The sequence below is a fragment of the Eucyclogobius newberryi genome, unplaced genomic scaffold, assembly GCF_026437365.1.
Source record: "Eucyclogobius newberryi isolate DKJ021-1_F unplaced genomic scaffold, fEucNew1.0.hap1 SCAF_439, whole genome shotgun sequence".
In the NCBI taxonomy this organism is placed as follows: domain Eukaryota; kingdom Metazoa; phylum Chordata; class Actinopteri; order Gobiiformes; family Gobiidae; genus Eucyclogobius; species Eucyclogobius newberryi.
Genome location: NW_027316100.1, coordinates 1 through 54497, shown reverse-complemented (window position 1 = coordinate 54497; position 54497 = coordinate 1). Strand labels below are relative to the sequence as shown.

Sequence of the window (54497 nt, the reverse complement as noted above, 5' to 3'; positions counted from 1 at the left end):
TTGTTGCTACCTTGCTTTTTAATGAGTGCACTTTGCAAAATCTGTAATTACATCAGTGTAAGCTTGATCTTAATATGATATAATGTTGAAAGTTTAAAGTGTTACCTTTTTAAACTTGGCGGTGTTAAATACAGCTACACCAGCAGGGTTCTGACACGTCTATTGTTTGGAAGTGTTTCTATGAATAGCCACTTTTCTCAGTTCTATTTTTTCCTCACCTGCAATTTCTGATGTCGAGCTCTATTTTTACCGTGGACCAGAGGTTTTGTTCTGCAATAACAGAAAATGGTATATGTTGTTATTTTCTCTTCGTGGACCTTTTGTGAAGACATATTAACTTTTATTTATTGCATGACTATCTGGATTCAAGTCTTTCGATAACAAAAGGCAAAGCAACAGTGTAGTTATGGTCATAGTGAGCAGGTCAGTCTTGTTTGGGTCAAAAGGGAGGGCTTTGGAGATCTGGGGAGCAGAGTGGCTTAAAGCCCCCCGTGGTGACAAGGCGGGAAGAGAGAACAGAGAGCTGGAGAGCTGAGGAGGACCGGAGGGCGTGGCACTATGAAGAATCTAAGACAAATGTGAAGGGGCAAGGTTGTGGATGACATAAAAAACAAGGCTTGATGAGGTGCCAGTGGAGCTGGGTGGTGATTGTTGGAGAGGGTCACAAAGCCCACCAGCTATAGTTCTTTTTTATTTCTACTCACGATACTCTTTCTCTTTCTCTCCAGTGGACCTGTTGGACTTGAACGTGGCTCAGAACACCTTTGCTCAGCACAAATTGGTGAACAACAATCAGCTGATGACGGTACCAGACGTGATCAACTGCCTGACGTCCATCTACGACGGGCTGGAGCAGGAGCACAAAGACCTGGTCAATGTGCCGCTGTGTGTGGACATGTGCCTCAACTGGCTCCTCAATGTTTACGACACGTATGTACACAGCGCTGTTTCAGTGTGGAGTTTAGGTTAAAACAAAGACAAACAGGGTGATAGCTACAGATACATGGCCTTGTGGATCTATTATGATAATATTAGCACTATTTTTAGTGGGCAATAAAACAATCCTATACAAAAATATATGAATCTAAAAATATTCAATTCAGTTTATTTTTATAATGCCCAAAACGAGCATTTGAATTTTACTTCAACTTCACTCTAGTATTACAAATGCTATTACTATCTCTGCATTACTATATCCACTACCACTTCATTAAAAAAATAATGTAGTTTATTTAAATAATATACAGATTTTTCAAATACTGTGTTCAAAATGTAGGACTTTTATATCAGCTTAAATCATGTGAATCCATCTCTTGAGACACTGCTTCTCTGTCACTCCTGTCATTTCAGAGCCCATTTTCTGCCCCATCTATCTCACTCTGTGTCCACAAACATACCTGTACCCTTAAGTGACCTTATTTACTGTCCATGTCTTTGCAGTGGACGGAGCGGGAAGATCCGTGTCCTCTCCGCCAAGATCGGCTTGCTGTCTCTCTCTAAGGGACACCTTGAAGATAAATATAAATGTAAGTGTCCTTGTAGTGCACAGTGAACTATACAAAGAATGACCGGGAAACTATTACTACCACTACTAGCCTTCACCACCATCGTCCCAGTAGCATTCATCAGACTTTACAGAGAACCGAGAAAGCTGGTGAACCGCTGGAGAAATGCCATCTAATTGGATGAGAGACCTCCTCTGCATTCCCCTGTTCTTTATTCAATTTTCTATTCTGATTTATTTTGGAGGATTAGACAGTGTGAATATAGGGCTGCTGCAGAGGGAGGACAAGGCTATCATTTTGCACTGGCTGCCTTTGTTTCTGCTGCTTTATCTCTGCCTGTCTATCTTCCTCCACTGTCACCGCTACCCCCAGTCTTCATCCATCTAACGGTGCCACTTTGTCTTTTGGCTTTCTCCTAACTCCAACACGCCTTTCTCTTTCCTCGCACTCTTTCCGTTCTCCTCTTTTCCCTCCGATTCCCTTGCCCTGGCACAAGCAGTGTCTGTGAGCCTATTCGTTCCACTGGCAGTTTCTATTAGGCTGAGAAGGCTATCATGCACGCCTGATTGCACGCTCGCTCCTCTACTCTGGGACTCTCGTTGGCTGGTAGCTCTTACGAGTAACACGTTTCACTGACACACATGTGCATAATGTCATATAATAGCAGAATAGTTGAGACTAATTGAGACTAATCGATTATAGAATTAATCAACACATTCTTTACTAATAAATTATTATTAATTTCTGGCACATGTCAAGTGCTTGGAAAAGAGGTTTTTGTCATAATTACTATGTTGTTCAAAAATCATGCATACTTTTGTCTCTTTTTGCTACGGATTTGCTCTTCCATTATCTTCTGGTTGAGTGGGGATTCTGGTCACTTGAGTGGAGAAAAAGGGAAAGGTCTTGCAGCTGAAATATGATATAAAAAAGACTGATTAGTATAAAATGTTCAATATTCGTATGACAACGACAAAGCATTGATTCCCTGGGCGGCTTCAAAACGGCTTTGTGTCTGTGTAGAACAATTTTTCTGTCGAGATTGGCAGCACTATGTTTTATAATACAAGCAAAAGGAGGAGCACAATTCACGGTGGCAACTTCTGGAATAAGGTGAATACTTTTGTGATTTTTATGATTAAAATGCTCGCCTTCAATCCAAATTGTAATATGGAAGAATTTTATCAGAACCATTTCAAGGGCACAATAGAAATTGACAAATAAAAAAATAATACCGACATTTGGACTAAAGTTGTTGTATTGTCAGCATTGCTGTTACTGTTTGCATGTGTTCATAAGAGGCAGCGTACAGTGCATAAACATGCTTATCGCTGGTTTGTGGGGGGGCAGGCCTCACACAGAGATCAAAGTCGGCTGCAGACCTGTCAGTGCCCTCGCTCTCCTCGCTCTCCTCCCTCAGATTAGCCTCACTGCTCTTTGTCACATGTTTCAAAACTTCATTGAAAATACATCTCCGTTGCTGACTTGCCGGCCGGGCTGCGTGTCACCCGGTCCAATCTCTCTGTCCCTGCCAGTCTTTCAGCGACCGGGGAAGAAAGAGGGATTAAAGCTAATGGATGTGGCAAGAAGGATGGTCGACACAAAGCCTTATTTCCTGTTCTTTACTGTAACCTATATACAACAAATGTACTGGCACTGATGTCTCTGTGCTACACCATGACGCAAATTTAATCAGCGTTTATTTTTACTTTGCTTTTTATTCAAAATGCCACCCTTGAATGAATGTGCTTTTCCTGTCTCTCCTAATCCTGCACTCGAACTGTCATGTTGACTAACATGCTAAGGTACATAGACGCTGGCATGGTTTTTCAAAATGCGACTCAGGTGGACACAGCTTAAGGTCTCTAAAACTATATAAAGAATGTAAAAAAACTGAAACCAAGTATTTTAAATGAATTTGGCACGCCGTACAATAATAAAACCGTGACATTTTGTGCGTGTTGCAAAATAAAGTGTGGTCTTGTTGCGCAACATGATATGCTTAATAGGGCTTGGAGACTAGCCAAAAAATGAAAGTAATTAATTAAACCACTTGACTATGTAGAGCACTAATATACAGTTATACCACAACAAACTGTTAAATACTTTGTTTACAAATTACAATATTTAAAAACAATGTAATGACCTTTTATTCAATTAGAGCTATAGCAGCTACTCTGTTGTTTCTTATGTACAGACCAATAACATCCTACAAGAGAGACAGATGCTGTGACTTAATGACATAACACTTCTCCTGTCCTCATTATCGCTTCTCTTTATTACGATGTTACGGCTTGTATTCATATTGGCTACATCCTCGCTGTTGTATTCGTTAACCTCCTCCCACTCATTTGTCCTGTGCTCAGACCTCTTCAGTCAGGTGGCGTCTTCTGGTGACACGTGTGACCAGAGACAGCTGGGTCTGCTGCTGCACGAGGCCATCCAGATCCCCCGACAGCTGGGAGAAGTGGCCGCGTTCGGAGGGTCCAACATCGAGCCCAGTGTGCGCAGCTGCTTCCAACACGTATGTACACACAGAAAAAAGCCACCGCTGATGGTTTAAAGAAGACCAACCATAACGAAACATATCAAAACAACATAACGCGATACTTTAAAAAAATAATAATAATAAAGTTAATGTGTCCTTAGAGGGGGGCAATATATCAAAATTATACAATATTGTGAATTTTGTTTTGAAGCTATTTCATATCAAATGTGACTATCGAGTATATCAAGTAAAGTAGATGAAAAAAGTAGCTAATTAAAAATAGAAATGTAAAAAGTTAAATTTAAGTCAAACTTTCAAAGCGGAAGAGAAATAAATGCACACACATTCTTCAGATATGCGTTAAATCGCCAAATGTGCGGGTCAGGAGAAGGGAGAGAGGAGGAAGAGAGGAGGGAGAGAGGAGGGAGAGAGGAGGGAGAGAGGAGGGAAAGAGGAGGGAGAGAGGAGGGAGAGAGAAGGGAGAGAGGAGGCAGAGAGGAGGCAGAGAGGAGGCAGAGAGGAGGCAGAGAGGAGGGAGAGATGAAGGAGAGAGAAGGGAGAGAGAAGAGGGAGAGAGAAGGGACAGAGGAGGGACAGAGGAGGGACAGAGTAGGGACAGAGGAGGGACAGAGGAGGGACAGAGGAGGGACAGAGGAGGGACAGAGGAGGGACAGAGGAGGCAAATTGTGCAAGAGGCAAAAGTTTGAAACCCGCAGCTCTCGTATTTAGAGATTAACCCTGTGTTGGCACTGGACGTTTTTCTCTTGCTCAGAACACGTTTGTAATGCATTTCTTTAATTGTTTGCGCCTTCACTTTGAGAAGCTCTGACCTAATTTCAGTACACCTGAAGTATAGAATAACACTAACACTAGGTGTCGGTGTAATCCCTCATTCGTCCAGGCGTGTTCCATTGTAGAAAAAGCTTCAGTTGTAGTCATCTGGACTCAGTTAGAAAAAATAGACGTTTCGACTCTCATCCAAGAGTCACTGCTGGTGCGGTTCTGAACCGCACCAGCAGTAGAGTCAGAGTACACCATCTGCAATATGTTTCTATTTATCACACTGTCTAAAACTAAATGAAGGTCAAAGCATTACAGTGGTGTACTTCACTTGTATCTATTCCCAAAACACAGGCAGCATTAGCCCCTCCTCCCTCACGAGTCCCTGAACAGATGCCTGTGTGAACGTTTTCAAATTGCTTGAATATTTTGTCTTGACTGACCAACCGTGTCCCCTCAAATTGCCCCAGTCCTCTGCTGGCTGTCCTCTAGTTTTACTGCGGCCAGCTCACCACATCTATGGGTTTATCTCTGGACATTAGCAGCATTTAATGACGTCTTCATCCTCCAGAGATTCTTCCTCCTGCCTTGGCTTGTGCTGCACAGCTCAAACGAGCCAAACATTAAAATTAGGAAGCGATAAATTTCACCCAATTCCTGCAGATAGGACTCACAAAATAGCACCGTGCACAATCTGGATTCTACCTTCAAGATATTCTTATTTTCCTTGTAATTGAGGGCAAGAAGAGCGACGAGATATTCCTGAATTAGTGTGATAACCTTTTCATATTGACATTCAGCCTACAATTTGCATCTAGTTTTTCAAATTGGCCATTTAATGAAAACACTTACAATTGTGTTGTTTTGCAATAGATTTCTTAACTTCTCCTCCAGATTACTGGCATATACTGCATGTGTTGTGTTGAAGGTTTGGACATGCTCTAATTTGGGGTAACTTTATTGTGATGAATATCACAAATATCTTAATTTTGTTTTAACAAAATCAAATCAAATCAAATCAATAGATGTCCTATTCTGAAAAACAGAACGAGTTTATTTTAAACTGCTTGCAGCAGTCCAAATATTTTGGTCACTTACTTAAAGGTGCCATAACATGCTTTTTTTCACGTTTCGTAGGCGGGAGGGGGAGGGGGGTGGAGAGGGGGGAGGGGAAGGGGGGATGGTGACGCGTGCCTGTGGTTATGACGCGGTCTTGCCCCACCGCCCGTCAGTTTGCAGATTCGAGGAAAGGAGATAGTCTGTAATATAGCTAAACACTGCAGGAATCAATCAAAAAAACACTCTGGGTACATTTATGAAGCACAAATGGCAATGTAAGAAGGTTAAAAGCTCTGAAAAGTCGATTTTGCATGTTATGGGACCTTTAATGTAGTTATTGCATCCTAACTATTCACCGCAATGAGTTTATAAGCACTTTTCACAACTTGTGAAAAGGCCAGAGCTGACAAACGTTAGCATGCTAACAGCATGCTAATGTTTTTGACCCTTATTTTGACCCTATGAGCTACCTTTACAATAATATATTTGTACTGATGAAAAACATTTTACTTTATTACATGAAACATTTGGTATATTCATACATAATGAATATTATGAAAAAATAAAAGAATCTTGATTGAATCTTGACTGCCGAAGTGAAATGAAAAAATGAAAAGAAACCAAATTTAAACTTGTAGTGAAACCATTGACCCAAAGTAAACCCTCATATTTCACCTCACACCTGTAGTCTTTAGCCCTCCTCTCGATGGCCGTCCTCTGTGCTTGGGAGTATCTTTATAATGGGGCCCGTGTGTCAGGCTGCCCTGGCACTACCACAGCACTCTCCACTCCACTGGTTTAATGGGACCATGATGAATGCAAGGCGCTGCCAAAAATCTCCCCTATTTCACTCTTCCATTGTCACCGTCCTTCAGACCCCCGCACATTGGTCCATCAGTGAACCCTTCAGGTCCCTCTCCCAAACAATAATTAATTTGTAAGTGCTATAATTCTGCTGGAGATGGCAGGAAGGAGCGCCGCACAGAGGAGACGAGACTAATGAATGGTAAAGTGTGTGACAAGAGATTATAATGAGGGAAGGTCAAATGTATGAGGTGGAACTGCATTAGACTCTAGGAGCACAACGTACTTCATTATTTGGTTTGAATAGAGACAATTCTGGTAGTTTAATTGGAGGTTTTGTCTCTAGAAAGGAACTGATTCAATTTCAGCGCAGGAGTTTCAAAATTTTGGGTCGCAAGGCATAAGTTGAGGGTTGCAATAAATGTATAATAATAACAACATCATTTTCACTTGCATATATATATATATATATATACTACATTTAAATTAAAAAAATGTATGGAAAAGTGTTTATTTCAGGCAAATTATCTCAATTAAGCAAATAAACGATTCAAATAAACAAACTAAAACTTGATTTAACACGAAATTATCATAGTTGTTGACCTAAATTTGCAGTGGAAGTCCGGAGTTGGTTGCATGGTTATTTTGGGGGTCCCAGCCTGAAAGGTCGTGAACCCCCTGGTCTAGGAATAATGATAGTGTGAGATGTTAACGTAAGCGGGATTTTCTTTATCTACAAGTATGATTTTATTGAGTACTTCTTCTTGAGTAAAAGCTTAAGTAAAAGCTAAATTACACTGTAATTTAGTGATTAGAGAATTTATAATATGCAGTAGTTTTTTTTTTTTTACTTTTGTTATACTTTACTTACAGTCCTCTTGTTCTTGTTCTGTTTTAGAATTAGGTATAGTCAGTCCCGTACCTTTTTTCATCCGTTTTAATGTATTACTTTTCCCTTTGAGCTTTTTTCACATTTGAAGTATTTTGTTGAAAGTTTTATTGCAATGTTCACAATGTTTTCCAAGTTGTGCTTTCTGCCTCTTGAAATGTTCTGCAGATTGAAATGGTCCCGTTTCCTTAAGCGACCATTAAAAGTTTGAAAAGGTGAAATCCGCTGTTATTCATCGCTGCATAAAATGTGCAATCTTGTTTGTAGCACAGAGCTGGACCACGGACATGTTAATGCAGATGGCGATTCTGCTGAAATCAATCTACTGTTTATTGCTGGATATTTTCCTCCAATAAAGATGAATAAAAGGCTTGTAAAAGTTGTTAAGTGTGAGACTACAACTCAGAGCTATAATGAGGCTTGGGAAAGTGTCCCTTCAAAATTCATGGTCATCTTTAAATTGTCCGCATCTTTATTGGCCTCTTGGAGTTACAACCCGCTATTAATGGACTGACTTGTGTATGTTTTTATATCATGTCCAAAATCGTCCGGCAAAGAGTTTTATAGATAATCAACGGCCTTTCTTGTTTTATGAAATTGTAAACTTCCTTTTTTATGCGTTTTGGTTTAATTAAATATTGACCTTGCGTTTGTGTGTGCGTCTTTTCGAACAGGTGACGTACAAAGTGGAGCTGGAGCCGAGGCAGTTTGTGGACTGGATGAGACTGGAGCCCCAGTCCATGGTGTGGCTCCCCGTCCTGCACCGAGTCGCTGCTGCGGAGACGGCCAAGCACCAGGCCAAGTGTAACATCTGCAAGGAGTGTCCCATCGTGGGCTTCAGGTAATAATCACTGAAACCTTTTATAGTGCAACACCTTTGGATTTAATGGCATATAGTCCATAGCTCCAGTGGCGCAATCTTTCATAAGGTTGTACTACAATATTGATATTATAGTACAACTTCTTGGCAGTATGTTGATACCGAGATGCATATTGTGATACTTTTAACCGACATAAATTATCATTCTAAATTGCGGAGTTGTACAAATATTATTAATCTGCTGGTGCTACCAATGCATTTTGGTTATTCCACATAATCCAAATGTCATTTTAGAAGACTTTAAATCCGGTTATAGGATGTGCATGCAACGGGAGAGGACACTGTATCAGGAGGCGTGTTGTATCGTGAGGTCCTCTTCTTTCAGTCATCTTAACGGTTCTGTGATGGTTGTAGAAGCTTTGTAAGTGTCATTTTTCTGACAGAGAAGGTAAATTTAGTGGGGAAGTGTTCTACAGTGGTCAGTGTTTGAAGTGTGTGTGTATTACAGGCCATGCTTTTGACAGGTTATGGCAGGCTTAGCAGCTATTGAAGGAGAAACCATCCATAAACTGGCAGTTCTCCCTGTAACTTCAATGTTTTTGGTTTGTCAAATACGATGCAGTGAGCTGACGAAGCGTGCACCACGTAAACAACATTGTTCGATAAATTAATTCCTGATCACACTGTGCTGTCCCAAAAAGGCATCTGCATCGTTTAACACAACGGACAGGCAATTATACATGATCCAAATGTGCCACAATTGTTTCCATGGGGCTGAGAGGAAAGGCCAAATGTGCTCCAGAGGGGAGGCATTTATCCAAATGTCAGCAGCTGATCCTGCACTGGCTAAATACCATCCAGAGGTTTACGCTTGAACATACAGCATATTTACACGAGAAGTAGGGACATTACCCAGTTCACAAAATGGTAACATCTGCTTTTTATATTACATTTTTGCCTCTGTCTGTAAAATAGTGTTTCTCATGACACAACGAGCTATAAAAACTAGAGTGGCAACATTGTCCCGCTCAAATACCTTGCTTTGCCAGCAGAAAGCAAAACATAGAGACATTTGATGAAGCACTTGCCGACTGTGCTGTGTCAGTGATCGATGGGAGAGCGTTGACTGAGAGTACGGCTGCTAAAAGGGGAAAAGAATCTTAACGTAGATTTTGTGTGGTCATGACACGATGACAGCTTGTTACGACGATGCTCCTAATGTTGCAGAGACGAGAGTCCAAACCACAGGCCGTAGCAATAAGCAAAATGTGCTGCAAAGATTGTAAACAAAACACACATCACACTCCATTATACCCATTATTCTAGTCAGAGAAAGTATTATGCAAAAGCGGTGCACTAAAGGGCAGGCAATCTTATAGCAACGGTCCGGCGTTACAGAATTATAGCAAATCATTACCGGTATTTATTTTGAAAGGGGAAAGGTCCTCAGAACACCTTCAGACCAGGAAGGAATAATTTGCCTGAAACCCACAAATACATTATATCCTCAAATTAATGATTGTCCCAGCTCCATCCAGTGCTGCATTTTCATTGTTTTCACATTCAAGAACATGTTCTCCCAAGATTAAATTATCCTTTATTTGTTAATGTCAATGCCCAAAAGCAGTCCAAATCAAGGCAAATTAGAATTAACAAAAGTTTAAAATCCAAAGGCTGGCTCAAAGGCTCAAAATGTCCAAAAAAAACACAAAACATCCAAAATTCCACAAAAGCAGGTAAACAAAGCAGGAACAGGGCAGGGCAGGAGTTACAAGCAGGACAGACATCAAGTGACGAACAGACCCAGAACAAAGGGGAGACAGAACTTAAAAACACAGAGAAGCAGGTGATTGGTGGGAAACAAACAAGTGGCAGGAGAAATTAATTAAGGTAACTTGAAGACTGACAGCAGGTGTGGTGGGAGGTGACAGGGAAATCCAGGAAGTAACAGACAGCAGGAGAGGGGCGGAGACACAGAAACAACAATGGGAGCACATGACAAACACAAGGGGCACGTGGAAAATGGAGTCTCTGCAGCGCGGGTACCAACAAATCTACCCTCTTGTATGTATTACTGTAGAATGTGTTAAGATTTCAAACTCTTCTTCAGTCTGAGTTCATCTACATGCTGCCTTGATGTGTTACCCACCAAATTTCTAAAGTCTGTGCTGAACAGTTTGTTAGCACCACTCACTCACATAGTTAACATGTCGCTTCAATCTGGAACATTCCCAATGTCTTTGAAAACTGCGGTCATAAAGCCTCTCCTAAAGAAGAGCAGTCTTGATGCCGCAGTACTGAGTCATTACCGGCCCATCTCTAATCTGCCATTTTGGGGCAAAGTCCTTGAAAAGGTTGTTTACCAACAGCTCACAGATTTCCTCTTAATAAACAACTCATTTGATGTTTTTCAGTCAGGTTTTAGACCTCATCACAGCACTGAGACTGCTCTTGTCAAGGTGACAAATGACATCCGCCTGAACACTGACACGGGCAAAGCCTCAGTCTTAATTCTGTTAGATCTGAGTGCTGCTTTTGACACTGTCGATCATGGGATCCTCTTACAGAGACTAGAGGACTGGGTGGGCATCACTGGCACTGCCCTAAACTGGTTAAGGTCCTATCTGGAAGACAGGAAGTACTTTGTTGAAATTGGTAGCTGTGTCTCAGACCACATGACCCTGACCTGTGGAGTGCCCCAAGGGTCAGTCCTGGGTCCCCTTCTGTTCAACCTCTACATGCTGCCGTTGGGTCAGTTGATACGCAGTGAAAATGTGTCCTATCACAATTATGCAGACGACACTCAGATCTATGTTTCACTATCGGCAGGTGACTATGGACCAGTAGATTCACTCTGTCACTGCATCCAACAGATCAGTTTGTGGATGCAAAACAACTTTCTCCAGCTGAACTCAGACAAGACTGAAATAATCGTTTTTGGCCCACAGAAACAAAGAGAAAGTGTTAGCGGTCACCTCCAGAGTCTCGCTCTAAAACCTACAAACCAAATTAGAAATCTGGGGGTAATAATGGACTCAGACTTGAACTTTAATAGCCACGTCAAATCAATAACATCAGCAGCTTTTTACCATCTAAAAAACATTGCCAAAATCAAAAATATAGTGTCAAAACCAGATTTAGAGAGACTTATCCACGCGTTTGTCTCCAGTAGATTAGACTACTGTAACGGCCTGCTCACTGGTCTCTCCAAACGAGCTGTAAAACAGCTGCAGTACATCCAGAACGCTGCTGCTCGGGTCCTGACCAGAACCAGGAAGTATGATCACATTAGTCCTGTTCTCAGGTCTCTGCACTGGCTCCCTGTGGCTCAGAGAATAGACTTTAAAGCAGCTCTGCTTGTGTACAAGTCTCTCCATGGCCTAGCACCAAAGTACATCTTGGATATGTTAGTGCCATATGAACCATCTCGGACTCTGAGGACCTCAGGGACCGGCCTCCTGCTGGTGCCCAGAGTCAGGACAAAACATGGGGAATCTGCGTTTCAGTTTTATGCAGCTAAAATCTGGAACAGTCTTCCTGAAGATGTGAGACAGGCTTCTACTCTGACAATGTTCAAATCTAAGCTAAAAACTGTTTTGTTTAGCTGCGCATATGACTAAAAGGATTTTTTCTTTGCACTCTTCTCTTTTGTTTGTGATTTTATTAGTTTAGAAAATCAGTTGGATTGATAATTTTTAATTTAGTTAATTTTATTGTATTTCTGTAATTTCTTTGTGATTTGAATGCATTTTTCCTGCTGTGAAGCACTTTGAATTGCCTTGTGTATGAAATGTGCTCTACAAATAAACTTGCCTTGCCTTGCCTTACTTAGAAGAAGGCTTGATGCCGATTTTGACTTACTACTCCTACTAGTTCTGATATAGAGTAAGGTCATTCTAAAACTATTCAGTAAAGCTACAATTGTAAATGCTATGTATACAAAACAAGAAACATACGGTATATTAAATCAAGGCACAGCAGTCAAGTCCCATTTAGTCCAAAGTTGATCAAATTTGTTCATTCCCAAATTAAGTCTGAATGTAATTTTTTCCATTTGTCTGAAGTTTATTACAATGTCTGTCCAGTCCTTGATCGTCATGTCAACCATTTCTTTGTGATTGCCATTTTTCCTGCTGCCAGACATTTGTTCCAAAGATATCCTCTTATTGTGCCCATGGCAGTCAAGATGTCCAAGTACTCAGTTTTAAAATGGAGAGGGATGGCAATGTCAAAAACAGTCTGCAGTACATTGTTAATTTCTCTCATCAATACAACTTTTGATACTAGTTTTCTATTGATTAGTATTTGAGTCTGCATTTTTTTAGTCGAATGCTGTGTTGCCATCAGAAACCCAGCAATGACCTGACTTATCAATATCACACCCGTTTTAAAAACCCTTTAAATCTGGGTTATCTGGGGACCTCCCTGTGAAGGTGAATGAACTCCTGCTCCTGGTAATATGCTACACGCCGAGACGTAATGGCGCGTTTGACTCGAGCGGTGTTGTGTACGCTGTTGCATCCTTTGATATACGGCGGGTTCTGGAAGCTCATCACTCAGCTCACCTTGGAGGAGGCGAGGAGCCGAGGGAAGATGAAAGGCCCGGGCCATTATGTGTGAATGGCTCCTGTCTCTATTTAGTTGTCAAATGATCTCGCTCCTCTCCGCACGCTGTTATGCTTTGATGAGAATCCAAACCTCACGTCACGTTGTCAGTTTGTGTAGTTCAGCGCAAAAAGTTTGAGTTGGACATTGACGTGGTTGAAAGGATACGGTTTCATTCTGAGGTAAGAACTGAGAGATATTCATGGGTTTCAAGCGATGTCAAATCAGGACGGTTGCCATAGTAATTCTATAAATGACTATAAACGAGGACTGATTATTTCCACCCAACAACAAAATGTATTTAAATCAAAATGTGGAAATCTTTTTTGGGATTGGCACAAAGTATGGCTGAAATTGTACTGTCTAACATTTTTATACATGGCCCACCTCCGTTCAAACACATCCCCTTTTTACCTCTGTAACACTATCTATGTCTAATGAAAATGTAGCCTGCTGGTGGATAAACTTATACATATGCAGGGCAGGCTCTGTTTAGCCCCGGAGCCACGACTGTCACGCAAAATGAAATGTGTGTTGTTTTTGCTCAAACGGAGCGACGATCACAACCCCAGAGCTAAATAATATGCTTCTGAATCATGTTTCAGAACGATTGTTTGGTTTTATTCAAACATAGAAATACAGGATAACGATTTTGTACGTACCGGTGCACTTTGCGAGGACTGTACTGTACGTAGTGACATTTTAAAGGCTCTGCAGAGGCTGAAGTTCAATGCAGGTTCTAAAGGCGACTGCTTAACTCTTATCACCTTCACTGGATGCGTTATGAACAATCCTCAAAATGCCCTTCTCCCTCCAGGTATCGCAGTCTGAAGCATTTCAACTACGACGTCTGTCAGAGCTGCTTCTTCTCTGGTCGAACGGCCAAGGGACACAAGCTGAACTACCCCATGGTGGAGTACTGCACACCGGTAAGACTGTTTCTCATTATGGCCTCTTTATTGTTTGTTTGTTTGTTTGTTTGTAACAGATAGAGCAAACATACTGTAGATTAGTACGTATGTAATCTGATGCTGGTCTCACTGTATTTGTAGGCTTGGCTTATTTTTCAACACTTAAAACCACAGTTAAGGATCAGTTGTTATAGTAAGTATAGTATTGTAAGTACAGTTGATCAGCGTCCTAACAATTTCACATTTTTGCTTATAAAAAATCCATGTATAAATGTGTTACATGTAATAATTTTTTTCACATTTTTTTAATCCATAAAAAATATACCCGATATTAAAATGCAAGCAACATTCACAATTTAATTAAATTTTTTATACATGGCCCTCTCCTACTTTCACTACAGTTAAAAATCTTTATATCTAATTTGATACATGTTTATGTCCAGAAATGTATGACATTGTATATTGTTGTATGAATTCACACTATTTTCCATAAGGTCAGAATTGTAAAATAACCCAACCTGTAACAACCAAATAATATTCTACCAAATTTTAGTGAGACTATCACGACTTTTTTGCAGTTTGATTAATATGTTACTTTGGAGTTAGACTTTGTCATTACTTCTGCATGAGCTTTTTCTCACCCAAAACTAATCCCACGGTCCACTGTGTTATAGACTTTAGGTGATCCAAAGGTTTTGTGCAATAATTCTTGATTGAGTTGGTGATAAGTCTGATTTGAGGGCAGCAGGTCTTTGCTCTTTCTCAGGGTCAGACTGCTTCTAACTCAGTGTAGTTTAGGTCAGACGTTCTTCAGTTTCTTGCCTGTTCACTTGCTCTTTTTAAGGAAACACAGAAAATAATCCCTCAGACATTTCGATGTTTGTTTTTCAATGACATTTTACTGTAGAAATTTATGCTACGCACAGAAAAAACAGCTTGAGCTAATTAAGGATTAAAAATGAGTCATTTGGATTTGTATTGGGTTTCACCTGATGCTAGTGCTTGTTTTTCTTGTAGAATTGTCTAATATAAAATCTGAACAATTAAATCCAATTAATCATTGATTGAAATAATTGTTGTTGAATAATCATGATCTAAGCTATACACATTTGCAATTTCACTTTGCAATTGAGTGCGTCTTCAAAGTGAGTTTTGAGGACTCCAGACACACATATGTCTGTATTTAATTTCACATGAAGTCACTGGGATAGGCTCCAGTCACCCGCGACCCGAAAGGGAACAAGCGGTAGAAAATGGATGGATGGATGAACCAATGATAAAACCGTGGCAGCTCTTTGTGGTCTCAAAGTAGATTTCACTTCTTTTACAGAAGAAAAGGAAAGGGAGGTCAAGTGTACTTTCTTCTTTAGAATTGCGTTCTTGCTTTTACATTTTACCTGACACTGAACAGAAAGTGAAGATGTTTCCCAATTTTGTCTTTTATCTTGCTTGTTCAATTTTGTGAATAGGACAGATTTTGACTTTGGAACAGAATGTGTTGCATGCAGTGATCACTTCACTAAAAGAAGATACTTGTGTGACATGTTTAAGACAAGTCAAGCTCACAACTGCATTGCTTTAGTTTAAAGTGGCCCAGTGGTTAAAGCCTGGGAATCTCAAATGAATGAAGGCTGCTGGTGGCACGAGTAAAGATGCATTTCCCTTTAAGAAATAATGAGAAAAAACAGTGGCGAGTTTTCTCGCAGTGGGGAAGTTGTCAATCTAAAATATTCAAGATAAATAAGGATTCAAATATTAAATACAACATAAAAAAGAGCAGATATACATTGAATAAAATAAAACTGCTAAATAAAATATAATCACTATATACTTATGATGATTCATGTCCTTAACATTAGTTTTTGACATTAATCCACACACAACAGTTTTCTTCTTGACATTTGGCTCATTACTGTCTCTTCCACCTTGATTTACAAAAGCAATTGTCGGTATTGTATTGTTCATCAGCAACAAATCAACAAATAACACATTCTTTTGCACCTCATTAAAACCTAAGCACAGTGCTGTGACTCTAGTAGTCAGAACAAAAACACGGACAAATATAAAAATTCATTCATTTGACTTTTAAAAAGGCATAAGGTACATTTCCTCCAAACCCATTATTTTGCTTCCCCCTCTCCTTTTAAAGCGCAGTAATTCCTTTTTGATTGTGTTTCTAGTGTTGGAATAAAGCATCCGCTCAGTGAATACAAAAACAAATTTCATGTTGAATTCAGGCTTGATGGGGTCTTTTTTATCACAATGCCGCCCTTTAATAAGATTCTTCTTTTCATTTTTGCCACACTGTTCTTTATAGCATTAATATTGTAGCTTTGTTGTGTTTTGAGTTTATTCGAACAGCGTTTTCATATTCTAGTCGTTGAGAAAGCAAAAGTGTGGTCTGTACACGATTGATTACAGTGAATTTGACTATTTCATTCTGTGGTTTGAGAGACTTGTTGTGATGGGAAAATAACTGAAATTGTACATGTGTCTATTTGCCCTTAACCTGCAAAACCTCTCACACACTCAATATTGTCATTATGTGATTACCTCATTTTATTCAGAACAACGTAGTCGAATAACATATGAAAACTCAAGGCATTATTTTGAAAGTATTAAAGGTTTATTTTAGTTACAGCCTTGATATTCTAGGTCTACTGAGCCAACTGCTGTTTACTGCTGTCAATTTACACTGTGCATAAATGTATTCAAACCATCTTTTAATCCATATTGAAGCTAAAAATTTGGCTGCAGTGAATTAAAGAGATTCTCGGTTGAATAAAGACATTGATTAGTTAACTAATAGAGGGCGCTGGCAATAGATTTTAAAACGATTGAGCATCTCGAAGACAAAGCAAAGAGCACTGACGACACCACAAGCTCACAGCCAACTGTTCGCATAATTAATAATATTGTAAATAACCTATTTACTGCAAAACTGCTGATTAAACTCACAAGTCACTCCAAAATCTCAAACTAATTTACTCCAAGCTTTTCATATAGATCAGTTCATATCACTCTTTATAATCTCAATAAGTTGCTGAATAAAAATGACTGATTCATTGACAAAAGAACTACATTCCTACAGCTCTAATGAGTATAATTGGTTCTATAATATTCTAATGTCTTCTTTGTACTGCGCTCTGTGCCTTGTTTATCTTGGGCTGGTTAAACTCATAGATTAATCTGTTTTAAGTTACTTATAAGGAATCAAAACCTACATTTTGGACCATTTCCCTCAGAAGACCTTTGTATTGTATTTGGCTCCTCTATCCAAAAGAGACACATGTGATCTAAGATGCTTACAGAAATACATTCTTAATAATTCCAGAGTTTTCATGTGTAATTGCCACGACACTAATACACCATTGTGCTTCAAATAAAACTTTATCAACAAGCCCTTTCTTTCTTCTTCAGACAACATCAGGTGAAGACATGCGAGATTTCACTAAAGTGCTCAAGAACAAGTTCAGATCCAAGAAGTACTTTGCCAAACATCCTCGTCTGGGATACCTGCCTGTCCAGACTGTGCTGGAGGGCGACAACCTGGAAACGTAAGGACACGGCCTATAATGTGATAATAATGTGATATAATATTTTTGTTAATGTCCTACCCAAATGGCAAAATCCCTTTAATCTTTACAGGATTTACAGCTTAGCACACTTTAGAGCTGCTTATGTCTGCTAAAGCAAATCCTGTAATCTTCAAATCATTAGCGCGCACATATTTTGAGTTCAGTTTGTTTAACTTTGACGCTGTGTATTTTTTTTTACCCGTCTGCTATATCTGGTTTACCTTGTGTCTTAGCTGTAGATCTTGTAGTGCAGCACACTCCGTCTACTCGTGAGTTATGAGGCTTTTGGCAGCTGTAAATCCCAGAGGAGAGAACATTTAAATGGAGACCATTATGCAGAAAGTTGGAAGGTGCTTCCTCCTTCAAACTGGAGTGTACTTTCTGCCATCATATTTTTGAGCCAAGACACAACCGTTTAAAAACTTTCTCCACGTTATGATTATGGGTTAGTCTAAAATAAATGTGTATAAAATCATGTGGTTAAATGAAGTTAGTGATTTTTTTCTAATCAGTCAGAAAATGTATATGCCGGTAAATATTCCACCCAAGAGTATTCGCAATTAATCGATTATTATAGTACTAATTTACTAATTGAAAAATCAGGACTATTCACAGACTCCAAAACATGTGCTGAGAAAAGAGGGTTTTATGGGTCAGACAACGCAAGAATTGCATCAAAAAGTAAATTTTTTAGATTATTCAAATAGCAAAATAATTGTTAGCTGCCGCCCTATTTGCATTACGTTTTACTGAGTGTATATTTTTGTTGACAGAACACTATGTGCATTGTAAATGAATTTACACAATATATGCGTCATGTTTATTTCAGTAATCCATTTAATCAAATTTGCTATGATTCATATACAGTAGTTAAAGGCGCAATGGACGATTTTTCGGCGATTTGAGAACTCAGGCGGAAGTGCGCATGCGCACTCCCCCGTGCGGACTGATACAACACACACGTGCGTTTGTTTATTAGCGTGACGGATCTCATCGCATCTCTCGTCTCCCGTAGATTTCCGTCTTCTTATGAGACAGCTCGAACTGTCTTTCTCCGTCTTCATTTTGTCTCGTACACTGAGGGAACTATATTATGATAGATCAATGCGCTTAGACACGCGGAAACGTAAGGACGAGCCTGACGCGGCTGCAGGTGAGCGATAGGTGTGTTATATGATTGATACGTGGCAGGACGAATTGGCAGTCCACGCCACGAGGAAATAAGACTCAGATTTGGGCCAAAAAAATCATCCATTCAACCTTTAAATATTATTACATTGATTATTATTGATTTGCCATTGCCAACAAAAGTTCCAGTGCCGCACTCCAAAAATGAATTGTATAGGGCCCGGCTGACAGGTATCACAACACACTTGTTTCCAAAACTTAGAGGGAAAGATTTTACTCATTGTTTTAAGTGTAGCGTTGTTAAAATAAATGAATTCTGAGGCACGATTTTAGTTACTATTGTGGCTGTGAGCTGCATAATTTCCTTTTCAGATTTAGATTATCTATCCTTGGCCTCTGAAATGAAAACAAAAATGATAAAATGTCCATTAACTGCATTTTAACCCTTCATAATAAAACATGTTCCTTTTATGCACATTTACAAAAAAAACTTCATCAGAATCAGAATCTGCCAAACGTCCATTGGTGAAAATAAGGTCAAAAAGATAAATAAATGACCATAGTAACAACAAAAGAGCTGTGTAAAACTCGATGAACGAATGAATCACTAGTGGTAAAAACATTTAGCACATTATAACGTCAGAATACTTTTAAATTTACACTTTTTTACATTTTAAATCTACTGGTTTAACATCAGGAAAACTCTACAATCCCAAACTTAAAATAAAACAACACGTTCTGAGATAAATTTACTGGTACTTTAGTATATTTTGGCATAATATAGTTGGATAAATCCTTAATTGAAACAGATTTTGCTCTTACAGATTAAGGATTTATTCAGATTAGGTGAGCAGCCAGTGAGCTTCCATACAACATTCTGAATGACATTTGGCGTATTTAAATTTCAAAACAGGAAATTTCTCAAACTTTTTAATCCGCTTTGGGCTCCACTGGTCATCCAAAAAGTGACTCAGACAGAAAATGAGATGTGTGCTGTATAATTGGTGTCTGCGATGCCCCAAATCTCCTCTTTCACTCATGTATCATAATTCCTCCCTTCTCTTTCCGCCCACTGAGCACCTCGATGGCACCGACCTGCACCTCCTCTCACCTCCCACTTCTGTCTCTGCCTCGTTTCACGGCACACAGGATTTGGGATTCGCCACAGCTATATTTGATAATGTGAAAGAACTCTGCGCTGTTATTTTTTATTTATTTTGCTGCCTACACAACCTCAGCTACATTAGGCAGCGCGTGCAAGTTAATGGGTTTGGGAGTAAAACGGAGGACCGTGCCAACGCTTGGTAAAAATCTTTACCAAAAAAATTGCATAGCAGATGCCGTCCCTAAAAGCAAGAAATTGTATGATCACAAACTCTTATGCGTGCTCAATTTCCCTTCATGCATGTGTACGTTGATATTTTTATACATATTTTTTACAACATGGATGAAATTGATATTCTGTTTTTTTATTTTCAAGAGCAAGAAGAGTGTTTATTGTAAAATGTTCAGTAAAAATGTACACCACAGGCAATAATAATCACAGAAATACCCATTATAAAACCTCTACAATCCTTGACTTATGAATAGCGGACCACAGAATTGTATGAATTGTAAAGACATTTTAAAGCATATTGTTGTTGATCGTAGTTCAGACAGTCACAGAACAGTCAAGGTTTTGTTCACGATTATTCAAGAAGTGCTAATACTACACAGTCAAATCACCCGAGCCTTGTGCTATGCTAAATAATGGCGTTATAAATATAGTGTTGATGCCTGCGGCCCGCTCGGTGTGTAAATCCGGATTGCTCCAAACAGCTGGTCAGTAATGAGTGGACATTAACACCCAAACAACATCGATCTTCAAACAATCGCACTCCGTCTCGTATCGGAACGCGGCGTGCAAGACCTTCGAAACCGTGCCGTAATGAATGCCGTGGTTTCTAATTATCTGTCTGTATTTATTTATCTATCGGTCATATTACAGATTCCCTGTCATCCATTACACGTGCTGGTTTCTAATTGATGATCGGACAAATAAAAGCCTGTCAGACTGGAACAAATATGCGCGGACCGGGCCAGATTCGTCATCATGTCCATTAAACCGTTCGTTTAGTAATTCACAGCGACTGCAAATAGCTGCGGTTTGTTTATTTTTTACAATATCTATAATTAACATTGAAATAAATTGTTACCAAAGTGCATCCAGGTGTAAAATATATAATATAATAATAATAATAATAATAATAATAATAATAATAATAATAATAATAATAATAATAATAATAATAATAATAATAATAATACACAAACTGCGCGTTAGGCTAAATCAAACATTAATCAGCCGTTATTTACAGCTTTAAATTAGTAGGATTATGTCTACTAACCTTTCTCACACTCACGCAATATCATAAAAACGAAAGCTGCACTTGCCATCGAAACGAATAGCCTTACTTTTTGGGGAAATTATGAAACAAATCCATACCCAGAATAATAACTTGTCACCCCCATCCAAGAAACAATCTATTTGAGTTCTAGCGCAGCCATTTATTTTGACTGCAGTTCAGGAGCACAAGTCAAATGTGAACACCGTTATTGCTTTTTTTTCCAGCAGACAGAGGCAGTCGTCCATTCAAATACAGTTTAGAGGACAGTCCATATTTGTCAAGGCACAATATTCCCAAGGTCTCTGCCATTATGCTGTCTTCTGTTTTTGTGTGTGCGCCAGTGCCGTCCTTCCCTGTTGTTTTGTGTAGTCTTTTGAGTATTTCACTGTTTATTGAATTATGCTTTGGGCCGGGTGTAGTTTTTTTTGGTTTAGTCTTGCTAAAATGAATCCTTAGTTTAATAGATACAGTCGGCAGAGGGTCGTATCAGGGGGGCGTGGCCTGCAGTGGGAAAATTCTCAGTAGATTCAATAGGAAGCTTAACTTTTTCCCTCTTCTAATGCATTTTGTGGCTGATTATGTGTATTTTAAGCATAACTAATTCAAGTTGTGGAGAATAGTAAATGGATTGTTGCAGACGGCGCTGGCATCGCGGTAGCATTTAGCCCACATCTGCCTTTAGCATTCTTGGATAGCTACAGAATTTAGCCATTTTATGCTTCTCTGTGTATTTTGTGTCTGTATTTGGCACAATATATATACTATACTATATAAAGTTGGCATTTGTTCTTGTAGTTGTTGAACTGTGCGTGACAGAGCTGCGGTTCTCCAGTAAAATTAATGGTTTGCTTCCGTCACACAGGCCGTTAGTGGGCGTAACCCTCTCTATGTTCCTATTGGTGAATCGCTGTCAGGCTGTGAGTCTCAACATGAAAACTGGGCACGATATTTCAAAATGCATGCAAACCCAGGATCTTCGTCTGAGGTGTCTTGATTCTCAAACTTCCCAATAACACATGTGAAGAAGCATTAATCTAGTCGTATTAATGCTGCATGTAACTGATAAAGACAAAAAGCAGACTAGGTGAAGCGTTAAGTGCACGAGGTGAAAAGAGTGGTTGGAAGAATGGTCGGACAGGTTTTGGGGGCAAAGACTAATTAAGTTTGGTCATTTTGCGCACTCTGAGTTCTCTGTGCTTGTACACGTAGTGACTGATTTAACCAATCGCAGTGAAGTGTGGCCTCTGAGAAGAAACAAATCACTTTAGTTTCCTGTTAAAGGCAATAAAAAGCTACTTCGAATCGTAATCGTGCCCGCCCTATGCTCATAAACAATTTTAATATGATTCTCTTTTTACATTGCCCAATTTTAGGCACATTTTTGTCAATTACGATGATGATACTTCGAAAACACAATAGCTCTGAGGTGTTAGCTGTCGTTGAAAGACTATTGCAGCTCTCGGGGCTCATGTGATTAGCAGTGACACAAACAGTGTGACAGCAGCACCCGTGGGGGCCTCAAACACTGAGTAGTTGTTCCCCTCTGGATTGTGTGACACATTTAGCTCGTAGCAACAGATGTGTTTGAGCATGGGCCGTCCCGCTGTGATCTATACAAGTATTCTGTAGCTTTTATCTGTGTGAATATTTCAACAAAAGCGCCACAAAAAAAGACGTCGTACCAGATATTTTCTAGAAGCAATGTTATTGTGTCAAATGTTTTTAATTATGAATGCGGATAATACAAGCTGCATGGCTTAGTTATGGATCAGATGAAGTTGAATATGGCAGAAAGATGTTAAGATATTGAAAGATTTATGAATAGGAAAATTGACTACTAAACAATTTTACTTGCCTTGTGATTATAAAACTTCTTGGGGAAAAGATTATCTAAACTTATCTAGTGATAGTATTTTAGTAGCAGTAGTTGTAGTTATAGTTGCAATTATTAGGCTTTATCAGTTACATTTTGATGTATTGCAAAAGAAAATAATTAATTTCTTAACATTTTCAAACACCTTTTTCCAATTTTTGAAAGGGCACACTTTCTTTGCTTGTACTTCCTCAAAATTTCAAAACTGGTCTCGATGCACAAAGACTAAACCACAGGTGGTGAATATTGTTTGACTATTTCATGAGTTTCTCCTTCAGGTTCTTTTCCTCCACCTGCTGTTACCGTGTGGTTTTGACCCTCTCCTCCTCCTCTTCTCTCCTCCTCCTCTTCTCTCCTCCTCTCCTCCCCTTCTCTCCTCCTCTCCTCCTCTCCTCCCCTTCTCTCCACTCTCCTCTCCTTACAGTCCCGTAACCCTGATCAGCATGTGTCCGGAGCAGTACGAGTGAGTATCCACGAAAACCGGAACCGCCAGCCTGGAACCACGCGCCACTAACTCTCACCAGCTTCATATTTGATGCCTTAATCTGTCACAGGAATGCTGCAGACATCTTCACTTCTAACATTGTGTAGTTCTCCATGATTCATTCCTCTAACTCAAAGCATGTTGCCTGCTGCTCGACCACAACATGCACCCACAACTTACCCGTCTTTTCAGCAGTAGATCATTTCGCCGTAGTCTTCATTTGTTTCTAGGTGATGCTATGAGGGGATAGAGCTGTTTGCGGCTGTGTGCATGTGAATTAAGGCTGTTCTAATGTCTGCGTGATGGAATAGGCCGAATCTCATTCATCTCCATTACCTCATCCATTTGCAGGCTGTCCCAGTCACCCCAGCTCTCTCATGATGACACCCATTCCAGGATAGAGCAGTTCGCCAGCAGGTACGCACCCACCCACCAAGAACCCCCCACCGACCCACCCACGGGAGCATTTCCATCAGTGTCAGCTCCTGCTCACACATGTTTAATGGGTGATTGACCAACGTGATGTGCAAATATGGATAGCATTTTTTGTTGCGGGTGATACCAGTATACACGGGATGTCTTTGTTATTAGATCATAAAAAATATAGCGTTGTGAAAGCGTGCACCTTGTTCATTTGTAATATGGAAATATTTCATCATTGTGATGAACTCACCATCACTAGGGAAATATGATCCTAGTTTAAGTGTACCACGAAATGATTCTGCAAACTACACATTGCAATTTTCCATCTCTATTTCCATGGTTCGGCCATATTTACATTTCCATATTTATGAACCAATACCATTTTCAGTATGTGCTATGTGGCATGCATACATTGTGCAAATGATGAAATAACTTATGAGCTGCTGGGTAGTGGAATTATACAATCACAAAACATATAGTTCACTTAAAGTTCATAATCCTACTGGGATATCGATGTCAAATGTATAAATATTTTTTTTAAATCACCTAGAGTGAAGATATTTATACAGCCAGTGTATAACGAAGACAATCTGGACTGCACACCGTTTCATATTTCTTGAAAAAGCACTTACACTTATAGCCAGCCAAAGTACGCAAAAAAACTGTTGTTTTGGACATTTTATACAGTACATTTTACCATTGTGATACGTGGTATGTTTAGACAATTGAATACACATAAATAGTGCTCATTTGTTCACTTTATCACATCTTATTGATGACGCTAGACATGGCCCCCTACTGCACACCCCAGTGACAAAACATTGTGCACACATCGGCGCATTTACAACTCCACCATTAGCCAATTACAACCTCCCACGCTCCCTTGTTCCTCTGCATACACACACACACACACACACACTGCTAATCAGGCCTTACTAATGATGCCCCCTTTTCCCTGTATTGAATCCCTGTCACGTTTCATTTTATTAGAAGAGTTCCCGGGTCCCGAATTCCAACCTCCACAAAGACAACAGTTGTAGAAATTCCCTGCTTTGCCCCAGAGCACATTGTGAGAGGGTTATCAATGTCAAAGACGAACTCCCCTTTTATAGAGTAAGTGCTTATAACTAGACTTTTGATGCAGCGCTGCTCTGGGTGGCCTGTAACCCGCTATCGGTCACACACCATTAACCTATGGTCGGTGTCTGTACCGTCGGGTTTTATCAGCAGCCACATACACTAGCACTTTCTGAAATACAACCAAGCTGAAATACTATATAGACAGGCAGTAGCTCTACTCATTATTGTAAAACCCGTTATATGGAATTACATTTGCAGAAGGTGTGCAACTAGATGATGAAAGCCACAGTATTGTAAATGGAATGCGCTTCCTCGTCCCTATGTTTGGTTATTGTTCAATATAAAAGATTGTATGTCCAGATGCCGTATCATAACTGGACTCTGGAGTGGCCGAAATGTAGACTTGACTCACCGCACAGCCTCATTAGACTAGGATTACAAACGCAAATCCATGTGTGCGCGCCATTGTTGGTCATTCACAATATATTAGTCAGAACTGGAATGCACTGAGTTAAGCAGAAAGGCTGTTTAGGGAAGTTATAAATAGGGGGTTTCCTCTGTGGACTCGTTTTTCATCTGTTTGATGGATTTCCATTGTTTCCTTTTAGGTTAGCCCAGATGGAGCACTCCAATGGATCTCTGCCTACTGATAGCAGCTCGGCCACAGGAAGCATGTAAGTACCTCTTTCAGTAAAGATATGTTACATGGAGGAGAGGAAGGTAGATTAGCATTACATAATAAATACAATCAAAATCAGTAAAATGTTGACTTTAAATTAAGAAATGATAGTATTAGCATCACATAATTGGCCAATAAAAGTAAAACGTTGACTTTATACGTGCACTATATAACTTTGGAAGGTCTGCCATCAGCTTGTTTCCATGGAGATGCGATTGCATGTGCGAAATGTTCCACAGAATGGCATTAAGCTTATCTATCTTGTTTTCATCCAATTACAGAGGTTTTTGTTAGTGTTACTGTTGGCCTCTCCACAGATGTGACGTGTAACATGGCCTGGTGGCATCACTTGCTTGTCTCCAGGGACAAGAGATGGAGATAGATGAGCTGAATGTTACACGTCTTTAAATCAATTTTTACATTTTTTATGTTTTTGTTTTTGTTGATCCAAAGCAAATATTTGTGTTCAATCTACTGAAATTTACCTTTACCTTTTCAGTTTAACATAAATATTAAGATGACACGATTGTGATGACACATTTTTTAATTGTATCATATTTGTATCACGGTTGTAATACTAAGGAACAGACTCGATACAAATTCGATACGTCAACAATAACAAAAAATATTTTATTTTGAAAAGCATTAGGCTGTAACAAACTAATAGTACTTCCTTGGTTTGGTCTTATTCTTGTTCTTTTAACACTCAAGGTCATTTTGAAGGTCAAATATGAAACTTTTTTAGTGTCAGTACTTGTTCAAATGAGTTTTAGTATACATTAGTATAGACAACCCTAGAATAATACTATAAACGTAAGTATTTAACAACTCGAAATGTAAACGCATTTCTGACTTCTTCCATCTCTGCCTCTTGAACATCACAAGCACAATACAATAGACCACTTTAAATCTAAAACATATCCCCTCACGAGATGAGAGTCAAAGTAAAACAATACTGCAGCAGAGAAGCGTCGTAATGGATTATAGAGCCAACAATGAGAGACTGATGGGGTTTTAGATGTGTAATAGCAGCCGTTATCTGTGATCAAGGCGCAGTTGAAAAAAGAGAAATTACAAAAGAGAAGCAGATGAGATTGACCCGCCCTGACATATGTATGACTGTCAGTGCGTGTGCATGCTCGTCTGTGTGTATTCTGAGCTTGAAGGACACATGGGTCTACTTTCTCATAGATCTTAATCGTTGGAATGAGCTGCTGGGACGCTCTTTTCACTCTCACACTGCTCTTTGAGGAGAATTGCTTTTCCTCCACCGTCAATACCGTTTGATGAGATACTTGAGGATTTACAAACATTATTTTTTTTTTACCGGGTCTATACAGCAAGCTAAATGAGAACATCTGTCCAGTGTGAGCGCATGTGTGAAATGGATTTGTGCACAAGCATGAGTTGTTGGATAGGTGTGGACACAACCTTTGATATAGCAGTATCTATCACGTATCAAGCGTTTTATCTAGTGCAATGGTTCTCAAGCTGTGGTGTAGTAGTATCTATGTCGACATTATAGAGTAGATTATAGTATACTGGTTTACTCCAAATTTGGCAGTGGTGTAATTACCGGTATGTAATTTCTAACCTGTCCTATTTTGTGTTTTATTTCGGCTCGTGTTGTTTGGTTCAGTTGAAATATTTGACAATGTAGACTTTTAAACTTCATCAAAAAGGGTTGAAATGACCTAGAATTGATAGTGGAAAAAATGTAATAAAATAAAGGAGAAAATCTTTGAAGTGTGTGGATGGACTGTGGCAGCAAAAACAACTTAGTGTTCACTTTACTTTCACCTGACCAATTTTTCTCCAAAAATGACTCCCATAGGCACTTTTCTTTGTATTTCTGCGGCTTTTAGTGTGATCAATAAGAGAGTCCAAGAAAATAAAGGCCAAAATAGTTTGGGCGTGATATTAAGATGTGTGGAGGTGCAGTTAGTGGAGGGACTATTTACTCTCTCTCTCCTCTTTGTGATGCTGGATAAACACATTGTCCTCTTTGTTTTGTTTTTGTTTCATAAGAAGAGCAGACATATTATAGTTAGAAAGGCTTTGCACAGTAATGAGCAACAGAAGAATGGCCTCTACTTTCATTTGCATACAATACAACCACAAGGAAATATTTGGTATGTAGTACTTGCTGTTGTTGTTGCAGTAGTTGCAGTGGTTGTTGCAGTAGTTGCAGTGGTTGTTGCAGAAGTACTAGTAGCGGTAGCAACAATAATGGTACATTTTAAAGGGACTATCTTGCGTAGTTCTTTTCACACTTGTTGCAATAATATTCCGAGGTTGCAGTACTTTCACTAAACCTTTCACAAAGTTCTCAGCTTGAAGTATAAAGAGGCACCTTTCTCTTGCCATTCATGTTCTTTATATAGTAATGGCACTTTTATGAGACTTGATTAGCCATTTCCATAAAAATGAATGATTAATTTCGAAACTCTCTCCAGCCTCAATGGCCACACACTAATTGAGAGGAAAATTCATACAATCAAATTAGTCTTTGGTCATAAGCGTTCAGAATTATTCATTATTTGAATGGTTTTGAGTGCACCACCTTTAATGTCTTTGGAATAAATTAATCAATGGTTAGAGACAGTTGGAATATCCACTGATTGAGCATAATGTTATAACCACGGACAGTCTTCTTTTATTTATGCTGTCATTTTAGATCAATTACAAGATCAATTACAATTTGAAATGTCCAAAATATAAAATAATGCCCCATGTGTGTCATAGATTATAATTAACAGCAGATAAAAGCATAATATGTATTCTTTGTCTTGTCTTGGCGTGTTCCTGCTCCAAAACAACCAAATGTGCAAATAAAATTAAAGGTGTGTTACAGTCTGTTTTGGGACAGCTGTAGTTATAATGTTATAATGCTCGATCGTCTTGGTTATAATACGGTTATAGAGTGGTTGCATGCTATATTTTCACCTCAAACACTTCAGCTGCGTAGGGGAATCCATATATATGTCTCTATTTTGCCGTTCATTTTAAGACATCTTTTTTTAATAAACTTTGTGGGCGCCGTGATGCTTTAAATTGGCACTTTTTAAAGCCACAAACTCAATATTTTCACTGCCATTATGTGACAAACTGTCCTTCGAGAGCAACGTCGCAATAACCCTCAAATATTGTTTTCAAACCCTTATAGATACATTGGATTGGGTTGATTATCCCGGCCACTCTCGCAGTTTCTCTTCCATCTGTTTTCTTAAGATTTATTTCTTGGCACACCCACACCCCCGGAGCCGTTCATTGTTTGTCATTTGTATTTTGAGGTTTTGCCCACAGTTGCTTATAACGGCCACACGCCTCACAGATCCGCACAGCCCGGAATGCATTGGCTTATGAAAACATCCAGGCTGGACATGAGTGACTGGCTTTGGCAATTACATGCGTGTTTGCCTCCTGGCTTGTTTTGTGCCGCAAACAGTGATTCTGCATCTCCGCCAGCTGTTCACTGATATCCATAATTACTATTTGTTCGCGTTAAACTATTGATAAAGTTGTGTTTTTCTCGCCCATGTGACAACAGAACTCTTCTTCATCATCATCATTGTGTGTGTGGCTTTCGTTCGACCTGCAGCAAAAACATGGATTGTTTTAGTGACTGGACAAAGTATTGTTGACTAGTACAATATTGCTTGAAAATAGATATATTGCATATGGCGAGGCTGCCTATTGTCCCCCTGTTTTTGTTGTTGTTTCTGGTCAGTTTTTTAAGTCATGATTTATATGTATTTATTTTTGTTGTTGTAAAATGTTTATATCACGTTCTGATCTTCATTTTGCATATTGCCGCCCGTTTTTCTTTTGCTTTGTTCTCACTTAATTTTAATCATGCTCTAACTCCGGGCCCTTGGAGTCTCGCACAAAGCAGACAGTAAACTTTGAAATGAGTCACTTTGAAGCCACTTTTCTTTGATTCTCTCATATTTCCCTTTCGACTTGTCTTGTCAAAATCCACTCTCGTATAACTTTCCCAGAAGCCTTAAACATTGTTTCCTTTATATTTCACTTCTTTACACCTTGGGGGCCTTGATTAACACAAAAGTCAAGTCAATTTTGAAATGCATAACACAAAAATATTTAAAGATTTAAGATTTAAAGATCAAAGTGAATGCATGCTTGTCCTTGTTATTCAAAGCCAGCTGCAATCTTTAAAGCTTATTATGAAAGATAAAAAGACCATTGTTGTTATGTTCTAATGGGGCCTAGCGTTTGGAAAGAGAAGCAGGAGACTCTGGATGTCTGAGGCAGGAGAGCTTTATTTACCATCAGCCCGGGACCTGGCTACTTGAATTTATTTTGTAAAGTTTAACAGTAAACTGTACCCACATTGTACAGTTACAAATATCAAACAAGCTCAAACTCATATCCGGGCTCAAAAGTGATGTCCTCTGTTTATGTCCCAAAAGAAATATGTAGCTATTGGAAGTGGTTGAAACTAAGGTACAATAGTTGTATCTGTTTATTGCGTTGGTAGATGTAGGATTAGAAATTTGTTGACATGAACTGACAAAGAAATTAATAAAATTGCATGTGATGTTGATGTTTATACACCTCTAAAGTACAAATCTAAAGTACGTACATGCAGATGCAGGATAAAACTGGTTATTTTGTTGTTTTTGTAATTAAATTATGGTACTAAAAACATAGGTCTATTTCAGTCTTGTTGTCAATCTACGGGTCATGTTTGAAAGGCGAACTTTGAAGAGAATCCTATGATTAAAACAAACATTGCAAATCTGAAGGGTCAATCACTGCTCCATACAATGTTATTATAAATGTGGTGAGTGAGTTTTGGCTGCAAACTAAACTTGATGCATTACTAAAAATAGCCAGTTTTTAAAGGTTCATCATGTATCTTTTCTGCAACCGTCCTGTCTCCATTGACATGTTGGTGTCATCGCCTGCAATGTTCCACAGTGAACATGAACTTCTTTTTACTCCATTATGGCTGTTTGTATTGCTTAAATGTACCTTGAAAAACCAGCATTTTTACGGTAGCTTACGGCTTAGTCTAGATTTACTTCTGTGAAATTTTAGGGTTCGTTTCTCAGATGAAACTTTGCACAGAAAGTTTGCCAATCAGCGATCTACACGACACCCACAATGCACTGCGGCAAATGACAGGCAGCAACCCCTTAATAGCTTCTCTCTCCGTCTCTCTGATCCCTCTTTCTATATATTGGCTCTAGCTCTTCATTAATTTCCCTTCAGTCCTGTCAGCCCATTTCCTGTCTCCCAGCATCCCAGGGCAGATGTTTGTTATCCCGCTCTGCCCACGGCCCGTAATGATGCGCCTGTGTCCAGTGCTGAGTCCTATGTACTGCCAGGCCCTGCTCTAATTGGTGACTCCATTTGTGCCCAGCCTACATGTCTTTGAGCCCAGTGCGGTTCCCTGGAGGCTGAGGCGCTCGCTGACATCTCTATCTCCCACAGTGAGGCAGGAGGTTTGTCATTTCCTGCTGTTGTCAGCGTTCCATGTGTCAATGATAAGAATATTAGCCGTTTAAGCATACCGTCACTCAAACTTGCATCACAGCAGCGACTAATAAAGTTTGAGATTTGTCATTGATTGATTTGTTGATTGAAAGGGTAAAATAAAATGAATGAGAAGGTATAAGGGAATGCATTACAAATAGATTATGGTTTCAAACTACTTTCAAACTGAACTTACCATGGATTTGGGAGATTTTATAATTGTATTTTTACGATTGTAGTTAAGTTAGACTTGGCCAGGACTACTTTAAGGGGAGGATTTTGCCTATTGTATATTATTGTCGCCCTCCGAGATAACCGCTGTTGTGATTTTTGGGCGTTACAAAATTAAATTGACTTGAATTGAAGTTTTCAGGTTGTTTTTGATAGTTAATATTGCCCTGTCCCTGAATAACTGGTAATAACGTTGACCCCAGCGTAAGAGATTAAGCTGATCCAAATATCACTGAACATTTGAAAGTTCAAAATGTAATTTATATGGAAATTGTTAGTATTCTTGATTATTTTGTTGCCATGTTACGACATGATGCATGATTACATATGTTGAGTGCTCATTCTTCTTGTGGACATGGCACAATCTCTAGCCCCTTCATACGAGACTTGGTGAGTAATAAAACATGTTATTTTCAAAGAGCTGAAGACACAAGGCTGTCTCAATATGACAAGGTGAGACCTCTATCAATGCTGTGCCCAGCACCAGTCGCTGAAATGCCATAATTACTGTCAATGTGTCAAAAATGGATTTCTGCTAAAACCTCATTGTTATGAATCTGGAGATGATCTGCCATTTTGAAAAGGTGCTTTTTACTCATCATTTACCCTTTGTGGATGTTATTTGAAATCTGGAGTAGACGGAGGATGACCTGACCCTTATGCTATGAGATTGTTACAGTTGTAGCATTTAAAAGGCATACATTTAGCAGGTTTGTTAGTGGTGAATTCTCTCATTTACATAAGGGTGACACTGCTTCTACTGAAAAATGATGGTAAACCACTCAACAGTTGTGAACCATTTTCAAACTTGTCAACCTTGCTCCTGAATTTTCGAGGAAGAGGAGTTTTTAAAAATAGCCTGCCATCTGTGATTGTGTTTGTGTGTGTCAGGTTGAGTTCTGTTGTTGTGAGTCAGAGTGAAGGCGACAGGTGGACCTCAGCTGCACCTGTTCTAGACCCAATGTGCTCTAGCATTGAACCGAGCCTGTGTCTGCTCTCACCTCTGTCTGCTGGCTGTTATTATCACACAACTCACTGACACACACCCTTCTCCTTGGACTGCACAGGGCCAAACCTTTTTTATATTCAAGAGAATGACTAAGCAGTGTGTTGAGTCTTTGAAAGTCCTACTAAATTTGTTATAAACATCTGAGAACATCACCTTGTTGTCCATTGACTGTACAGATACATATGATATTTTAGTTTGGTCTTCATGCCATGTTCATAGTATAATTTTGATAATGATTATTTGGTCGGGACAGTGTATGTTAACGAACATGCTGTAAACACACCGGATTGTAGCCATAAACTAATTTCCATCCGTTCCATGTTCTATACACTCTTTCATACACCAGTATAGTTGGACACTGGTCACCAAGGACACAACGACAGTGCGCACTACCGCCCCCCGGTAGTACCTGGCATTCTCGCAGTCTCTCATTCAAGTCCTAACCAGGCCCATCACTTCAGGAAGAGCTGGTGCATTTGCTCTATCGACGTAGGGCTGGGCAATATGGGAACACAAATAATCAGTATTGATTTCATGAACATAAACTATTTAATACATAAACATTTAATCTGTGCCACACATCAACTCAAAGCTTTACATGTGTTCTGTTTCTTTAAAGGCATACAGAAATATTTTCGCGATCATTTCATAAGTTGGTCCATTTTTTTTCAAAAGAACTCGTGCACCAGTTCGTATTCACTCTTTAAAGCGTATCTCCCAGTCCCTAACGTGCACTTCCATCAATGCCAGAGTGATTGATATAAGGTGATTGATCCTCAGAAATCATTAGTTATACCTATTAAGGAAGTGTATAGCATTTTGGACTACTGAATTTTCTATAAAAAGGTAAAATGTTCTTACTACTTTGAAGTCAGTCTTGTTTTTGTTTTTGTTTTCCCCAGGGACGACGAGCATGCTCTTATTCTTCAGTACTGTCAGACACTAGGAGGGGGAGATAGTTCCCCCTGCAGTCAGCCCCAGAGTCCTGCACAGATTCTACTGGCCGTTGAGAGGGAGGAGCGCGGCGACCTGGAGCACATCATCGCACGGCTGGAGAAAGAACAGAGGTACATTCAAGTTTGTTAGTTTGGATTATACTTCCCAGCTAATTTGTAGACATTAACATACCTGTGCTCATGTTAAAATGTATTCTAATATTACAGTTACTCTCCAATTTCCATATATTAGCTCATGTATTCATCAATTTAAACAGTCTTGGGACACAGCCACAGCAGAATAGTTTGTTATAGACTTGTAAACAACTTAAAAACTAAATTAAAATGCTGTTAAAGCATCATTAGTCACCCAAATGTTCACACCTCCCTCTAACTTTCTCTCACTGTTGCAGGAAAAGTCCTCCCACATAGTTTTACTCAGCCTGTTAAAATATGAATTAAGTACATAAATAATAATACAGTCTCAGTGTTGCCTATTGTCACTCACAGTATAGTGGCCACAGAAATGATTTAACATAACACAGACTTGGTCTAGTGGAAGGTTAGTGCCAAGCCCATAAATGTTAACTTAAGTAAAGCACTGCAGCTTAAGGATGAGAGTGGAGCCGAGCAACAAAGAGGGAGGAGGCGAGAGATTGGGAGAAGGGTCCTTTATACTTTTTATACCCTTTTCAAATAGGATTTCAGTCCAAAAGCAAAGGTAAACACGAGTGGCATTATACAGTGTAGCTGCAGAAAATTGCCTTAAAAATCCTTTCCAACCATTATTTACTTCAGTATAATTGGCTCTCATAAATAAATGTTGCTTAAATTGATTTCTGTTTGTGCATACAAGGCTTTGAGCAAAGAATTGTGTATCAGTGAGTATAAAAATTCCATATTGCAATCTGCTTGACAGCCAACACAGACTAGACAGCTTGGTCTAAATTCTCAGCTCTGACAAATTGCTTAAAGGGGACATATTATGCTGAATACATTTTAGTTTAGGGCTTTTAACCTTGTTACAATGGTCTTTCCTGATCCTTAGTTTACTCGTCGTGTTCTGATTTAGTTTTACATGTTTGAGTAATGCTATATTGTCCTGCAACTGAGGCGTGTGGGCTCGGAAAATTCTTCTTTTCACTTACCCCTTCTCTCCACCCAATCTGACTCATATTGACAAAGGTGTAAATGACAAGCTGCTGCTTGTTACAGCTTATTACATTTTTCAATTCAATTAAATTTGTTTATGTGATGGCCAAAATCACAACAGTGAAGGAGAGAACCTACTCCCACAGACAGACAGATACAGATGTTCACATGCGGATTAAAAAAAAAAAAAATTAAATTAAATTTAACTTTCCTATTGAGAAAGGGGCTGTAATTACAACAACATAAACATTCAATGAACTGATGAAAAACATTGACACATAATTGATGCCATCTCCAATGCATCCAAATTGGTTTTAAAGGTATTTACAGACAGGAACTCGTTTGATCGTAAGAAATACGAGTCCACACTTTTCTGTGTGAACAAAGTACAAATGTACAGAGGCAGTAATCCAAGAATTGCCATGTGTACCAATGTCCTTGCCTCCTATTGAAGTTAATCCAGGCAGTTGAGGAGCATCTGGGTCTAGGTCAGAGTCATGGGATGGGGCATCAGCAGTGTCTGAAACAGTATCACTTCCTGCGGATAGGGGAAGAAATAGAAAAACACAATAGCAATGAACAGACAACAAGTGAAGTAAAATATTGAATATTATTGATAGTGAAAGTAGGAAGAATCAGAGGATAGTGCTCAAGCTGCCATACTTCCCCCAGCATAGTTGCTCCTAGGGCAGAGTAGCTAAGAAACTGTAGTTTTTATTTGTTCCTAACTGGCCTGACCATAAGAGACTGTGTCGGCCTCTTTAACATGGACCGGAGCTGATTCCATAACACAGGAGCTTGGTAGCTAAACGTTCTACCTCCTACTGTGCTTTTAGAGACTCTTGGGACCACCAGAAGGTCAGCATTTTGAGAGAGCAAAGTGTTCTGTTTTGATGATATGGTACTATTGCATATTTGAGGTAGGTTAAAGCCAGGGCATTTATGACTTAGAAGTCAGATGGAGAAATTTTCAATTTGATTCTAAAGCTAAAGTCTATTCACTATTGAGCTATTTTCTTTAAGTTCCTGTTAGAAATCTTGCTGCTGCATTTTGAACCAGTTGAAAGCTTTTCATGGAGCTTTTAGGACACGCTGCGAGCAGGGAGTTTCAGTCGTTTTATCTAGATGTAACAAATACATAGATCAGCATCACTTTTAGGCAAGATTTTTCATATTATGGCTATATTACACAGATGACAGAACAATGTTTTACAGGTTTGATTTATATGCGCTTTGAACAAGAGCTCTTGGTCAAAGAGAACTGGAGGCTACACTGACATTGTCCGGTGTGACTATCTGCTCGGATAAAGACTATTGCAGACATTTAGGACCTTGTATAATGACAAGCACTAAGCCTGCCTACTTGATCGCTCTGATCAGGTTTCATTGATAAATACAGCTGTGTGTCATCTGCATAACAGTGGAAGTTAATGCCATGCTTTCTGATAATGTTACCTAACGGCAGCATATAAAGAGTGAATAGAATTGAACTGAAGTACTGAACCCTGTGGCACACCGTAAGTTACTTTAGAGCAAGATGAGGAGCTCTGCTTTACATTAACAATCTAGTACCTACCCAATAAATAGGATTTAGACCAGCTGAGGCCTGTTCACTGACACCTACATCACATTCTAACCTCTGCAGTAGAATGTTGTGGTAGATGATGTCAAACGCTGCGCTGAGGTCAAACAGAACCAGGATTGAGACCAGTCCATTGCTAGCAGCTAATGACAAATAATGTGTGACTTTAGCTCTGAACCCTGACTGGAAAACGTCAAATAAATTACCGTATTTTCCGTACTATAAGTCAAACCTTTTTTCATAGTTTTGGCCAGGGTGCGACTTATACTTATATTTATACTTATACTCTGGAGCGACTTATATGTGATCTTATTTGTTATTTTCACTCTTGCAACCGCATTTCATACTCCTTATGGAGTTATATATTATATTTTTTCCCTTCTCTATTATGCATATTTTGGCTGGTGCGAATTATACTCCGGTGCGATTTATAGTCCTGAAAATACGGTATTATCAGTCCTGCAGTTCTGAACAGGAAGTGAATGAACACATTTTATGCAACTTTTGATGACTTTTTGAGCATTTAACCATGTTTTGACATTGTTCCCGCATCAAAAACATACCTGGAATAGCATTTAGCTTCATTCACGTTTGATGAAACACTCTTTGATAACTGATGTTTTGTCAATCTGTGATGTGGCTCTGATAATATTCTCTGCTGTTTTTTAAGTCCATAAATCCTTGGCACAATCGCACTGTGAATTTCTCCCGTCAAATCACAATCGGTACAATTGCATGCTGAGAAGCCAGCTTGAAATGCTCCGAAATCATGGATCTATGTTTCTCTTAATCTCTATTTAATTCCCTCAGCTGCCAGTAGATGGCACCAAAACTCGGGTAGCCCCGGGGGAAACATCAGAGATCCAAATGTAACTTGGTTTATTATAAACCTTTTTATTTTTTTTATTTTTTTACATACAAGTTTTGGATCAATATTGCGCTTTACAATGAGCACAATGCAAAATGATGTGATGCACCTATCCACACTAAAACTGTCCAAATCTGGACAAAACCAGAAAAACATATTTTTTGAAAATGAATCTATGCACACTCCAATGGTCAATAATAATTTACCTGTCCCAGGACACTGCAGAGGGAGTATGAGCAGCTGAGGGAGCGGCACAATCAGCGAGGTTCCCCCGAGGGACCATCCTCTTTCCCGGACGAAGCCGACCTTCTGGCCGAAGCCAAACTGCTGCGTCAGCACAAGGGCCGACTGGAGGCGCGCATGCACATCCTGGAGGAGCACAACAAACAGCTGGAGTCACAGCTGCAGCGGCTCCGACAGCTCCTGCACCAGGTACCACAGCGCTACAGAGAACAGAAACTCATCTATATTCATGCACCTCTCAACCTCAAAGTAGTCCCAATTCATGCAGAAAGTTAACTCACTGTTAGACTGTGATGGCAGAAAATATTTTGTGTTTGTGAGCCACAGTGATAAAATAATGGCCTTAAAACACTCTAGATGATAATTAGAATCTCTATATTGGATTTGAAGAGTAAAAAAGAAGTGTGGAGAATACAGTTTAAAATAATCATGTAAAATGTAGTTTAAATTGTCCTTTTCAAGCCTAGTTGTGTATTATTTATACTCGCCAAATTTGTATATGGGACACTAATGGCTACTCTGTGCTTACAAATATCATCATCAATAACAAATTCATTCAGGCAAGAAGTGTCTAATGTCAACAATACACATTATGGCGACACAAAACCCAGTCATCTAAACAACTGGCATGTAATCCTAGTAATAAGTTGATTAGTGCTCTTGTTTTGGAGTTTTAGTGTATTTTTTATTTTATTTTTAATTTCTCCCATACAGCTTCAATGTTGATCTTTTTTTTTCCTCAGTTTGTTCTCTTATTTCATTATGTTTGTTTTGGAGCAGCAGCAGAGCACTAATCGCACTTCACAATCTTCACACACCAGCTGGTCTGCCTTGAAAAACACTGAAAAACATGGGCAAAATAAAAACAAAAATATGCATTTTACCGAACAAATCCAAGCACTGGTAAGTTTTTCTAAAGTAAATATTTAAAAGTGTAGCTATTTTCTTTACAGACAAACATGCTCAACTGAACCATATTGTCGTTGGCTTTAAATACAAACCACATCGTTGTCATTCAGTCCAGAGGTCCGGCGTCTGTGTCCAGCCCTCTGTCAATCCACATTTGTTTATGCTTGATCGAACTGGCGCACTGAGCCAAGTTTGTGTCAAGAAAGAAATGCAGATGTCTTCAGCTCCTCTGACAAACTGCCTTTTCTGTGAATCCGCCTGAGTTAACGCTCAGGAGTAACTCCAGTTCTCTGAGACCTGGTCGTGACCTGAGAAACACAGAGTCAATATCAGCTGACGTGAAGAGGCCGGCACAATATGATCAGAATCAGAAAGCCTTTGTTGTCTTTGCACAAGCTGCGAAACCATGTTTTAAAAGTCGCTCCACAGCGGTTCTCAGTTAAATCACACATACTAAACTTGGATCAGAAGAACACTGTACAATAAATGAGAACATATGTAATATATTGCACCTATATAGTTTAGAATAGAGACAAAAACAAATCTCTTGACATTTTTTGTTTTATCACAATAACAATATTCAGACAATATTTTGACGATGCATCAGGAATGTGCTGAAATGTTCCTGTCAATGTCATGACAAAACATGAAAGGACCATAATTTAACCAGAAAAGAGCAGAAATATCACTTTATAGTCTTGTTTGGGAGATTACAGTAAGATAAGATAAGATATTCCTTTATTGTCCCACATGGGGAAATTTCATAAGCATTAAACATACTAGTCACCATTACTTTTGGCAATCATTACCATTTTTGAGTCAAATCTCACTCGCCAGTACTAATTGACCCCAGTATCAAGAAATTGATACGATGTCATATTTCGTTTAGTATTGACATAAAAGACCTGTAGCCACTCAGATGTCAGGAGGCTAAATAAGAATCTGGATGTCTTGACTGGAGCTCCCTGGAGTCCCATCCATACGTCATAGTGTGTCAGGCCCAGAGCCGGCCCGCAGCAGAATACCACAGCAGCTCAATGGCCCATATCAAACCCACTGCTGAAGTCTGACCAGACGCACTATTCTCACTCCAACCGTCAGTCTACAACTCACTATGGCAACGGGCAGCAGAAGTGGATCCGAGTGAGTGAAGTGCAATAGATGAAGGCTGCAATGCTCATTTGGTTTCTGGATTAAAATTGAATTATATTGTGGATTTAGTCACACGAGTGAAGAGTTTCCTTATGAACACTTTAAAATGAATTAGCCAAAAAAACTATTTAGAACCATAATGCAATGTTACGAATGATTGAAAACGCAATATAAAAATTATGATTTTGAACTTAAGCCAACTGGATAACATTAAAATTGATCAGAAAACGGACAAAAGTCCCCTGCCCAATGCTGTTATACCATTCTTATTGCTATTGGTGTTAATTAGCACCCAGTTTCTTTTTTAATATTAGTAATACAAACAGTTAGTGGATGCTGGATACTAGATACTTCTGTGTGTAGTTGTGAGATGCGACTCATCAACAGTCACACCCAAGGGGAAGTGAAGTGGCAAATTTAGCTAATTAGGGCCCTCTGAAACCTTCAGCTGGCACTGCCTGTAGCGTGGACTGATGATGAGCATAATGTCATAATGTGGAACAATCCAGGGAAAGCAGTAACATCAGCAAAGTTTCATAGTGCACGTTTATTATTAATCTGACGCTCTAATTGAGTCTAATGCTCAATGTATTTATATATAATACAAATTTGTCATGATGTAAGTTTGACATTTTCAACTGTATGATTTGCCTGTCCCAGTGTTGGAAATATGGCAAGAAGAACTCAAATCCACTGGCCAATTGACAGAATAATGTTTTTGGTTCCACTGAAGGAAAAAGCTGATGGGACGAGGTTGTAGTGAGTTTCTACATTTTCAGAAATGCAAGCCAAAACTTCATTATTTAACTTCAGTGCACTCAATTTTCTGAAATGTCTCCTCTCCACTTCCTCTAATCTCACACCTTTCTCATCTGTGTTTGAGCTGCAATAATAATCAATAATGGACTTGAGCCAAAAAGACTCCCTTCCTCACATGCTCTGTAGTCTGTGCATGACTGATGGGACATTAAAGTCTATAATACTCTGTTGTGAGGTGTGTTTTCTGCACTTGACAGCCTCATTGTGCAGACTTATTATGCCATGGATAATTTTGGACTTGTCACTTGTATTGCTAATCCGAAATGGAATAATTACCCAAAGTGACATTTCTTTTTTCGGTTTCTTCTCAGCCGGATGCTGACTTGAGGGTGAATGGAGTGTCCTCACCTGCAGTGCAAGAAACACTTAACGACAACTCAGGTGAGATTTAAGTTCAGGTAACTTCAGTTATACCCAGTAGAAGTTGACAGAGTTACTACTACTGCTACTACTACTACTACTACTACTACTACTACTGCTACTACTACTACTGCTACTACTACTTCTGCTACTACTACTACTACTACTACTACTACTGCTACTACTACTTCTGCTACTACTACCAGTACTACTACTACTACTACTACTACTACTACTATTACTATAACCATAATCAAAAGACTTACAGCGGTGGTGTTTTAAGTGTCCTGTTGTAGCTGCTATCATTCTTCAATACAAATACTTCCAATCTGTGAAAAAAGCTTGCTCTGTAAATTTTTTGTCTTTTTTTTAAATTACATTCATATAAACATTATCTTAAATTACCTGAACTTGAGACTTTTGATGAGAAATGGTTGCATCTTTTCCCGTTAATAATAGCAAAATTGGGGCTTTTAATCTGGCAACATGTATTTGTTAAAAATTATAACATGTTATAATTTGTATTGATGTTCTGTACCTGTAGTCTAATCTCATGCCATTTTTTTTTATTAAATAACAAACACAAAGAAAAAGAAACACAACCAGAGTTAAAGCAAACACAAAATAAAAGCAGCAGACATCCAACAAATAAATTAAAAATAAAATCATGGCCAAGAGAACCCTAAAAGAGTCCCATTTTGTTCAAAGTCTGTCAAATTAATTCATAACATGTTAAAATGTCTTCAGGAAATAGAAAAAGACAATTATCTCCTTTCCCATGCCTGATCTTCAACTCGTCCTAGTTTTTCCAGAATGGTTCCATTTGAGTATTTCCCCTGCCTGCTGGTGGATAAGCATCTTCAAACCTGTTGCTCCTGGGGCTTTGGTGTGTTGCCAGATGATCTTAAATCCCTCCTCTCTGTGTGTGTGTGTCTGTGTGTGTGTGTGTGTGTGTGTGTGTGTGTGTCTGTGTCTGTGTCTGTGTCTGTGTCTGTGTGTCTGTGTCTGTGTCTGTGTCTGTGTCTGTGTCTGTGTCTGTGTCTGTGTCTGTGTCTGTGTGTCTGTGTCTGTGTCTGTGTCTGTGTCTGTGTGTCTGTGTCTGTGTGTCTGTGTGTCTGTGTCTGTGTCTGTGTCTGTGTGTCTGTGTCTGTGTGTCTGTGTGTGTCTGTGTCTGTGTCTGTGTCTGTGTCTGTGTGTGTGTGTGTGTGTGTGTGTCTGTGTGTGTCTGTGTGTGTGTGTGTCTGTGTGTGTGTGTGTGTGTGTGTGTGTGTGTGTGTGTGTGTGTGTGTGTGTGTGTGTGTGTAGATGAGCTGCTGGACTCTCCCAACAGCAGCTCTGACCTGGCAGATGTAATGGAGCAGATTAACAACTCCTTCCCTGCATGCACTCGTAAGTTTTCCTCCGCCTCCTCCTCCTTCTTCCCAGATTTATTAAGATGATTTGAGATATTTTACTGGTCAGCACTTACCATCACACCTAATAGTTTATGTAAAGTGGGAGGTTTGCAAATTGCTGAAGTTATCAAAGAGTCAGATCAAAACTGCTTAACTATGTACAGTAATTAGCTGATCTATTATATTCTAACTCTTATTTTTGCATGCCTTATTTTGTCATAGTTTATTAGGCCCGAGTGCCACAAGCTGGCGAGAGGCCTATTAATCTCGTAAGGCCGAAGCACGGCTGCGAAAGCACGTCTGCGAAATCGAGCGCCCACTTCCAAACACTCACTAACGCACTCCTTCACTCATGCACGCCCCCTGCATACTAATTGGTAGTAGGAAAATGGAACATTACCGTTGTAAACGGGCGAAGCCCGTGCAAAGGTTCGCACTAAACGAGCACTTTACATTGGGATGACGTTCCCCATCTCTTGCATGTTCCGTGCATATAAGCATGTAAAAAATATTATTACGGCAACGCCGTCCGCCCAACCAAATGTCGGCCATATTGCTTCAAAAATGGCTAATTATGACTTGGGAGTTTTTCCAAACGTCGTACTTTTACAAACTCCTCCCAGGGCGTTGGCCCTAAAAAGCTGAAATTTGGTGAAAATGCTACTGAGGAGTGGGACATCAACAGTTATCCAAATTACATTGATACCTGTCACGGTCTCTGAGCGGCGAAGCCGCAAACTGTAGCAAGAATTTCAGAAATCTCCCAAATTTAACATTTCTGCCGTTTGCGCAGATAAAGTCCGAATTGCGTCAAATTAGAATCAGTTGTTAAACTCTTTGCCCTAAACCTACTTGAAGTGAAATAAATTAATTTGGCACCACAGCGCCCCCTACAGATTTTATATGGAGGTTAAATGTTTAGTTTTGCGAAATTATATGAAATTTGACACACAACTCAATTTTGGCATCCCCATCAAAAAAGTAAATGAGACCCATGTCATAATTGTTATGGCTTTGCCGTAACGATGACCGAAACCTCCCACGTTATTCCAATGGGGAAATCGCCAGAACATGTTTACACTTTAGACTTTCACAAACTCCTCCCAGGGCGTTGGCCCTATTAACCTGAAATTTGGTGAGACTCATCTTCAGGGGTGGACCATCAAAAGTTATTCACATTTTTATTCAAAGAGTCACGGTGTCTGTGCGGCAAAGCCGCACATTTTGCCAAGAATTCAAAATAAAATAGCTTTTTGATGGTAAAACAAAGGGGAGAAGATGTGACAGCGTCACAGATTCAGCAGTAGGCGTAATAAAAGGACAATTGGGGCGCGTTAGCGCCCCCTCCTCTTGCGGCGCGGCGGCGTGGCGATGGCCGATCATTGCCGCTTGCGGCTATATTTATTATTATTATTATTAATTTTATGTTGTACCTATCAATGAAGTTCCTGGTTTGTGAATTTTGTCAGCTGATTTATTCAATTAAGTGTTTCATTGTTGAAGAAATGCATACAAAACCGTTTATTCAACTACGAGGCGACTCTCCACAGACCTGATGTGTAACTTGGCCTGGTGGCGTCTCTTTTTCTCCTGGGATGGATAAGTTTAATGCCATTCAAAGTAAAGCAAACACATCTCTTTGCTGAGCACAGGCAAGGCTAGATTTGAGTCACGACCATTCCAGACATTTGATCATTAGTTTTAGTGAATATATTTTATGGGGATTTTGTTTCTGAATGTAAATGCATTAACTTCCAAAAATAGACTGTTATTATAGTAGTCACATAATAATACAGCTTAGAAAGAGAGAATCTGTGGCTCTCTTTGTTTTTACAATCAAAGACCTTGGGATTCTGCTTGGGCTGATGCATGATTCCATTGCTATTCATTCCTGTTGTCTTGTCCTCACGTGTCCTCACGTGTCCTCACGTGTCCTCACGTGTCCTCACGTGTCCTCACGTGTCCTCTGGCTCAAACGCTCTCTAATACGCCTTTTACACGGTCCAGTTACAAGTGGACAGCGTGCGCCCCTCGATGCCTCAAGTACACTTTGAGAAATGTCCAGGGATCGGGATGAAATGTTGCCTGAATGCGAATGAGATTTTGAACTATAGCTCCACCATCTCTGGTGACCTTCCAGCTACAAACAAAGAGCAGCGAGAGCAAAAAGCCTCTTGGTGATGACATATTAAAAAAAAAGTTTCAAAATAGTTTGATATATAGATGAGCGTGTTATAGTCAAACCACTTACAGAAAGAGGCATGATAATAAATGCAAATAAAGAAAGGATTAAGTGTATTTAATGTTATGTCAGAAGGAGGTTTTTCTTTGTAACGAAGACCATAAGAGACGGCACACACTACATGGTTTCTTTCATATCTATAATTCTTTAATTAAAAAAATAAATAAAAATGTACAAATGGATAAGATGGGGTTTATGGTTATGGCTCTACTCGTGCTTTGAATTCTCTCTTTAGCTCTCCAACAAAATAATCTACCAGTTAGTGTGTATTCCCTCGTCAAGATTAGAGATTTTTGTAATTATTAGTCTATAGATTAGTTCTGTCTCATTCATAGAGCTAGGATTATATTAAAGCAGGACTAAATAAGAACCAGAACTTTGAATAAACTAGCAATAAACAAACCAAAAGTAAACAAGGACTAAATCTGAACCAGAAGGAATTAATCAATCACTCTCTGCACTATTAACTCTCTGCACTACATCTGTAAATTGAACTGTACATTTTGTGTAAGCCTATTTTTGTTTTTATCCTATAGCAGTTTTTTTTTTACTTTATATAGGTTGTTATATCATTGTTCATTGTTTTATGTTGCACCAAATCACCAAAGTAAGTTCCTATTTTTGTAAATTCTGTTCAAAACAAATAAGGACTAAATCAAGCCCAAACCAGGTTAAACCGGACTAAACTTCGGTATGAACCAGATCTAAACCACATCTAAACATCACGATAGACCTTAAACCCACCCTGGTCAGATCATAGAACACAACACCAGTAACAGGTGGCAGGTGGTCATAATGTTACGCTTGGTGTGAGTTTGTGACTTCCTCACCAGTGCCTGCTCTCTAAAGCCCTGTCAAATTCATAGTAATGTCTATAATCTACGTGGATTTGCACACGGAAAGCCCCTAGTCTCTTAAAAAAGTTTCAATAGTTTGTGTATGGAGTCTGCAAACTTTGTATTAGACCACATCACCTGCTCTTTTTGCACATAGCCTTGAAGGATTTTTGATTAACGGAATAATTAGTTTTCCCGATTCCATCAGGAAAATCTTAAACCTCCTGATTTCTTATACAGCCGCGTTTGAAAGAATAGCTGCCTCTAACCAAATAAAAGAATGAAACTCATTTTGTGCATTGAGTTGGAGCATGGCTGACTTCAAATTACATTCAGATTTTAAGTGGAAACTCCTGCGAGGGCTTTAGTTACAAATCCATTCTAATCTGGCATACGATGTTGCTATTAGCATTTGGTAAGCGTTCAGCTCCGAGGCCGAGCGGGTGATGTGTGGCAGTGTCCCGGAGGCAGATCATTTACTGTATTTTGTAATAGAGTTCTGAACTGTGCAGTGCAAATGTTAAACTGTGCTTTATGTTTCCCCACAGCCTCCAGTCTCTCTCCTAGGCCACAGGTAAGAGCCTCCTAAATTAACTTTACTCACAACTGCCTCAGGTCAAATATACTGCCTTTACTTGAATAGTGAAAGCATTTTAGGTCATGAAAATACAATGACTCAAGTGGCTCTCAGAGGGACTACAGTGGGACAGTGTGTGGTACATGCTGCGTCCTAGGCAACGGGGAGATTGGTTATTTCCCACTTGAAGCACAAGCTCTGACTTGGGGAGATTGGTTATTTCCCACTTGAAGCACAAGCTCTGACTTCAGCTGGATTAACTTGTATGTAAACTATATGGCTAATGCTAAAGAGTAAAGCAAACCAAAGTCAACCAAAGTCTCTAGCATGTTAAATCCCTTTAATCAACAATAAATACAGCACTTTCAGGTATGTGCAATACATGTACAGTGATATAATTTTGACTTTTAATAGTGTATAGTCAAATGAATGATTATGATCTATGAATGATCTGTTTTACGTGTGTTATTGTCTGTAGTTCTAGAGTGCGCTTGTGATGTGTTCTTAATTGTTGTTGTTGCCTGGTGTTAACTGGTGCATCCACCTGTTCAGGGACAACAGATGGAAACTAGCCTGTGGCATATTTATATATGTGTCATATGTTCATGAATATGCACGGTCCTTTTTCTAAATAATACATAAATTGAATCCACCCTTTGTGGTGATTGACATTAATTCAACCCGTCACAGTTTATGTGTTTATATTCTCAACCATCTCCCAGTTCATAAGTAAACATGAACGCCCCCAAACCATATAAACCGTAAAATTATATATAGTTAGTAGATATACTGTATAATAAAGTAAAATGTTAAACTATCATATTACTAGAGATTCAAATGTTTACAAGTGTATTGTTTCTACTCGGCAGTGGATAGCCCTAATACCTTTTTAGCAAGAACTTGAGTGTTCAACAGGGATTCTCTAACCAAGCTTTACTACTTGTTAGCTTGCTTTCCCTTGCCTGAACAGAAATAAGTGGAAGAAGTTGAATAAATACGTATAAACCAGTAATGATTGGTTTATTTTCTCTCAATGCATTCGGACTTCTTGTTTGTCCTCCCGCGTGCACTGGTATATCTGCAGTTAATACTCCCTAATACACCTTTCACTGGCTCCAGTCACACTCTGGGGCCGTATTATGGGACAGTTATGAGGGGGATGACCATTAGCACCTGCTGTTTTCTCCTCTTGGGCCCAGGTGCATTGTGGGTATGAGCCGTAATTACTCATCTGCTCTTGGTCTGTCCTGTTCCCTCCTTTTCTATGCTCCAGTCCATGTGGCCTTTTCCTCACACACTGCCCATTTGTGTCTATCCATGCCTCTTCTCTCTTTTAAAAGTAAACATTCAAAGTGTCACGATCTCCTGCCACAAGCTTTTATCCACTTATCATTAAGAAGATTGTGTCTCTGTCAGCCAACTAAATCATTTCAATTGAGAATGCCTGGGTGAACAGTTTCTTGTTGATTATGTTTTGCAAAATCACTACCCTTTTCACCCAACCTTCAAAGTTCCCATAATTATAAGTGGTTTGGGAGCCCAATTTACGCGCTTTTAGCCTGACACTGACACACTCGCAAATGGAGACCAGTACAAGAAGGCATAATGTCTTTACCAAATACACAAAAGCAGTCTTCTTGTTTTTGAGTTGATATCTTGAATTTGAATAATATTTTCATCTATGACAGGGGTGGGCAATTATTTTCCTCCGAGGGCCATATTTGAATGATGGCGGGCCGGCCCTCAGCCTGTAGCTGAGGGCCGGCCCGCCATTGATGTGAAAAAAAAAAATTTCCAAAAATTAAATGTCAATTAAAATATCACTTTTCTGTCAAATATAGGCTATTGAATCTATTATTTAATTCATTTCACTTCATATGTATTAAGGATACAAGTGCAGACAGATGCCTGAGGGCAAAAAAGGAAAACAAAATAATAGTAGTTTGCCCACCCCTGATCTACGAGCTAGTCTAAGAAGTAGTAATGAATGGTGCATTATGTAACCTGTAATGTTACTTAAAGTCTATGTTGTCCCAGTGCAGTTATATTGTAAAAGCAGCTCTTAAAATGTGGGCTCATTATAGTGTTTTTTTTTATTCTCTGTGGAGCATGAAGAGCGCTGTTAGTGTGCGAGTTGTTGTTAGCGTTACTGTGACCAAAAAAAAGTGTGAGCAATCCACTAGACTGTTCTGTATTTCATGTATTTTAGACTCCAAATCTCTAGTACAGCGCATTTAAATAAACCGTAATGCATGTTTTTAAGACAATAAAAACACCTGTAATTGAATACATTACAGGGAAGTTACATAGGGCACTTTTAAGCAATTTCATTTTGGCAAATCTCTACTGTTTGTTGAAATATTCCCTAAAAAGTTTGGCTTGAAGTGCATATGACAGCGTAGACTACACTTTTCACAAAGAAACTAAGATTTTACTAAAAATGTTTACGATTTTTCCCCAGTTTGACCATTTTGGTTAAATTACTTGGTGCCAAAGGCCATGTAAATCCTCCAACAGTTATGATTTGACTAACAATAATACATGACAACACCTTTATTTTGTTAAATCATTGATTGTGTCAGTTATGTGTAAATTGTCTGCATTTTTGATGTAACGTTGCTTATTGATGACATAGACAGAGGGAATCGGTTATAAAACTCAGCTCTATTTCTTGTCATTTTCAACAGTTATTTTTCAAAAACTACCTTGAGATTTTTGTCGAACTGATAAATATTTACCACAGGAACCATCCAACTTAACAAAGTAATAAATAGAAAAACAAGAGAACATATGCACTTTAATATTGATACAAAAACGTTGAAATTATTGAATTGCATGAAAAATAATATTAATTTGGATAGTTCGTCAGTTGGTACACTTTATTTTGACTTAAGCATTTGGTAATGATCTAATTCCTGATGATTCTTCCTCCGTCTTGCAGGTGATGTGAGGGCTGCAGGGCGTGTTCAGTGATCGTCTAAACGGCCCGGACCATTCTCAACCCCAGTCCAGACTCTGAATCCCAAAGACGTCCCGGGACCAGGACTACACCCAACACTTTGTCTTGTACTATGCAATCTGTACCTTTCCTGGACTGTAGATTGTTCCACATTTGGTATTTGTGATTTTGTTTTAGAAATGCAGTACTCAGATATGGGGGTGTGTTTGAACAGTCCAAAAGAAAATGTTTGTTTTTATCTGCTAGTGCTTCGGGGTCGCGCTCCTTTCTTAAGTTCTGGGAATCCACTGTTACATTTATGTGTTTTTCCATCGCTTCGCACCACCCGGAGACTCCGCTCATTCGTCAAAAGCCGCAGCCGTTCCTGTTTTTGGGGAGCGTTACCATTCCGGAGAGAAAGCGGCTGAGAGGCTGTCATCGGCGCTGTTCAGAAGATAAATCTCGCGGCATGCCTGATGTCAAATCCCCCTTTAACGCATTGATAAACCGCCAAAACTTTGTCAATTTGTTTTTTTAAATGTTTCCCTTCTGTGCCTATACACTTTCCATGTGTGGAAGATGAAATATTCAACTGTGTACAAAAGAGTAAAAGTTTTGGAGGATATAGATTTAATTAAAGCTGATCAATCATTATTTAGTTTTTAATATATGTTTGGAAATCAGAGGAAAGCCATGATTGCCTTGCTACCTCAGACTACGTAGAGTAGACACAGTTTCGTTTGTAGTGGTTCATAAACTTCACATAAATAAGGGTAAAAGATGTACCAAGTTGTATTTGCGACGGGTCTGTGGCCTGCTGAAGCTACGTTCTGTTTTAGTCGTTTTAACCACTGACCTTGGTGCACCAGTCCCTCACTGCGTTGTCGTCGTGCTAAGTGCTACTATCCTGTAAAACTTGTGAGATGGACCACAACACTACTTTGAGTTTTGTACTCGACTGGAGACAGATGAACTGAGTGTAGCCAAGGCAGAACTGTGTCATCTCCTGAGGTATGTAAAATAGTCTGACCACACTACATGTACTATGGCGACGTTGTTTTATTCTGAATAAATTTTGATAACAATGAATTTGTGTGTGCTTATTCAGAAACTCTGTATACATGTTTCTGCTATAGTTTAAGGGCAGCAAAGGAGGTTTTTAGAGTGGGTATGTTTTGCCATTCATTAAAGTAACTTCTTCAGTCATGCATTTAAAATGAAATGTAAATTAAATAAAGAAACATTTTATTTTTAAAAATGTTGGGAACTCAAATTTTATTACTCCATTCTTTCTTTGCCCATTCTTTCTTTGCCTGTATATGAGGCCATGACTGCAAAAAACACCCACACAGGAGGTGCTTTTGAATGCCATAATTATCAGTCATTGGTTCAAACACGATTGCCATATTTGGACTGGCACCATCCCACTCCAGCCTCTTTGCGGTCGCATTTAAGTTGGCAAGGTAAATAGCGCCCTGGCCCCTGGAAAAGGCTCCCGTTAACGCTAACTACGGGGGCAACGTGTTAATACTACGACCAGAAGCAGAAGTTGTGTGACCCAGCAGAAGATGTGGCTTTGGTGTCTGTGTTAAAGGAGCTGATGACCTCCAGGGTTCAGCTCGGGGTCTCGGGGTCACACTGGGAAGGACGGGGCCACTCTGGTGCTCTGGCAGTGTCAGGCTGAAGAAGCACTGGATCAGGCCGTCTTGATCTGCGTTTTCCTTGGCTCTGAGGTGTTCCTCTGATAACAAAGGCAAAAAAAAGGCTGTTGCACTGATTCAATGATGAGGATGGTTTGGAGAGATTGTCCTAGATCCTGTTTTACAAGTTTTGTTGTAGACTTGAAATATTGCAAAAAAGGTACTTTGAGTTTGCAAAAATCACATCCAAAGACAGACACAGAATTCTTATGGGAGAATGAAGTTAGTTCCCGTGGGGCGTGTTTCTCTCTGGAATGTTCTTAGCATCGATGGGCCAGAGATGAGTCCTTCGCCCGAGATCCTTCCTCCTGGACCTGTGATGGAACAGAACTGGTCCTCTCTCTCTCTCTCTGTCTCTCTCTCTCTCTCTCTCTCTCTCTCTCTCTGTCTCCCTCTCTCTCTCTCCCCCCCTCTCTCTCTCTCTCAGACTGACCCTTGGGGGGTTTGATTTCAATCATGCTGAGTCTGAGCTGATCAGAGAAGATCTGGACTAATGCAGCCATTGTTTGAACATTGGGCCACATAGTTACAAAAGTAAAATGATTCACAAGACGAGGCATAAAACAGTTAAAATGGACATGCAGAACACAATAACATGAGGCTCAGTAAATTCACCTTGTGGACAAAGTCTGCGATCAGATTATTGTTTACTAAAACCACGTAGTCTTTTTAGTCTCTTTAACTGGGCCCAAGCTACGGAGTTCACATCATGCATTTTTATGTACGTTTACCTCTATAAATGTGACCTCATTGATTCAGTATTCAGTTACTTCCCTCTTTCATGTTTCATATGACCCCACACGATCAAGTTCACTCCTTCCATGTTTCGCTCCTACTCTTATCCGTCCTTATTAATACACAACACTTCGTAAAGTACGGCTCTTCAAACAATTGTGCTGTTCCTCTTTCACGCTTCACTGATACAACACTGAATAATTGGGCTTAGGGCCATCATTACTCCTCCATTCTTCTCAACATGAATTAATTGGCCTCTTACGCAACATTTGTCCAGAACCTTATAAAGACAAGTTTGTGTGGAACAAAGCACTATCTCTGTCTCTATCACGGACGACATCTGTGTTGAGGTGGTCTTCTTAAGGTCAGAGCAAGGTCACGCATTAGATGAGGTGATGGCACAGACTGTTATCATTTCTTTACTTCTAAATATCCCAAAGCGATCATATAAAAGTTTACAATTATTTCAATACGCTTTTGTGCTGATGATTATACAGTTTTATCTCCAAATTCAAAATCTATTGAAATCAAGTGGCTTTAATATGCATGTGTAATTGCAATAGCATTTTTGAAACTTTAACTATTTGATCATATCCAAGTTTGAGAACTGTCAGTGATACACGCTGCTAAAAGCCTTTAATTGCAATTCACACAACACAAGTGCTTGATGGATGTTTTCATCTTCTCAATGGTAAGTGAAGTTTTCTGACCTCTTAAACCTCTTAAGAGGCGCAGACAAAGACAGAATAATAACATGCGCTGACATAAATCATAGTGGAAAGGTTTGACAATTTAAGCAGAAGTATCAAGAAAGCTTTTTTATTTCATAATCACGCAATAAAATCAAGACAATTTCCTTTTTTTTGGAGTTTTAAAATATGCAAACAGAATTAAAACGCACAAAAAAACAGAATCTAAAGTCAATTTCATTCACGGCACAAACATATAATATCTGCAACTCTTTTATTTATGTGTCTTCCAGAAATAATCTCATAAACTTGAAGATCCCCACAGTGTATTGTAACGCAAACGCAAATCAATACTACCCCTATAGACAGTAGAGGGAGATAGAAGAATATAAATACCCCCTGCCTTCAAAAAAGCCTATTATTTCCACAAAAATCTATACAAAGTTTTGTAAAACCAGAGACAATTCCCAGTCGTTTCCCAATGAGGGCAACTCTGTCCGTCATCATAAATCATAAAACATAATTGAAGTTCGGGCTTCCATCTTCTTGTCAATATTTTAGCGACCTTTTCTTTGGACCGTACTTTTGTACCTCGTCCTCGCTTTACCTATTCTGAGTCCATACAAGTCTACTGAAAATGCTGAGGGAGGTGTTCTATATTGTAATTGTTGAAAAGCATGTCCAAAATGTCAATGCAACAAGTATAACTAATCATGAACTGGCAACTATCAATTACCAACATTTCATACTCATTGTTTAGTCCTTGAGCAAAACACTTCACCCACAAAAGATTCAAAGATGTTTTCCACTAGAGGAGTGTAGCGCAACTCAAGAAAGTCTTGGTCGAATAAAGACTTCACAATCAGTTGAATAATTAAGGCGTGGAATCATGAGCAGATTATATATTTGGCAGAATAAATGTACAATTCAATCTCATAGCCCCAGTTAACTCAACACATGACTCCTTTCTGCTCTAGGCTATAGAAATATTTTAAAATCGCAATGAAAAATAAGTCGACAAATGAAAAATGTGGTCAACTGAGACACTGTCCACCTCAGGAACTAAAGAAATACAGCCCTCGAATGAGTCTCTAAAGAGCGATGTACGACTAATGCAGTGATTCATATTTAATGCATTTGAATCACCTCTATTCCATTTATCCTTATCATCCATCAATAAATATGTTCATTGCATACTATTGTTGCGTTAAGGTCCTTACTGATGAAATAAACCGTGTAATAACCGACATTATTTCACATATTACCTAGATATACATACATACAAACATACATATGCATACATGTATGTTCTTTTACCTTTGTGTTTGTTTGTTTTTTTCACAATTAGCAAAAATCTGCTGTTCTCCATCCATCCATCCATTTTCTACCGCTTGTTCCCTTTCGGGGTCGCGGGTGACTGGAGCCTATCCCAGTGACTTGGGGCCTTAGGCGGGGTGCTGTTCTCTTCAACTCTATTTATTTTCCAGCATGGCGGGCTGGTGTTGTCCACAGATGTCCAGTTTGATGGTGTTTTGGCGCGATGTTGTGGAGCTGGGGCAGGAGACTGGCCCCTGGCATGGGCTAAGGACAAGGAACAGATGTTTGAGCTGAGATGGCGCAGAAGCAGCGTCCCTGGAGACAAAGAAAATACGGAAAATCTCGTTAAAATCCACTAGGAGTGAGAATAGCCTCATTGTACTTTTATAATTACATTTATGCTGACACGGTGGCCCTTGGAGTTACCGCACACAAACCCAGAGTATTCTAATGAGCGCTGCATTCTTATCTGCTAAAGTTTTATTGCCCTTAGTGCTCTTTACAAAATGCTGAGCGCTCTTAAGAAGTTAGACTTAACTCTGTAAAAGTTTCCTTCATCAACATTTTAGAGTTTTGTCAAATTTCCATTATTTAAAAAAAGTAATAAAATGTTTGAGTTAAATTAAAGATATGTACAAGTGTCATGTCATCAACACATAACTGATTTAGACTTTGCACAACTGCGGTAAAGATGCATCTTCAACAGGATTTTTAGAACAATTACATCATGTTTAATATCAAATCTGTTTATGTCATATTTCATATACATGTAGCAATGCCCAATGTAAAATGTGGAAATCAGTGGAAGCATAAACTCAATTTGTGCTCAATAACAAACTATATATATGGATAGTAATAATGTAGTTGTTATAATTTCCATTGAAGACGTTTAAAAGAACATTACTTGCTGGGGAAAAAATGAAATAAAATCAATAAAAGGAAATGGATGACAGGAGCAGAAGCAACTGTCAAGAACTGGACTGAAATAACTTTGGATATCTTCAAAATTGAAAACGATTACTTGAAAATTGACAAATTACTCTATTTTTTAAAGGACATCACAAAATAAATGTGGACATCTTTCTATTTTTTAAAGGACATCACAAAATAAATGTGGACATCTTTGAAATCACATTTATGAATATTCTTAATCTCAAAGTTGGACATATATTTATAACATGGTACTTGTCAAAATGAAAAAAACAAAATACATCTTAAACTAGATTTATGGATCATCACAATTCAGCTGTGAATATCCATATTTAAAATTATGGCAATTGAAAAACCCCATAAAAATATGGATTTGCTGATCACGTTCAACATTTAAAAAGTCATTCAGGGCACTTACTTCATTTGACACGCTTCACACTTCCTCCTTGAGTCGTGATATGGGTGAATATTTGTGAGTTCAGGACAGCTCAGGGCCGCTCTCTGGCCCGGCCCGTGCTTAATGGGCAAAGACAGTGTAAAGTCAGTCTGTGTGAAATGAGAAGAGGGGGGAGAGCGGGACATGGACTGTGACTTCCACTTTTAATTACCGCACACACCATTAGAATTAGGGCGGTCACTGACATTTGCATGGATTAGAGCTTTAATGAACTAATGAGGCCACCTTTGAACACACGGGAGATGCTATCACAGACGCGCAATACTGACAAGTTGATTGGAAACATCATCGTGAAGGAACGCCACAGTCTATAATGTTGAATGAGTACAAGTGCTGCAAAGAAAATAATATATCTACAGCAAGAAAGTAATAACATATCAATAAATACATTATGAAAATGCATCACGTTTCTTTCAGTCCACAAATA

At 39.2% G+C, this 54497-nt stretch overlaps 1 protein-coding gene across 1 annotated transcript; it reads left to right on the top strand.

Annotated features, from left to right (window-relative positions):
* Positions 1 to 728: 728 nt before the first annotated feature.
* On the top strand, positions 729 to 49331 carry LOC140379991 (utrophin-like; the record flags this gene model as incomplete). The annotated part of the gene is made up of 15 exons (XM_072464330.1): positions 729 to 930; positions 1441 to 1526; positions 3872 to 4029; positions 8200 to 8366; positions 13768 to 13879; positions 17282 to 17418; positions 23252 to 23290; positions 23663 to 23728; positions 25423 to 25488; positions 33138 to 33302; positions 36988 to 37204; positions 40207 to 40276; positions 41561 to 41644; positions 45276 to 45301; positions 48246 to 49331. Coding segments are annotated over 15 exons (1604 nt in total), but the record flags the coding sequence as incomplete, so codon positions are not given.
* Positions 49332 to 54497: the final 5166 nt, after the last annotated feature.